Source organism: Camelus ferus, chromosome 36 (genome assembly GCF_009834535.1).
Source record: "Camelus ferus isolate YT-003-E chromosome 36, BCGSAC_Cfer_1.0, whole genome shotgun sequence".
Classification (NCBI taxonomy): domain Eukaryota; kingdom Metazoa; phylum Chordata; class Mammalia; order Artiodactyla; family Camelidae; genus Camelus; species Camelus ferus.
Window position 1 is genome coordinate 16,184,886 of NC_045731.1, and position 72,089 is coordinate 16,256,974.

General features: G+C 39.8%; 1 long non-coding RNA gene across 2 annotated transcripts; it reads left to right on the top strand.

Annotated features, from left to right (window-relative positions):
- Positions 1-3,696: 3,696 nt before the first annotated feature.
- On the top strand, positions 3,697-22,461 carry LOC106730613. 2 transcript variants are annotated; one of them, XR_001367061.2, is made up of 3 exons: positions 3,697-3,708; positions 19,725-19,727; positions 22,342-22,461. It is a non-coding gene; the product is annotated as an uncharacterized LOC106730613 (long non-coding RNA). The 2 variants fall into 2 exon arrangements; XR_001367062.2 differs by lacking the exon at positions 3,697-3,708 and adding an exon at positions 7,824-7,836.
- Positions 22,462-72,089: the final 49,628 nt, after the last annotated feature.

Consider the following 72,089-nt stretch of genomic DNA (forward strand, 5'->3'; position numbering starts at 1 on the left):
TTTAAATTCAGATACAATATTCATGTTTGCAATTTTGAAGGTTAATAGAATTTTCTTAACCAAGCCATTTACAGTGCATTAGATGGAGTTTGGAAGCTGTAAGCAGGGATGATTTTCGGCCATGTGCTTGGTTAAACGGAGCTGCTTACGTGTGAGGTCATGTTGGATCTGTGACCAATTCCACCCCAGAACCTGCAGTGCCTGGGGGACGTGCCCTCAGGTGCACATGAGCTAAAATGCCATGGTCCCATAGAGGCCTCTGAAATGACCTTCTAGACTATTCTTCAAATCTATGGGTTGCTCTTCCTTTTTTTTTTGAGAAAGCTGTTGAAGGATTTCAGAGCTCTCATAGATATGCTCAGCAGTCCGGAAGGGCTTCACTCTTCCCGTGAGCTGCCCCTCCAGCCACTCTTCCCATCCTGGAGAGTCCACTTTTCTTGCTGGTGTCCCTGCCTCTGCTCCCACTCATTCTTGCTAAGCTTATGCCTCTTACTGCCGACTTCTTACTGTCTGCTAATGTCACATAGTTACTATCTTATCTCTTATTTTTCCTACTGATTTCTTTCCCTGAGGCTCTTAATTTTGGCTATAATGAGTCTTAGTCTATGATCTTTTACAAAAAAACTTTTAATTTAAAACACTTTTTTCTTTTTTTTTTATTGGAGGGGGAGTGGGTTGCAATTAGATTATTTATTTTTTAACGGAGGTTCTGGAGACCGAACCCAGGACCTCTTGCATAAGCACGCACCCTACTGAGCTACAGTCCTCACCACAGCCCGTTAACCCTGAATAGTCGATGGTGATGCGGCTTACCTCTTTTCTGTTGAAACAGTTATTGCATTTTCTATATTTTTCTAATATTATCGTAAGTATTTCATATAAAGATAAATAATGTGTTCATAATACCACAGGGTGGTTTCCACTGTCTCAATGTGCTCAGTGATGATAATTCTCTTAGATATGAGCAAATTGTCACAGTAACAGGGAAGCAACACACTTTGCAGATAAGTCAGTGAAACACAGAGACTGCACGGGAGGGAAGAGCTCTTTCCACACTCTGTGGTCACTGACATTGCCATTTCTCTGCTGATAGTTTTGGCGTGTTTTCCATGCTGCCCCCAACAGCTGAAATTCTTTTCATCCATCAAGTCTGGCTGAAAATGTTATCTCATCTATGGAGTGCTCTGCGAACTATTCAAGCGGAAAGAATTGTTCTTTCTTTGGGATATTTTGCTCCAGCTCCTGGTGGAGAAGGTTTTACATTGTATTGTATTTAGTTGTACATGGCTTCACACTTACTTTATGAGGAATTTCACAAAAGTGAGCAGCTGACTTCTCTACACTTATATCTGAAGTCTTTAACACCGAGCCAGAAACTTAATAAATATTAATTTACTTGAACTCGTGTTTAAAATGCACCCAGATTTAATGCTGCCCCCCCGAGCCGAGCATATCTAAGAGACAGACAAGTAGGTGTTCGTGTATTTTTATTAGCTAAAATGCTGTTCATTTTTCCCCCTAAAACACTCTGTCTCTCTTAATTGTATGAAATAGTTGGATTTAAGTGAAAATATGAAATATTCAGTAGAAGGAATTAAACCGTCAATCACTTAAAACAAATATGGCTTTTGTAAAGACTTAATCACCACAGGCTTCAAATCTCACACAGATAGCTTAATTTAAAATCGGTAAAATATTTTAAATCAAATCCACCAAATATCAGGTAGTCTTTGCCATAAAATGTACAGAATCTAGTGATGATTAATGGTATTATTATGAATCTCAGATCTCATTACTGAGTATTGCTGAATTTACTTTCAGTTCAATGTTTAAGTACAGTAAGATTAAAACTATTCAATGTGTCCTTATAACTTGTGGCAAATAATTATTACTTCCTCCTATTGCTATTTTAATATTATTAATCATAATAAATTCCTTTGAAATTCAGTGGAGCAGCAATATATTATTCCACATGCATTTCCACTATGAATTAGCTCTGGTGATTTAGCTGCCTGAGAACTATTATTAAGTTACTACGTAACACCTGCAGAATCATAATCAGACAGAGGAATTGGTTCCAGATGAAATTACTATGACCCATTCTACTGGAAATGGAAATCAGATAAATGAAAAAAGATGAGACGTCCTAAAATAAAGTATTTCAAATTAGTGTAAGATTATTAAACTTCCTCTGCAAATAGGTCCAACAGACTTCAACGAAAGAGATTAAAATTAAAAATAATCAAAATTAGAACTGAAAAATTAAAAGACTTGGGTTTGTCACATGACAAGGGTTCAGACATACAGGTTACACACATCTGCAATCTAATTAACTGCTGAAAAGGGTTTATGGGCACAAAAGGACCGCAGTCTATGGCGTATTTGTCACCCCTCCATTGTAAGGTTTCCCGCTCACAGTAACAGTAAGTAATGGGGGCAGGAAGAAACAAAGCCAGTCCTGTCCCTTTTGTCACTGACAGGATTTCCCACTTTGCGATGGGGATTGCTTGCTGCTGCCCTGCAGTTTACAGCTCTCACAGTATTTGGGGCATCTCCGTCCTAAGTCAAAATTTCCTTCCTCTCTGTCCTGTTATGAGCTGCAAAAAGAGAAAACTGCAAAAGTCAACTGTATAATTTAAAAAGGTGTTCCAGTCCAGGGCATACAAAGACTGGGGCAGCTCATAATTTTTTTTTCCATCTGAGGAGGAGCCACGTTGAAATTCCTCCCTTTTGTTCTGTCATGGCCAGGAAGCTCGTGTACAAGTGCCCCTTCCCTCACACCTCAGAATAAAAACCACATTTTCAAAGTCAGGCATAAGTGACACGGTGATGAGTGGCTGTGCCATATACTCTGCACTGCTCCTTCTTCAGATAGGCAGGCGCCCTCCGAACCAGGCTATCAAAATCAGAGTGCTTCTCGCATCTTTGCACTTGGGTCTGTGTGTCCGCAAGCACGGGGGTTCACAAGTGTCTCTCAATTTGTCCATGTGTCTGTCTGTGCAAAGACATCTCATTCATCAGTTTTATTTGTAAATTGATTTCTTGAACATGCAAATATGATTTAGATAAGATGGGGTGAGGCCCTAAGTTAGACATGAATATTTTTTGCATGATATTCGTAAATTAAAGCTTTACAAAACACATGATTATTTCCACATTATTATACTTAGTTTATAATAACCATTGCTTAGAAGAATCTGGCTTAAATCCAGTGTGTTCACTTTCCTGGCTCTTGTTACCCCAGGCAAGCTGTGTGCCCTAGCTTTCCCGTCCTTTGTACCTCGACTTACCTGCCTTTTTTAAAGTCTAACCTCTGCTTTCATATCTAGTCTATAACCTTCTTTCCAAACACACAGAAACACTGGGCATCTTGTTTCCAAGCAAGTGAGAATGGTTTTTATATTTCTCATACGTTTGTTATGATTTGAATTTGCCTATGTAGTTATGTCTTAGTCTGTTAGGGCTGCTGTAATAAATACTGGTGATTGGTGGCTTAGGAACAATAGAAATTTATCTCTCGCAGTTTCGGAAGCTGAGAAGTGCGACATAAGCCACAGCAGATTTGGCGCCTGGCGTGAGCCAGCTTCCCGGTTCACAGACCTCTGTCTCCTCGCTGTGTCCTCACGTGACAGACGTGGGGGGAGCTGTCTGGGTCCCTTTATAAGTCACTAATCCCATTCGTGAAGGCTCCCTCCTCATAACCTCATTGTCTCCCAAAGGCCCCACCTCCAGACACCATCACATTAGGAGTTCAGTTTCAGCGTGTAGATTTTAGGGGACGTTATAAAGATAATACAGAGCTAAAAAGGTGTATTAATTTATGAAAGAGTGCTTATATCAGGCCCATTTAGCGTAATTAGGAGTCTGACTTCCTTTTACTATTTCCTACCCAGAAGACTTTCAACCGTCTTTTAGGAAAGCATTGAAGTCCAAGGAAATAATCCGCTTCTAAAGTATTCATTACCCATGGAGCTAAGGTGCAATGTGTCTATGTTTGGGAAACATGGCAAAATGCGACACTGTATCAGGATTTCAAGTAGAGGCTTCAAAAGTTAAGATATTATTATTATTCTAAAAGAAACCTTTAGTTTTTAAAGAGAAGTTGAGTAGCGTACAAGCGTGAGAAGGAATATAGGAAATTTTTGCCACAATTTCTCAGTTGTGGGTACAGTTATGGTTGCATACCTTGAATGAATTCAAAGTTTAAAAAAAAAAAAACAGTTTCACTGTTGTGATTTAAAAAAAAACCCAGTCTTCTGTAATGTTTCTTTGGAAAAAAATGTATGCACATTTTTCATCACTCAGAATGATTGCTTGACATGTTTCATTTTTTATCCCAAATGTTACCCACATTTATTAGTCAATGTTCTATTTTTTTGTGTGTGCTTTTCGTTCTTGAAGTTTATGTCAAGGCTTTGAAAAAGATTGCATTGCAGATACACGGGGCTTTTTTTTCAGCGCCTAACAGACATTTAAGTTAAAAAGTCTTTGTAATCAAATGCTGCTTGTAATTCTATAGAAAGTCGTGTCATAATCCACATTACACCAGAGATTGTCTTTCTGCCACCAACCGCGTCGCACATTCGCCACAACCCTTGACTCCTCATTTTCACCAATATTGTCCGGTGCCTTTTTCTGAACCATTTTCAATCTGCTAAGATAAAAATGATACGTTTTATGATGGTGACATTTTCAAAGCAAAATTTTCTTCACTGGGAAAGTTGTTACTCGGAGACCTATAAGCATGCATCTACTCTCCTCAGGAAAATGTACGAAGTAACTTTTAGGTATTCCAGTCACTTTATGTTATGAAGGCTTTCCTTGGAGCTGAAGTTACTTGCATGTTCTATCCTCTGTTTACAAAGATACAAGGACAACTACGAAGTGATTACTCTGGGTAAGAGTCTCTTTTAGGTAACTATATTTATTTTGTAATAATCAATATGTCATAATGTCTTGCTATTGATTCTGCCCATGACCTTGGACAAAACACACACCTGCCCTAAACCTAAATTAAGGCTTTCAAATCCTTAAATCTTACATTCACAGGGTGATTTCTACATCTGCAAACCGTGCAGCCTCTTGTAGGAACTCCACAACAGCCTCCCACACTAGCTCTGTAGAGACCCTGTAATCTGTTACCGTCTTTCTTACACCCGAGCGGAAGAGCACTCATAAGTGTCCCCAACGACAGACCTACACCTTCATGAACACGTATTTTTTATTATCTCTTCATTCATTGTGAAGATCTTTTTATTTGCCTTTGGTAAATTTCTTGCCTGGTCTTCTCAAGTTGACCTGAGTGCACATGGAAGAGCACTTCTCAGTTACTAACTTACTACCCTAGAATTCTAACAAAATGTTCAGTAGATGAATATGACTATACTTTTAAAACAGAATGGAATGCAATAGCACTGAGCTTCTCTTGTCTTCCTTACCTCCCACTCATTCAGACCTGGAGGTGAACATACCCGCGTATGCTTCACAGCAAGATGTCACTTTTCATTCTCGGAGAGAATGTGTTCTCCTCTTTCCCTTCATTCATTAGGTGCTTACAGGGTGATTCTTGCCTCTTACGCATCGGGAGACCTATGTCTCCCTTTCAGTGCTTTTGAAAACATAAAATAAGTAGAAAATTCAATACGATGTTGAGAGCACTGTGAGGAGGGAGGTACAGTATCTTAAGAGTCCCTAAGAAGATGTTTTATCTAGATTTCAGCGTCAGAGAAGGCTGCCTGGAGGAGGTGGCATGGATGTGTGAGTCAAAGGGGAGAAAGGAGAGGAATCAGGAAGGTGTGACTCACTGAGTGGCGACAGCATGTTCAAAGAGGTAAGTAAGAGCATGCGTGAAACAGGATGGAGGCTGATGCGACAGGCGTGTGCAGGGGTGAAACGAAATGAGACCCAGGAGACAAGCAGTGGCCAATCTTGAAGGGCATCAGAGGCCACATTAGCATTTTAGGCTGGAGAGTGATGCGATCGTATGTTCTCTTGATGGCTGAGTATAGAATTTGGATTGACGATGGGTATTACAGAAATGAGAACAATCAATGACGAATCTATAGGAACAGCCCAGGAACGAGAGGTTGATGTACTAAATAATGGCCCCGAGCATGAAAAGGTACAGGAGACGTGCAAGAGGGGTATGCTGTTTGGTTTTTGGTGTGTGGGGTTGTGTGTGAAGGAAGAAGACAAGCAAGATAATAAGGCTGATGCTCACGCTTTTGGCTTAAAGCAACAAATGTATTTTATGGCCGTTCATTGACATACATAATAGAGGAGAAGGAGATGTGAGACAGAAGTAGTAAGTCCCTTTTGTGCTGTTTGGAAGATCACATTCCTGCAGGGAATACAACTGCCCCCCAGAGGGCAGTGGGGTGTAGAAGTCTGCAGCTCACAAGAGTGGTAGAGCGCTATAGCAAGAAAGTGCAGACCGTACATGTAAACACCTTTCCTAGCACGATTACTGCTTCTAAGGAATCTTTTAAGAGCTGCTCAAGCCTAGCTGTATATTAGTCATCAGGGAGCTCTGAAAACTATTAATATTGACCTCGTCACAGAAATTAAATCAGAATGTGGGGGCTGTGGGTTTAAGGATCCAGAGACTGGTGTGTTATAACCGCTCTCCAGGAATTCCAACATGAAGACAGGAATACAAACTACTGATCGTAGAGTTTGCCTACTGATAATCATTTTATGGTATGTGCATAATTCTCCAAATATTATTGCCTATCAAAGGAAAAGGACCGGTAAACATAAACTGTGATGAAACAATGTATGATCTAGGACTACTTACCGCAACGTGTCGTCTTAATCACTGTTGATATTAATCACCTACCTTCACAGAGCACTATGCTATTTCTTGGGTACATTCACCTTGGAACCAGAAGCCGTGAGACTTCTAGTTCCAAATGTATATTAAGAAATTAGCATACATTCCGTACCCAGCATTCCCCATGTGCTTATGAAGGACTTTATATAAATTATGTCACACAGTTTGGGTTTTTGTTTGGTTGTCCTGAGTCCCTCTGGATTAGCATCAAATAACATCCTCACTGATGAGTTGAACTAGGAAAAGGACTGTAAATTATCTGTGAGGTCCTATAACCGTGGGCCTGAAGGAGAGTTTATAGAAAAGGACACACTCCTACCGTTCTTGAACTCCATCCTAGCACAGCTACGACAGCACAACTCACTTTGCGGCGATGTAGATGGAGAGGACTCCAAGGAAGACATTTTTCCCCCTTGTTTCTATGTGGGCGTAAATCTCAGAACTTAGTGAGCTAAGTTGCACTTCGTAGATACACAAAGACTCCAGCATTACGAAGGTAGGCCTGAGGTTTTTACTCTAACAGATCTGGGGAATTCCTTAGTTCTCTTTTCCTATAAATTTTATCTGTAAAACTAACTTACTCTTTTGAAGGCAAGAACAAGTCTAAGGGAAAAAAGGAGAGGAAAGTGTATGTTTTTCCTGACATTCAGTGCATAATTTGTCTAAATTATCTGTCACAGACCTTAAGGAAGAAGCATATCCCGGAAAGCGAGACTCGGGCCCTTTGACTATCCCATCTTCCGGTCAGGAGAGAGAAGATGACACAGAAGCGAAGAGCTCAAATACACTAAATTTGTGCTAGATCTTAAAATCTCTCTACCTAGACTTGTAATGTAATCAATAGCCTTGATCGTGGTCCTATGCTATTAATATTTCTACTTTCAAGTGGAGACAGATTGGAGAATAACATGACCAGGATTCAAGAGACTTGAGTTCTTTACAGAAGTCAGCAAGTATCAGACAGTATCATAAAATAATAGTATAGTCTTCATTATTGCGCCATTGTCATAGTTATTATAAGGACCTCTAGTGTTACATATGTCTTTTGTGTTCTCCTTACTCACTAGACACTGTGCTTCAGGTTACAAATAAATTATTTCCTATGAACCACATGTGCAAACTGAGGCCAGATGTGTTCTATGCTCAATGTTTAAAATGTATGAACTCTATTATTTAGAAGGTTTGTCCTAACTTATGTTTCCTCTGGGTTCACGCCCGAATGAGTAGGATGCGAGTTCTTAACACAAAATATGTAAGAATATAACCTTATCTGAATACGTACTTAATTTTCAGTGTGTGAGATTTTGAATAAATTTGCATAAATGCATTTACATAATATATTAAAACTTTAAACAAGTTCATTTTAATTGTTTACCCTATAGAAATCTAAAGTAAACATGAAAAATGCAAATTAGGATTGAATAACAATTTATTTGAAGTCAATGTTAATGCAAAGTGAGATAAATTCAGAAGTGGACCTCTAGGGGATCCAGAAGCGCATGAAATATTATATCTGAAATGACCTTCCATGGTGTGTAGTTCATAATTTGTAGGTAAATAAAATGAAGACAAGGAATTAAATGTTTTGACAATGTCATAAATACATGAAAGACACCAAATCTCCACATTCCCAGTCAAATACCCCTTGACCACACATACATAAAAGCAGATACATCACATAACCCGACTATTCAGGGAAGACAAGAGGGAGGCGAGCCCCCCGTTATGTGAGTGCTCTACTGAAACTAAGTTTGACTGTTTTTTTTTTTTAACATTTTTTATTGATTTATAATCATTTTACAATGTTGTGTCAAATTCCAGTGTTCAGCACAATTTTTCAGTTATTCATGGACATATACACACTCATTGTCACCTTTTTTTCTCTGTGAGTTATCATAACATTTTGTGTATATTTCCCTGTGCTATACAGTGTAGTCTATTCTACAGTTTTGAAATCCCAGTCTATCCCTTCCCACCCTCCACCCCTCCTGGTAACCACAAGTCTGTATTCTCTGTCTGTGAGTCTATTTCTGTCCTGTATTTACGCTTCATTTTTGTTTGTTTGTTTGTTTTTGTTTTTGTTTTTTAGATTCCACATATGAGTGATCTCATATGGTATTTTTCTATCTCTTTCTGGCTTACTTCACTTAGAATGACATTCTCCAGGAGCATCCATGTTGCTGCAAATGGCATTATGTTGTCAGTTTTTATGGCTGAGTAGTATTCCATTATATAAATATACCACATCTTCTTTATCCAGTCACCTGCTGATGGACATTTAGGCTGTTTCCATGTTTTGGCTATTGTAAATAGTGCTGCTATGAACATTGGGGTGCAGGTGTCATCCTGAAGTAGATTTCCTTCTGGATACAAGCCCAGGAGTGGGATTCCTGGGTCATATGGTAAGTCTATTCCTAGTCTTTTGAGGAATCTCCACACTGTTTTCCATAGTGGCTGCACCAAACTGCATTCCCACCAGCAGTGTAGGAGGGTTTCCCTTTCTCCACAGCCTCTCCAGCATTTGTCATTTGTGGATTTTTGAATGACGGCCATTCTGACTGGTGTGAGGTGATACCTCATTGTAGTTTTGATTTGCATTTCTCTGATAATTAGTGATACTGAGCATTTTTTCATGTGCTTTTTGATCATTTGTATGTCTTCCTTGGAGAATTGCTTGTTTAGGTCTTCTGCCCATTTTTGAATTGGGTTGTTTATTTTTTTTCTTATTGAGTCGTATGAGCTGCTTATATATTCTGGAGATCAAGCCTTTGTCGGTTTCACTTGCAAAAATTTTCTCCCATTCCGTAGGTTTTCTTCTTGTTTTATTTCTGGTTTCCTTTGCTGTGCAGAAGCTTGTAAGTTTCATTAGGTCCCATTTGTTTATTCGTGCTTTTATTTCTTCTAGGAGGAAATTTTTGAAATGTATGTCAGATAATGTTTTGCCTATGTTTTCCTCTAGGAGGTTTATTGTATCTTGTCTTATGTTTAAGGCTTTAATCCATTTTGAGTTGATTTTTGTGTATGCTGTAAGGGAGTGTTCTAGCTTCATTGTTTTACATGCTGCTGTCCAGTTTTCCCAACACCATTTGCTGAAGAGACTGTCTTTATTCCATTGTATATTCTTGCCTCCTTTGTCAAAGATGAGTTGACCAAAAGTGTGTGGGTTCATTTCTGGGCTCTCTGTTCTGTTCCATTGGTCTATATGTCTGTTTTGGTACCAATACCATGCTGTCTTGATGACTGTAGCTCTATAGTATTGTCTGAAGTCTGGGAGAGTTATTCCTCCAGCCTCTTTCTTTCTCTTCAGTAATGCTTTGGCAATTCTAGGTCTTTGATGGTTCCATATGAATTTTATTATGATTTTTTCTAGTTCTGTGAAATATGTCCTGGGTAATTGGATAGGGATTGCATTAAATCTGTAGATTGCCTTGGGCAGTGTGACCATTTTAACAATATTGATTCTTCCAATCCAAGAGCATGGAATATCTTTCCATTTTTTAAAGTCTTCTTGAATTTCCTTCATCAATGGTTTATAGTTTTCTGTGTATAATTCTTTCACCTCCTTGGTTAGATTTATTCCCAGATATTTTATTACTTTGGGTGCTATTTTAAAGGGGATTGTTTCCTTACTTTCTTCTTCTGTTGATTCATCATTAGTGTAAAGAAATGCAACTGATTTTTGAACGTTAATTTTGTAACCTGCTACCTTGCTGAATTCTTCAATCAGCTCTAGTAGCTTTTGTGTGGACCTTTTAGGGTTTTCTATATATAGTAACATGTCATCAGCATATAATGACACTCTTACCTCTTCTTTTCCAATTTGGATCCCTTTTATTTCTTTCTCTTGCCTGACTGCTGTGGCTAGGACTTCCAAGACGATGTTGAATAGGGGTGATGATAGTGGGCATCCTTGTCTTGTCCCAGATTTTAGTGAGAAGCTTTTGAGTTTTTCACCGTTGAGTACTAGGCTGGCTGTAAAGTTTGATTGTTATAACACCTAGAAAAAGTCCTAGGAATATTTGATTTTCTAAAACAAAATATAATACTTGTCAACAATATTATATTTTATTAAGAAAAGTTAATCTGTATCTTTTTCCTCTTTCCCACTTTTAAAAGGCTTGGCAACTTCTTTGCCTCAGAATGCCCCTGTCATTTCTATCCTGACAAAAGACAGCTATTGTGTGAATGTTTCTGAGACACCTGAATAGACCGGATGACAGTGTTATCAGAAATAACCCCGTGGACACTCCTAGACCATTAACCACACGCTTGAAGTCCAGGGAAGGTACAAAGATACCTGCGCTGTTCCTCTGTTGCTGCTTTTTGCTCTTAGCTGAACATCGGGATTAAAGTTCCCCTCAGTCTTATCTTCGGTCAGTATCTCCTATTCACGCAGATACTTGGTTCCATCTTTTCATCCGACTGTCAATTTCCTTCGAGTTCAGACTGTCGTTCCAAGTTCTGGGTCAAACCCTTGGCCCATTAAATCATAACAATATACCAGTCAGCCCAGGCGTATGTCTGGGACAAAACCATATTTCCCTTGTTAACGTGGCTTATGTGACTTAATTTTAATGCACGATTTCGCTCAAAGAGAGCATTTCTACCAGGAGGGAGGATGGAAGAAAGGCGGTGGGCATGGATAGGGCACAGACGTATTGCTCATCCCCTCCTTTGTTACAGGATATTTCAGTCGATTCCAAGCTTTCTTAAATATAATCTGCTCTCTGTGAGCGTAACAGAAATGTGTGATGCTCGAAGGGTCTGTGGCACAGATAATTTTACAGAGCGAGAACGCCAGTGGTGTGCTTAAAAACAGCTGATGCCGGCAGAGCCCCCACACCCACCTCACAGACACAGGATCTGCAGGGAGTAACTCTGCCACAAAGAACAGCAGGCAGCTGAGCACTCACTCTGCTCCTCTGCCTTCCCCAGGCTCTGCTTGGCTGGAACCCTGTGCGATACCAGCCGAGTTCACAAAATTAAGGAGAATAGAAGGACGTACACACACTTTAAAAAATAAAAAGAAGACAGGATGAAAGTAAGACCTTTGATGAGGTAGAGAGATAAACGTGAATAATTTAAAACCTTCTTATTGGCTTTCCTCATTTTTCCAGATATAATATTATAAAAAAAACTAATGCTTTTCAAAAGTAACTTGCCATAGTAGCCCTCCGCTAGCATGTAACTATGATCAAACAGAACAATATTCTAGAGCTCTTCCTAGAAAACAGAAAACAAAAACAAAACAACAACAAAAGAGCTCTTAGCTTTTACATCTAAAGTTGAACTGTTTGTTTAAAAATGAGAGAAAATGTTAGAGAAAAAAATCTTAGGTTACTCAAATTTAGTATTTAGTTTATCCAGTGACGCTCATTATAATGTCACTCATTAATTCACATATGCAAACTTACCACGTGTCAAATCACATCTCCCAAAACGGAACCACAAACAATATAGAGTGGTTATGAAGAAGCACTTCCTGGGGAAATTATGTGATCCACAATCAGCAGAAATTGTTCTAAAACAATCACTATAATTTGAGATATAATTTTTACAATAATTTATATTCTTTTGTCTTTGAATTTAAGAAAAGTCATAATAGTTCCATCACAATTTCTAAAATATGATCCGTATGATTCTTTGCCAAATGTTTAACCTTTCCAGGCAGTTAGGCCCAGATGAAGCATTTCTGACGCATCTAAAGCATCAAGACTGATCTTTGTGCTCTCTCTGGACTTGCCAATTAGATGGGATTGGAAGTGAGGAATGTCAGGGAGGAAAACTCAAAGCTGTGGAAATGAGCTGATGAGATGCAGCCATCAACCAACAGAGATTTTCTTTACCAGAAATTATTCTGAAAGATTTAACACAAATTGGGACGACAAGCTCATTACTGAATATTTTTCAAGCTCTGGGGAGGGAGAACTCTCAGGAGAATATTAATGAAGCAGAGCCAATTAAAAGCCCCTGAGTGTTAAGTAAAATCAACATGTTTCCCTTATCCCTTTATTGCTTGTAAGTGATACTTTGATTCCACGGTTTACTCAAGTGGTAATAAAGTTTATGCATTTTTAAAATATGCAGCAATTTGCTAAAGTCAATTAGACCCACCTATTATCTTGTATAATGCCTAAATTAAAGTAAAAGGACTATTAGATGCATAAACAAAATCAAGTTAAAAAAAAAAGGAAGTTCCATCCAAAGTTCAGAAATGAGTGTCCACCACACTGGTTATTTGCTACTTTTTCCATCATGTCCACGGAGGGAAATCAGTTATCAAAGTGTTACCCTGAACGTCTTTCCTAGAACTTCCTAGAAACTCCATCCCCCCTTTGTCCTATGGCTGGATGACTGAGACGCTGCTCTGCACTTGATCATGTTCATGAATATTTTTATGCCCATATTCACTCAACACAGATTTAGTGAGCATCTGCTGTCATAATTCACATTACAGCACACCTGATTTGCAGCGAAAGCGGCGTGTGTGCTGGGACCACCGCGCACCAGCCTCCAAGACCTGCCTCTGTGCACCCCTGTCCACTCCATTCTCTGCGGGGCCACGTTGATACTGGAAACTGGCTGTAATGGGAGTACTTACTCTCAAAACATTGGCAACTGACAGAGACCCAGGCTTGCTTTGTTTGTCCTGGATAACTGGTGGTTAAATATTTACAAATGCATCACTGAATATCTTGTAACTGTTTGAGGAAGGTACATTAATTTGAATTTTGCAGATAAGACATCTAAGATTCTGAAATGTGAGCTGGTTCACCCCTCATCACATGACTGTCATGTGTATAATTGGACTGAAATGCAGATGTTTCAATCCAATTCAATTATTTTTTTACCCTTCACCACTAGTGCTACTTTGTATCACTAAAAAATTAATTTCCAATGTTGTTTATCTCTGTGATAAAGTCACACAGGTGCACATGTATGTATATATACATATATACACACATACATACATACAATACATATATATGCACATTCTATTTTATTAATTACTATACTTAGCCTAATTAAATGCTAATGACTCTTTTTACAATTTTTTTTTATTGAAGTACAGTTTACAATGTTGTGTCAGTTTCTGGTGCACAGCACAGTGCCCCAGCCATGCGTGAACACACATATATTCGTTTTCATATTCTTTTTCACTCTAAGCAAGTACAGGATATCAAATATAGTTCCCTGTGCTATGCAGTATAAACTTGTTTATCTATTTTATATATGCCCGTAAGTATCTGCAAATCCCAAACTCCCAGTTTAGCCCTTCCCACCCCCTTGCCCCCTGGTAACCATAAGTTTGTTTTCTATGTCTGTGAGTCTGTCTCTGCTTGCTAGTGACATTTTTAAAGGAACTCTGAGTAACAAGGACAGAAATCCAAGTTTATTGAAATCCTCATGAGATTTTGCTGCAGAAAAGGGTTCTCTATTTCCATTTAATGTAGAATCATGCTTTGAGGACTGGAGTCCTGATGCAAAGTGGACGCTGGTAAATCAACAGATGAGTGGTGTCGACATCTTGGCCACTGATTTGAAGATGTTATTTCTCAACATCGGAGCATTTGTACAGGACAGACTGTGACCAATAGATTTTAAATGTCTACCTTTAATATCCAAGGGAAAGGAAGCATTTGGAGTGAAGGATTAAGTGTTTCGTCAGCTTTCCCAGAAATGTCACGGTTGCCTCTAAGGTGAGGAGTTCTGGGTCCACTAGCGAACACCCAGCAGGGGTAACTCCTTGACTCTGACACTAATGCTATGCTCTGAAGCCTTTCTTTCTTTCTTTCTTTGCTTCATCAGTCCCTGATCCAGTCAACACCTTGTAACTTAAGAAAGATTTATCTGGCAGCTTTCAATCAATATAATGGATGATGCTAGGACACCAGTGGCTCAAACCCTGCATATTTTTACTTCAAAGCACAATATCCCAGAGAGAATACAATTACTAACACCAGAGGCCAATTTTAGTTATCAGCTATAAGAAATGCGTAAGCACCCGTCTTCCTTCCACATCCCTCAGTTCTGTTTATCATCCTTTAATTATTTTACACAGTTACACACGCAAAGTGTGACACTAACTGAAGTACTAGGCAGACAGTTCACCTCTCTGGTGAAGTAGCTACTAGTAGAACACTTCGAGAAGGAAAAGGATGGCTCCTTCTGGGTACAAGAAAACATTTTTACTATGTAATAATTGGCAGGTTTATTGCGGTAACAGGCAACTCTGTTGGCTGAGAAAGTGTATCTTTCTAATTGCCTGCTCACAGTGGTTACTTTGATATGAAATGTGGATGCGAGGAATTGGTATCATTCCACGTGTTTTCAAAATGTGCTGTTTAGATATCTTTATTGCCATTTATCATAAGTTAGCTTACTATTGTGCTCAGTGTTGTTTATCTTATTGGCCAAGGCTTGTGTCTACAAAATTAGGATTTGAAGAATTGAAGAATATGCAGATATTTCCAATTCTCTCTCCATCTGGACTTCAACTGAACGTGTAAAGTTATATCATTGGCAATTAATTTCTTCAAGGCTAGCATTTTCCTGTCTTCTTATGCATATATATACCAATATGTATGTGTGTATAGACAGGACACACGTGTGTGTGTGTGTTCCCTCTGCTATTTGAAAGCAGAAGGCACCCATGGAAAGTTCTGTTAACCTAAAGGGGTGTAAAGCAAAGAAGCAAATTTTTTCAGAGCAATGAAAGCTCTTTTTCAGACTACTCTTGGGCAGCTACAGCAGGCAGTAATGTAGGTCTTTCCTAAAATCAAAACGGCATAAAGCAAACTTTCGAAAAGTGGAAAATGCCTGTTTAGTATGTGTAAGTGTGTAATCTGTGTTTATTTATTTTTTTTTTTTTACTCAAAAGGCAACCACTCCAGGGGATTAATACCGTGAGTCACTGACACATTAGTAAGAATTAGCTTACCTCCCCCTCCACCACCACTCTTAGAAATAACTTGCAGCTTTCCGTTCTGATAGGGGAAGTGACACTTTCCAAAAAAAAAAAAAAAAGGCAAAATAAGAAAGTTGTTGGATTAACAAATGCTTCATCTACTTAAGAAAATTCAGGCTATATCTGTCTGAAGTCAATTTTAGAGGATTATCAAAAAGTGAAATGTTTCTCAGCCCTGGTAGTGAACTTTGATATAATTCTATAAAATGTCCTTGTATTTACAAATGAGGCCACTGGGGTCCAGAGTACGTACTGAACACCTACGAAAGGTGTGCCTCTCCTCCCCTTGCCCTCGTTACTTCCACTCACACCCCTTCCCACAGTCTAGAGGTCACACCCAGCTACGGTGAGCCAGGGAATGTCTTACTGTGGGCAGCTCGGTGTCCGGATACGAGCTGCAGGTCCCATTGCTAAGGGAAAGAGTGGGAGAGCTGTCAGTGGGAGATGACAACTCTCTCTCAGCAGCTGGTGCTCGTACCGCCGAAATACTGGTGGGAGCTCTTCTTATATATGAATATATCCCCCCTCCCTAAAGGAAGTACACTCAGTGTTTCAGTTAATTCACGTTTCAGCTCCGCGTCCAACCACTTGGCACACGGTCACATTTGTATGCAATGCCCCACGGCTCAAGGCACCTGTTTCTGCCTCGGTCAATACACAGTATGACAGAGGAACAGGACACGTGCAATGAAGTTCATTTTAAACGAGGGGGAAAGGGGAATGTAATCCATCCCCAAGTTAGCATAATTGAAGCCAAATATCTCGTGGAGAAATATTTTTGAGTCTTAAGACGATTCTTTTACTTCCTAGCTCCGCCATTCTTTTTTTCTTTTTTCTCTCAACCTGATGAAAACTACCTTTGTATTGAAATGACTTGTTGGGTTTTTGAGGGTGCTCATTGATTACAGCTCCCTCAATCAATGGTGTTGGACCATTTGAAAAGTAAGAGTAAACTAGGCATCAAAACATCAACTTTAGGGCTGATAAAGTAGACTGAAAAAAGTGCATTAGACCTGAGATGTAAAGAGGGCTTGTGTACTTCCCTCCTTTAAACTAAGCCCTTGGGAGAGACAGAGTGTGTGTGTGTGTGTGTGTGAGTGTGTAGTGTGTGTATGTGTGTGTGTGAGAGAGAGAGAGAGAGAGAGAGAAAGAGAGACTGGGAACAGACAAGGCAAGAGCTCGGGCACGCCAGTTATGGGCACACCAGCGAACCTTCCTCGTACTCATGAATCCAAAAATTCGTCAAGGGAAAAACCAAGGAGAGCAGTAGAATGAGAGAAAGAAAGGAAGTAGAAGTAAAAAGAATTATGGGGAGAATAAAGAAATGGTTTCCACGACTCTGTGCTTCTTGACTTCGTTACAGAAGATTGACTTCAGCATAATGTGGATAACCATGAGTACTGTTGCTAATATATCCTAATGCACACTTATGTTTCTCCTAAAAAAGTGCAGAATGCAAATAATCATGTCTGTTTAATAGTTTCCTTATTTATTTGATGGATTTTTTGAGATATCACCACATTAACATGGGTTTTATACTTGATAAAGAAGTTTAATATGCTTTTTACTTAATTTTTATTACCAAAATATTTTTTCCTCTCAATTCTGTCTAGTCTCTCTTTATTTCTCTCTCCTTGATTTTGTTCCATTATTATATAGCCTTTTGTTTACATAGATAAGATACTGCTATAAAACAAATCTGTGCAGATTTTTCAGAGTCTAATACCTCAGTAACCAAATGGTGGAGGGCACAGCTCAGTGGTGGAGTGTGTGCTTCATGCACAGGGTCCTGGGTTCAATCCCCAGTACATCTATTAAAAAACAAACAAATTCATTAATAAACCTAATTACCCTCCCCCAAAAATAAATTTTAAAAAAATAGGGTCTATGAGCTTTAAGCAATGCTGATGGAGTCGTATACACATCAGCAGGACTGGAGTGAAAAGGTTCCTTTCTGATATTAGAAGTGATATGACTGTCATTAAGAAAAGTATGAGAAAATATAATAGAAATTTATTTTTAAATAGTACTTTATAACTTACCAAGCATTCTCAGTGTTTTCTCACTTACATATCATAGCACCTCTTAGGCAGCTCGGCTGCATCAGGCTGCTGAGGACAGGGAGGGCCCATGACTTTACCCAGGGAGGAGAAAAATCCAGGCTCCTAAGTCTGGCCATCTGACTCCAGTCCCTTGCTTTCTCAACTCCAGCACGCCGAAGTCACTCGTGAAAAAGCACTCCATATGTCACACCACATGCAAGAAGCCTGTCCAACTGTTTTGAAGAAAATCTCCCGGAGAAATCAATGACCAAGAGAGAACCGCGGAGAGCAGATGGCGCCGTCAGCGCACGTCTGGTGCGGCATCTGCGCCTGCTTCTGCGCTTCTGGACTGGGCTGTGCTTACATCAAAGAAGCCGTGTGTGCAAAAGGGAAGAAATAATAATAAAATAGGAACAAAACTTTCAGCACAGACACACTTACTAATTACGGGACTGTGGATGGATAGTAACCATACCGTGGAGTGTGTGTTTGTGTGTGCGTGTGTGTGTGCATGTGTGTGCACATGTGCTTCAGCACCAGGAGAGACTTACCGAACACTCCGTGAATGCTGTAAAGCTTGGAAACCCAGAGGCCAAAGGAGCCCCAAGAGACTCACCTAAAAATCACAGTCATGGAGCCGCAGTGGCAACACTCAGCCTAATTACAGATGGCGCCCAGGGCAGAGTTACATTAAGACAAGTTTTATGGGTTCACCGTGGATTGGCTGTTAGAAACTTCAGCCATTATCACACAGGGCCTGAAGTCAAAACCGAGCTGATCTCCAGCCTCTCTGCAGAGAGAGAATAAAAGGACAAAACAAAGCCAAACAAAACAACAACAGCAAAAAACCCACAGGCGGCCTCTGCCTTCAGCTGGGTTTCATATTTTAAAATATGCTATAAGTCAAATAAAAAAAAATAAAAGCAACTCTAATTGCAATTGCCGTATCGTTAGAGCTCTACGGCAAAGCACGTTCATGAGTTTTTTCCTGTCCTTTATGAACGAGCAAGCTCAAAAGACAGGCTACATGAGGTCCCTTTGACCCTCATTTTGAAGCCGTGTGTCTTGTCACATCACTGAGGCTCGAGCTTGTGGCGGGACTCGGTCCCATCCGACGCCAGGTCCACGAGGGGCTTACCCAGAGGGCGTGCCGGGCAAATCTCCCCTTCATTGCTAGGTCAGAAGGGGTTGTTTAGCCCCCCACACCCCCCAGTCTGTGCCCAGCTGGACTACGGGTGCAGTCGAAGGGTCTAAGACCTCACGTGACACGTGAACTTGAAGTCAAGACTGGAGCATGTCTGCTCTTCTCGCTCTTCCTGAAGTCTAGACGAGGGCGTTTGGACCTTCTCACCTTGATGCAAAATGGAAATGTTACGGAAATGACAGGCCAGCCAAGAAACAAGCACCACTCAGAGAGTTGGAGTACTCAGACTTATTACGCCGGCGGGCTCAGAGGGGCTTCTGCTCCGAAGCTCTGAGCACCTCCAAGACGTGCGCATGAGGTTTTATAGGGTTAATTACAAGTGTGGGGCTATTAGCCAATAAGGTTCAAACAACAAAAAGCAAGGAATCAGTACACTGAAGCTTCATCAATTCGGAACAGATCACGTTACTGACACTTGTTGAGCTTGGATTTACGAGTTAGCTTGTTAGCCCAGTAAACTGACACTAAACTTCAGATTTACGAGTTAGCCCAGCAGAACTTATATCAGTAAACCGACACTTATCACACTTAGATTTGTGACTTAGCTCATTAGCCCATCTGGGCTTTTCCTTCACAAAATCTCAAAAGAAAAACCAAAGTCGGAATAAACCTAAGAACGAGAGCAGACCAGACCTAAATTTCCCAATTTGTAAGTCTTCCGCCTGAACCCAACTCGAGTGCGTTGAAAAACATTTTCTGTAAATGTCCAGACAGCAAATGCAAGCCCAGGTGTGTGGGCCGCGAGAGCACTGCTGGAGCCACTCGGCTTCGCCGGCGGCACGAAAGCAGATGCAGACAACTCAAACCCAATGCGCGCGGCCGGGTTTGCTGTGGAGCAGGCTGGACGTGGCCTGTGGGCCTTCCTTTATTGGCCTTCTAGGTCTTTAATAAGCGATCTGCCCCTCCGAGCATGAGAGGACTCCAGGCTGCCCCTCTGTGAAGGAAGCGCAAGGAAGGCAAGGGAGAGATGTTTAATAATAAGAGGAAAACACAAAGAAAAAATCATAAAAAACAAAAGAACGTCTCTCTTCTTCCTTTCATTGATATCTCTGACCCTTAACTCGATGGCCTCATCTGTTTTTACTTCCTTGAAGCATCCAGAGAGTGAGCTTGTAGACGAAGCTGGACTTGCAGGCTTGAGGTTTTGTTTAAAATGTGTAGTCATTCGTATCCTAAGGGCTTTCCTCTAAACCTGTAACTGGGTCATCTGCCTACTGTTTGCAGTGGGATCCTCACAAAAGCCACATTCAACTCCCTTTAAAAGTAAGATGAAACCACATTACACACAATTTTCTACAGTTTGTGTAAAAATAGACTAACATAGAATCAGTCCCAGAAAATATATTTGATATGATTTTCTGTTAAAGATGACCACACCACATTCTTGCTTTTTCATGGAGCTTGCTTACTTCTCTTCTCGTGGTGTTAAGTCAAAGGATGAGGGGAAATCATCGGGAATCAAGCAGCAACCTTGATGAGCATTTTTATTCCTCGACCTGATTAAAGGTCGCTGAGTGACCTTGCAGAGAGTGAGCAACGGCCAGCGTCTCAGGCCCTCGCTCGCTCTTCCTGCTCGTCCACAGAGAAGGCGGGCTGGCATTCTTGGCGGCCCAGCAGCCTCATTCTGGGTGTTGAAGTTTTCTAAGCCGTAACTGCCCTTCAGACTCATGAACCTGTACTTGCCCTCAACGCTCGTCTTTTTGAACTTTCACCGCTGACTGTTCTGCATCAGCCAAACCCCTCCGAGCCCCTCCGTCAGCGGTGGTCAGACCCACAGGCACGCTGCAGAGTTCGGCTTGAAAACACACAGTTAAACGCCTTCACAGCTCAGCCTCTCGCCCTGCCCAGTGTTTAAACATGTTCATAACATCTTGGAATGGCTCTTGCTGCTACTTGGTAAATTATACATTATACCACGTTCAATGTTTTAGATGAGAGAGCTGACAGTCAAAATAGAGAATTCCAATTAACACTGAATTTTTATTTTATCAATATTTAAAAGGGTTTTAAGCATCAGCTATGAGGTGAGATTCTAAAGTGTGACTTTTGTCACAAGCCCAGTTTTCCACATCCACATGGCTCCTGTCCTTCCATTCAATGCAACAAATGTTTATTGTGTGACGATTGTATGTCTGACGTAAGGCCATATGAAGACTTGGAAAGGCACATTCTCTACCTTTCAGAGGCACAAAATTCAGAAAGACAATTAGGGAATTCGTTTTACAAAAAAAGTCAGCTTATTTGAATCTCTTTAGTGTGACTGATTTTCAAGGACGAGATCTTCAGAGTAATCAGTCATATGAGGAGATAAATCTTATTACTCAGGTTAGTGGAGAGTTACCAGCTTTTACCTGCTTCGCTTCACTGTCTCCTGCCCCGACTGCTGAGAACCTTACAGAGAGACATCAGCGCTTTGAAACAGAAAGTTCTAGAGACAGAGACCAGAACGATAGACTGAATTTGTAACTGAGAAAGCGTAAGCAACAAGGCAAGAAGCTAAATTATATACGTTCATTTCCCACCTTGCTAACCGTTTATTAATTAGGATTCCACTGGGTGCAAATGGCAGAAACCAAAGTAAATTTCTGAAGGAGAACAGATTAAACTTTTGACTCTCAAAATACTGTTTAAAAATCAAATGATGGGAAAGAGGGTACCTTTGAGAACCAAGCTTTATCATCAAGTCTTTTCCATTTCAACTTTTGTCTCTGCTGGTCGCTGGCTTATATCCATTATCTCTCATGCCTGACTTGTGGTCAGAAGAGCAAAGTTTACATCATGAAACTTTGATATTGGAGAGGCCGCTACAGATTTCTTAATCATCTCAAGTTCTAAAATCCCAAGGGAAAAAAATGATTGATTTGAGACAGATTCACATTCAACGCAAACTATGTACATAAATACAGTAGCGTATCAGGTGGTCGTGTAAGAACAAAGGGCTGGCTCCCAGGCATTAAGACTTCTTTACAACTCAACTACAAGCAGAGGAAAGTACTACAAATGGGATAAGTATTAAAAAACATAAATGAAGCTATCATGAGTAAAATAACCATAAAGAGTTGTCAATTTGCAATTTGAATGCAGAAATAAATTAAACAGATTTAATATACTATGTCTCCATTCATCGTCTTGACACGTTTCCATATACTTTCGCTTTGGTCCTAGTGAAACTAGGAGTAAGTTTCATACATACAATGAGCTTTTCTGAAGTAGGTTTTTGGGAATTTTAAGATAAGCAACAGTGTGTGGAATAGTAAGTTCTCTTTTACTTCATCTATTTACTCTTCAATAATAGAGCAACATGGATGTTCGTGGGGAAAGTCATTCTAAGTGAAGTAAGCCAGAAGGAGAAAGAAAAATACCACATGATATCATTCATATGTGGAACCTAAAAGAAAAAAAAAGACAAATGAACTTATATGTAAAACAGAAACAGGCTCACAGACATAGAACACAGACTTGTGGTTGCCAAGGGGGAGTGGGGTGAGAAGGGACTGACTGGGAGTTCAAGATTTGCAGATACTGACTGGTATGTATAAAATATATAAACAAGGTTAGCTGTACAGCACAGGGAAGTATATTCAATATCTTGTAGTAGCCTATGGTGAAAAAGAATACAAAAATGAATATTTGTATGTTCATGTATGACTGAAGCACTGTGCTGGGCGCCAGAAGTAGACACAACACTGTAAACTGACTGTACCTCAATAAAAAAAAAAAAGGAGTGAACCAGCGAATGCATGTCATGTATACGATGTACTGGATCTAGCATAGAGTGAATGAGTGCTATTGTTGATTGGAAATGGCATAGCCTTGTTTAAAGAGTTTTTTTTTTTTTTGTAAGACTATTTATCATAGTTTTACCTAGATTTGGAAAATGAGTGTTTTTAAGATCACGGTTAATCCTTCATAAAAGTGCTATTAAATACATCCGCATTTATACATCCGTCACCGAGTCCTGTACATAGTCGTTGAATGGAGAACCTTATGACCCCCAAAGAGGAAACAAAGTCGGTTCCTCGGTTTATGAAAAGGGAAACTTAGAACAAATTCACTCAGAGTAACAGTTCCTAAATGAAGTCTCAGGCTCCCCTCTCGTGTGTAAGGATAGAGATTGGAGAGAGCAGCCTTTTAGCAGCTCGGCCTCATGAAGAGTTTATTATTTTAAAAGACAGTTTGAAGGTCAATATGACAACCACATTGAATACTATTAGAAAAAAGTCTTACTCTCTATAGGATGCTTTCATTATAAGTATTTGTGAAAGGATTTCTCCCCAAATATATTGAGAATACAGTCAGTTTTAACAGAAGATGCCATATGTGTTCCTAAAAATCACTGTGCTGTGTAAAATTGCACAGTGAAAAACCACAGAGCCTGTGGGAAGATGGACTTGGGTCACAAGACTTAAGAACTTCATTAGTAACACATTTAAGAAAATATAGGAACCTTATAAAACCAGCAGCGTACTTTCACACATGGTAACTGATTAAGAAATAAATGAGTATTGCCAAAAAAGGGTACTCTAGCTTGAAAATGGCCTGGCGTGTGTGGCTGAGCGTCTCAGAAACTGTGTTCTGTTGCTTGCATAACTAGTCGCCACAAACCCGGCAGCTTGAAACAGCGCGCATGTTTTATCTTGTGGTCCCGTACGCTGGAAGGCCCGGCACGGCTCAGCTGGATCCTCTATTCAGGGTCTCACAGGCTGAAATCAAGGTGGCCACTGAGGCTGTGATCTACAAAGGCCCCGGTCCTCTTCCACTCAGTGTGCTAGCAGAACAGACTTCAGGGTGCAGGATCGAGGCCTCAGCTCCTGGAGGCCACTGTTCCTCAGAGGCAGCTCAAGACTCAGCTGTTTGGCTCTTCACAGCCAGCAGGAGAGCAGCAGCTCTAAGTCTTCCCTCTCTGGCCTTGAGGCCCTCTCTGCAAAGGCTCACATGATTAGCTAAGGCTCACCTAGAAGAATCTACTTTAAGTCAGTTCAAATTAGCTGCTAAAGGAACTTACTTATATGAGAAATGTTTCCTCACCTTTACCATATAATGTATCATAATCATGGGCACAATAACCCATCACTTCCACCATGTTTTACTGATTAGAAGCCAGTTACAAGTCCCTCCCACCCAAGAGAAGGGGATGATACAAAAACATGAGTCACTGAGGGCCGCCCTTGAATCCCATCTAAGACAGAGCAGTTGCAGCGTGTGCGTTATTGTGAAGCGGTGGAGGGAGGGCTATATGCAATTGGATGAAAAGTTTTAACACAAGACGTGGATCAAGGGGAACCATAACACAAGTGTGACTTGAGGTAGCTGGCAGACGTCTGGGGTACGTGTGCATATGTGTGTTGTGTCTTCCTACCTGGTGGTTCAGTGCAGCTCTGCGCAGTGCTCTGCATCCAGCCAGTGATTCTCACGGATGGGATCATGCATAAGCAAATGCAAAACTCGTATGATGTTCAAATTGTTCCTTAACATATCAGTCGTGTTGGGACTAACGTGCCTTTTTAAAACAAACATTATAGCAGAATGAACTATACATATTTATCTTTCTGTTGCCTTCAATACTTTAAAGAACGTTCACATGCAGTGGGAATTTTGCAGCACTAGTTGCACTGAATAGAATTGAAATCAACTTTGGAATTTGACATAGATCCACAAATGGGCTTTACTTCAATCCATCAAGTCCTTGTTGAGTTGTGTTCATGGCTCCAGTGAGCCAAAGAGGAAGAGAAATGGGATGAAGACGTGGTTTATCTTCATAATGATGTAGGGCTCACAGAGGACAAATGAGAAGAGCTTAGGAAAATACATTGTACAGGCAGCATGGTGCAGTTTGGATACCTGAGTTCTAATTTAAAGATAGCCACTATGATCCCTATTATGTGCATTTTGCCTTGGTTTTAAAATATGTGTTTGGTATAAGTGAGGTGCTGAAAGTAAATGAGTTTCTGTAACGGAAACTTTCAGAAAGACATGAATAGGTTTGTCTCTATTGCTCACTTGAGCTATTTGTAACATGCCGCCCAGGCATCAAGTTCTCCACAATAGTTAAGAATTTCAGAATATCTCCCTGTGACAGCAACCTGAATCCCGTGGAGAGACCGAGGAACACTCGGAGGGTTGGAGAACTCAGGTTTATTATGCTGGCGGGCACAGAGGAGTTAACACTCCAAGCTCTGGTCCCCGTCTGTAGGCTTACACAGGCTGTTAGGTTTTGATTTTCATGCCATATGCAAGTGAGGTGTTAGAAATGGACCAATCAGGAGTGAGCTTTTGGGAACCAATAGAATTTTAGGGGTAAATGCAATGAGGTGTTAGAAATGGACCAATCAGGAGTGAGCTTTTGGGAACCAACAGCATTTCAGGGGTAAGTTTCATTTTCCTAGAAGCAAGCCATTTTACAGAAGCACAAAAGTGGGAAGGCAATGGCCCTGCCTGGGAAGTCCTGCTGGTCCCTTTGTGGGTTTTGCCCCTTCATCCCCAGCAGAGCTTCCTCCACAGAAAGACAAGCAGTAGCCTACGTGAAAACAGGCTCAGTGTCAAAGCGAGCTGAGTCAGAGATATTTTCCATCTCTGTAGCAGCAGCATTAAAGACACCTCATGTGTGGGCCACCCATGTGACTATTTCCAGAGTGTGCAAAAGACAGTAAGAAGATGTTTCTCTTTGAAGAGGATGGGTGACCATTTACTGAATCCCAGTTAGCACTGAATTGCCACTAACCAAAGATATGTCAAATGAGAACATTCCTATCAGCCTTTGTGAACTGCAGCCAGGACACGGCACCCAGACAAGACAAGCTGGAGAATTCTGTGCAAAATACCAATGCAGTGGGATCCGGCTAAATTAAGTGTCAAACTATAATTTAATAAATGCTCAGAAAAAGCTTTCCTAGAATGTATGGATTATCTGTGGTGCTGAGAAGAAGAACTGCTAAACAGAAAAAAAATATATGGGGAAACTGTAGCAGTTAAGAAATGTTAGGATAAAGATGAAAACGAGGACATGTCTGTCAGTTATTGAAATAAAGGTGAATTTTGTAAATATTTATTAGCAAGAGTCAGTGACTCCCAAACTGGTTCTAAACAAATAACAACTAAAATCTGTCTGCATCTAAAAGAAAATGTCTTGAAATATAATAATAGATGGTAAGTAAGTGCACACAAGGTAAATATAAATAGAAAAAAACAATGCCAGTGACAGATATTTGATGATATTAAACAAAGCATAATTCTGGTTAAAAGTATTCATAGTTTATTCAAGAAACATTTACACAGTGCCTACTACAGCCTGGAGCAGGGCTGAGCGCCTCACCTGTCAGATCCAGACAAAGCACTTTGTGTTTACTTCCCCCTCAGTCCGCTCACATCTAGCAGTCTGGTGGCCAGGCTTTATTATCTATGTGTTTTCCTAAACAATCCCAGGCACCCCACGTCTCTGTCGTACTGGTCATGGAGTTAAGCACTCCCCTGCCCTCAGAAGCAGCAGCTCTAATTAGGGACACACATGACCTCCACGCACGTGTTGAACTAGACACTACAGATCTCGTTTGACGGTCACTGAGCAGTTACCTCCTGGTTGAGAAGCATAAGCAGGAACTGGGAGCAACAACCCTCTGCTCCTCTGTGACTAAAGCTCTGATAGAATTCCTGGATTTTTAAACATTTTAAGTAAGATTTAGGAGGGAAACAATCAACTTTAAACATATGAGACAAGCAATTAAATTTGAGTGCTAACTGGAGTTTGAATGATACTGAAGAATGATTTTTCTTAAATTTGATAATAGCATTGTAGTTATATTTAATTTTTCATGATGTGTTTATTTTTTTATTGAGTTATAGTCGGTTTACAGTGTTGTGTCACTTCCTAGTGCACAGCACAATGCTTCAGTCATACATGAGCATACATATATTCATTTTCATAATATTTTTCACTGTGAGCTACTACAAAGTGTTGAATATATTTCCCTGTGCTGTACAGTATACACTTATTTATCTATTATATATATGTATATGAGTATCTGCAAATCTCAAACTCCCTTGCCCCCTGATAACTATGAGTTTGTTCTCTATGTCTGTGAGTCTGTTTCTGTTTTATATATAAGTTCATTTGTCTTTTTTAATTTTTTTAAGATTCCATATATGAGTGATATCATGTGGTATTTTTCTTTCTCTTTCTGGATTACTTCACTTAGAATGATGATCTCCAGGTCCATCCATGTTGCTGCAAATGACATTATTTTACTCTTTTTTATGGCTGAGTAGTATTCCCTTGTATAAATACACCACAGCTTCTTTATCCAGTCCTCTGTCCGTGGACATTTAGGCTGTTTCCAGGTCTTGGCTATTGTAAATAGTGCTGCGTGAACATTATTTATCTCTTAGAGACTCTGTAGACACAGTGACAGTAGAACATGGGGAGTATGTGGGAGAAGCAGGTAGAGAAGTGAATGAAATAAGAGTTTCCTGTGTTGATAATTGCGTTAAAGACTTTGACAAGTTCCATAATTTTTCTGCTTTTGTGTATGTCTGAAATTTTCTGTGGCAAAGATAAAAATGAGCCCAGTGGCAGTGAGCATACGCAGCACACAGTTCTGGTTTCCTAAGTCTTTTTCAATAAAAAGACCCAAGTCTCTTTGCAGAAATAGCTGGTTCTAGGGCTCTGGCAGGAATACACAAGGTGCGGGCGAAGCGTTTTGTAATGCCAGAAGGCAAGGAAGTGCTCAGAGGTCAAAACGAGGGGGCCTTGTCAAAGGGACATAGAAACATGAAAGAAACCCAACTGCCGAAGCTGGAACAACTCAAGCAACAGGAAATAATACTATAAAATAAATGTCCATGAATCTACACTGACATAAATAAAAGAGTGGGTAGATGAACAAAGGGGAGAAAGAGACAAGTCTCCCACACAGAAGAATTCTAATTACACAGACATTACCTCCTGCAGGAGACGGAGTTCAGCTTGACTGCGGATTGTGCTTGATGACTTGCTTCCAAAGGACAGAACATGAAAAGGTGGGGGTGGAGTTAGTAACTGCAGTGGAGAAAATGCCGGGGGACCAAGAGTGACGTCACCAGAGAGGCCACCCTAGTCGTGTGCACGTGGTATGGAGTAGCGCGAGGCTCTTCACCTTCGGGGTCTTCCTACCAGAGACCCACGGTGCCAGCCTAACCGTAAGAAAAATATCAGACAAATTCAGTTTGAGAAACACTCTACAAAATACCTATTGCTCCTCAAAACTGTTCACTCATCAAAAATAGGAAAAGTCAGAAACCATCGTAGCCAAAATAAGCTAGACACATGATGAAAAAATGTAATGTGATATTCTGGGTGTGAGCTTGGAACAGAAATGGGACATTAGGTGAACATTAGTAATATAGTAATTGAAATGTGGTAGAGACGTGACTTAGAATAACGGTGTTTTGGCAAATGAATAGGAAAGCGGAAAGCATTTGCTGAGAACCGCGGTGGGCGGGGCCGGGCGGCTTAGCTGCCACACCGCATTCTGTTGCTTTTGTGTTGTTCTATTTTTAGACACAAGGAAACATCTGTAAACCGACAATCCAGATCCAAATAGCTGCCAGCTGAGTCCCCCAAGTTACAAATAAATCAAATTGACAACTTTTGAATTTCATTAGGGTCTACATATTACCCAGGGTGGCAGGTATAAACATTCAGTCTTCTCCAGTTTCTGAAATAAATTGCTAAAACCTCAATGTCATTCTTTTGCACCAGTGCAAAGACCTTCAGAATTTTATAGGAAACTAAACTTTTATTTCAAAACCAGGCATTCAGGTATGATTTTAAAAGAGATGTCTATAGTCTGAAACTGTGCTGAAGAATTCAAAAAGCCCTGTGGAAGGAAGTTCAGGTTAGCTAGGATTTAAAGCAGCTTATCTGAAACTAGCAGAGAACTACATCAAAGTTTACCCTTTTGAGGAAAAATATTTTTATTTCTGAAGAAAATGAAGAGGAAAAAACAAAGTGGAATGGCTAGAAATCAACCATTTCCATCAAGACTACAATGTCATTAAGTACCTCCTGCAAAGTAATTGTTATCTGTAGGTGGCAGACAAGAATCTCAAATTGTTCTTTTGAAAGAGATACGTGGAAAAAAAATCTCATGGCAAAAAAAGTCTAATTGGAATTAAAATTCAATGTTCAATAGATTTATTGAGAGTTTATTGTGAAGAACACAGGACTAGGTTAGTGGAAATGATATTTCAAGAAATTATAAATAATTAAAAGATAATGAGAGATTCTCAGAACTGTGGCAATGGAGACATTGCAGTTACCGCATCTACTCTGCACTGGGCAGAGGACCAGAAAAGACGGGACAAGAAGGCAGACTTTCTATAATATTGATATTTACTCCAAAACCCAGCTTTATCAGAGTCTATGTGTTTTTAACCTTCAAACTTCTCATATATGTCATGGGATGCATTAGATATTAGGTCACTTAAGATCCATTTAGTTGAACCAAAGGCAATAGGCAAATAAAATAGTTTTAAAACAAAGTCTAATAGCATATTTCCTATAACAAGGGTTCACAGGAAGCAGTTCAGAGGCAGTGAATCGTAAGCTCAAAAATCTCCAGGGTCTTCTCATCTTCTACAAGTTTCTCAACTTTCCTCTTAGAGCTATAGGATGGAGACCACGGCGCATGAACAGAGTCATGTTCAAAGTGGACCAGGAAGGGTTACTCAGATGTCTCAAAACTTGCACGTTCCCTGGGAAGTTTTGCCTTCAGGATGGGCCCTGGGCTGGCTTCTGAAAGACAAACTCCCAGCCCTTGGAATGTTCCAGTCGCCTTTTACAACTGTTTTGCTTTTTCATCTGTCTGCCTGAGGCCTTGGGCCGCCAGCTGCCAGTTTGGTCAGAGTTTATGCTAAACGTAGTTTATGGTGAATGCTGGTTTTTGCTCTGGGGTTTTTGAGACTGAATAGCTGAGGTCAGCCATCAAGATGCTGCCTGCCTATGTGAGTAAACGCTCTTCCTCCAACAACAACAACAACAATGAAGAACTCAAGACGTTGAGGCCTGGGGGAGCTGCCTGGGGGGGCGACACCTCCTCCCTGAGCCACGTGCTGCTGTGGGGAGCACTGCGCTCACGAGCCTGCGCTGGGCGAAGATGCCGGGAAGCTTGCACACCGTGAGTTTCGGGCTCTGCAGCTTTTTGCTTTGCTGTCATAAACCACAGCCTTGATCACAACAGCTTTTCCGGGTCCTGTAGTCTTTCCAGCTGATGCTTCACCCTGAGCGTGCTCTGGGGACCCAGAAAACCTGGGGTGTCAGAAGCTGGAAGAAATGAGGACACCGTTCTCACTTAAGTTCTTCTCAGCAAAGAGGGAAATCTGTCTCAGAATTCCTAATGAAAATGCGTTAATTTTATTAGTCAGAACCGGGTCACAGAGCCGCCCTCCTCTCTTCAACTGAGGCCAGACTGGGAATGGGGCAGTTTTAGCCTCCATCAAGTGAGGCGAGCTGTCATTAAGGAAAACCGGGCGAGGAAACGGTTGCTAATTAGGGCACCAAGAACAACGATGCGGACGATTTCTGGTTCGTCTGTATTTTTACATTCTCCCTTTTTCCCTTTCTTGACCAGTCTCATTTATTTCATTCACATTCTGCCTTCATGTCCCACACTTCTGTGACTTACGTGATAAGCCAAATGTTTTCCCAGACAAAAGTTAAAACTAATGAACAAAGGAGACATAAAGGTGACATTCAGAATTACAAGAGGAAATTTACCCCAAATTGGCAAATAACTGTACATAAGAAATTTAATCTAAATATGAACTGGCAGAAAGAAAATGCACAAGTGAAAAACTTTGGGCATTAAATGTAATTTTAAAACGTCACGTCCGTTTGCTGCAAGTTTGTTGCTATTTTGTGATTTTAATGTTTTATTCAGCAACTGGCAGAACTTTCATAAGCAGGCTAGTAGGTCAGGCATTTTTCATGACAGTGTTATTTCTTGCGTATTGGTGTGCTGTCGCAGTTTTTAGCATTCATTGTTTTGTTAATACAGTGTTGCTGTTGGTTTACAAAAAGGCGATATGTGAAGTACTAGTCCTGGGAAATCAGCTAATACCTTCAAAGATTGAAGAATGTGTTCAGCCCTCTTCCCTGACCCAAAAGGCCAGAGATGCAGGGTTTTGCCTGTTATTGTCAAGACTGTAGGCTAAGATTCCGGTAGGAAGGAGTTGGAAGCACATTTACCAGCAAAATAAGCCATTAGCAATGCAAACACGAGGGCGACGAGGGAGTGGGTGCTAGTTAAGATAATGCGCACAGAGAAGAGCAAAGACAGAGGGAGGAGACAAAACGATGATTGATTCTACTTTGCCCCAGGCTAACCTGAGACAAGACCGGGAAAGACGGCTAGGGGCCGTGAGGGACGTGACTGAGAATGACGTGAACTAGAAAGGAGTGTAAATTTGAAATTCAATTTCACCATCTCATCCTGATTCATGGTACTCAGCGGCTGGCAGAGATGGGCACAGAGAGATATACGCACAGTAATCTCCCTGAATTTTTTGTGTAGGTAAATGTCTTGGAAGAGTATCCAGCAGTTTTTAGTGAAACAGCAGAAAAGGAGCTTAGCAGGAGTTGGGGCATCCAGTGGAGATGCTTGATGCACCAACCTCTGGTTCGGAAAACATGGACTGTTTTCAAGAATGAAAATGCTATGAATCCCAGTATAAAATAATTAAATTAAAAGGATTTTGCAAAGAGTTCTGAGAACTCAGTTCGCCAGGAGTCAGCAAACTATGGCCCTTGAGCCAGATCAAGCCTGTCTCTTGTTTCTGTAAATAACATTTAATGGAATAGAACTATATTTATTCATTTAATGTTTGTCTATGGCTACTTTTATGCTGCAATGGCAGAGCTGAGTTGTTGCAACAAAGACTATATGATCCACAATGTCTAAAATATTTACTATCTGGCCTTTTACAAAAAAAGTTGGCCAAACCCTGGTCCATACAAAAATATATTATCACAGGGAACCTGTGTGTGACACACCCCATATTTTATCTTAAGAAGCTGTTTGAGATGTCACTTTTTCCGTCTCAGTCCCACCCAACCATCTGTTTATTTTTTATTTCTGATTTCTGAGAAAATTTCTCTACTTTCAAATGTACTTTTTTCCCCTCCAATTACTAATCTGAGTCTTAACTACCAGATTACCATTAAAAATAAAAATATAATTTTTTAAAAATTTTCCATAAATATTTTCTAAGTAAACATTTTGAATGGCATGATCTCGAAATGCTACAGTGGTCTTGGAATTCTGCATTACCTTTTGCCTGTAGTTTTGCTTCTAAGAATTTATCCTAAAAGAATAATTAAAGGTGGATTGAAGTCTATAACCACAAGAGATTCATGATGGCCCTATTTATAATTGCTAAAAAAATAGAAGCAATCTAATTGAAAAATGTGCTGAACTAAGATACAGCCCTAAAACACAGCATCATGCCATTTCTGCAGAAGTATACTGATGAAGAATGACAGTTGTGAAAAAGCAAATGGAAATATTTATAAAATATTATGTATAACACCTTTCTTCCTATTATAGAGACAATTAAAAAGACATTAATCATAACTCATTGTGTCTAGTTCATGGTGGTGGGGATGCGGCCAGTTTCAAACTACATACATACATGTCTACACATACACAAACACACAAATCATAAAGTTTTTATTTTTTTTAATTGGAAAGTATAACTTTTAATTGTTCCATGTGTCCATCAAAGTGATGTACATAAATTTTCTTTTTTTCTGCCTCATTTTGCAACATATAAATGTATCTAATTAGTAAGCTGTATACCTTAAACTTACACAATTTCGTATATTGATGTTTTCATTTTTTCTGTTCTTCCTTGAGTGTGTAAATTACATATTATCAGAAAAAAAATGACCAGCCCATTCCATTCTTATTGCCTTTTCTGTATATACGTCTTTTAAATATAAACAAATATAAATTAAACACTAATTTCACATAAAAGAATATTTCTATGTATCCATTTCTTTCGTTCTTCCTCTGTATTTTTCTCTTTGCCTTCCCCATTACTTCTCCTTTCTTGGTCTCTTTGATTTTTTCCTTTTCCCATATTCAATTTCTCTTCTTGAATGAGCCAGTCAGATTCCCATAATGGTCCATTCAATGGCCCAGTGTCTCCTCTCCCACTGCCATGAATCATGAAAAAGCGGTAACTCATTAACTATGAACCATAGGGAAAAGCTGCAGCTCTCAAGCACTAGATTTCATTTTTTGGAAGAACTTGATAGAATGACTGAAAGAGGAAAGATTTGTGCATTGCTGGGTGTGTGACCACGACCTGAGGAGGGCTGTACTTTGTCACAGCCTTTGTTCTTGGCTGTCAGGGATTTTCATTTTATTTTCAATAAATCCTTAATGGACTTAGAGCAAATAATTGTGAAAATCCTAACAATCGTTGTTACCTTAACAAACGGTGTGAGAAAATGATCGCGCTTTTTACTCCCCTGGCTTTGCAGCGCGTCCATCGGTTCTGTCACTCACTGAGGTTTCCTTCTCAAAGTCAGTACCTGACTGACCCTTATTCTCTGCCTTCAAAAAAAGTTCTTCCTAAATGATTCATTTTTAAATAGACACTTTTTAGACATTTCTTTATTTTATTTTATTCCCTAAGTAAAATGTGCAAACATTATGAATTTCAGTTGAATGTGAACTCCACATTTTCTGCGAAGACTAGCCATGCTTAGCGAAAGCATTTTTTTCCAGTCAGTTGCTCAAGGCCATCAGTCTCATTAGCATCTCCTCCTGCTGTCTGGTCTAGATGCTGTGGAGAATGCATGCAAACAGGTAAACAAAAAAGACAGATAATGTCCAGTGGAAGAGCTGAGGTACAGTTCTGTGTTGAGGGCAAAAGGAAGTAAGCTGGAAAGAGATAATAATTTAAGATCAACCAACATTTCACAGCACAGCTGTTTCATGTAACAGAGTATTTCTGTATATCGAGTGGTCCTCCAGCTTCTTTGTGGCCATTTTATTACAGTTTTCTTCAGAACTATAAACGTTATTACTCACAGTGGTAAGTAAAGAATTTGACATTAAGTTCTCTCCTTCGGCATGCACACACTTTTTACAAGGTGTTCCATCAATCCATAGATAAGGAGAAATGGGAAAAAGTTTATGCTTAATAACGGGGCACCTCTGACAAGTGTGTGTCTCAGGTTAGTTTTACTGTGACGCTTCTCGGGGAGAAGTTTTATACATTGTACACATCTTTTTTTACATGCGTGACATTTGATGATGTCTCAGGTCACAGAACTTGCTAATAGCAGGTGGAGTTTCCGCCTGAGTTTTCTACCTTCCAAGCAGATGTCCTTCCCACTGATCCAACAGCTTACTAAGACATTGATACAGAATCCTCTCTGCTCAGATAAATGCAAACGGGTCCCTTATAGGCCTTTCCAGGATCTTCCACACTCTCACAACAAGTTACAATAACACTGCTGACAGATGTATGTTGTTTCAGCAAATAATATGTCTCAAGCTTTTATGCAAGGACCACATTATTTTCCACTGTAAAAATATCATAATGATACACGTAATTGTAACACACGAGGTTGACATCAAATGTAATGAATAAGCCCCATCAGGCTGGGAGGCTCTCCTGTCCACTCTGTCTGTGACTGTCTTCTGCCCTGAGCAACAATCTCTGAGTCAAGTCTGGCGTGATAAGTAGGCTTATAGGTCTTAGTCCTTAAAAAGTATGGCCACTCAGAGACTCTGGTCATAATCTTCTCGGAAGTTAGCTAGCTCTGTGATAGAAATGTCAAGACATCTTCTTCCATCCTAGCCTACACACGGGGATAAAAAAAATTGGCAAATGAAACACTGGTCTTTATAGCATAAATACTAGGTAAATGAGTATTTCCACATTGATATTCCCTGTAGTGAAATAAAATCACAGTCAGAGTTGGAAGAGGCTTAGAAGATCCAGTCAAGTCTTACCTTGCCTGCCTGAATCTTGTACACAACACCCAAAGCTAATGTCCGACCTGGCCCCACCATTGAAACCCCAGCACTGATTAGCTCGTTGACTCCATTAGGTAACTCATTCCAGTTTTCTAAAGCCTTTATTCTTGGCAGTTCCTGACTACTATTAAGCTGAAAAAAATAGCTTTAAAATTCAAACTTGAAACTTAAGACTTACTTCATGCAGTGCAGATAATTTGGGGGTTAACTTTTAAACCTGCAACTTTATTATTACTGTTTGAGTCAGATCTGCTAAGGGTAACTCATTAACGTTTTGGTCTTTTATTTTCTTTCTGGAGTATAAATTTTTAATAAGTTCTTCACTGCATTTTTCATTAACCTTGTATAAAGATCTATTTATAGCAAAGTAGATTTACGAACTAATGTCATCATCAAATGTTTTCAATAACCACATTGTTATTATCAGTAACACTCTGAACTTTGAGTGTGTTTTATTTTATAATTCCACAAAGTTGTAAACATATTTATTAATGCTTCCATTACAGCATCAACACCATCACTATGATTTTGAGAAAAGATAAAAATTTATTTTATTTTCATTAGATAACTCATGCTAGATTATTGTGTTATTAATGCTAAATGTTAAGCAGTTGACAGTGTATGAATTCAGTGACAGACAGACGTGTGTTCATCTCAGTTTTATTTGTTCCTATCTAATGAATTTAGCCTCACATTTTTAACCATGAACCTTACATTGTTTCCATGTGTAATATGAGGGTTGTTAAACGACCTTATAGTATAATCATGATGGCATAAAATATGTAAAATGCTTGGAATTTGTTGGTATAAAATTAAAACTACCAGAGAGATCAAGATGGTGAATAATAGGGTGTGAAGCCCCCATGAACGCGTTAAAAATGTACCTACACGTGGAGCCATTCTCACTGAGAACTAACCGGAAGCCGGCAAAGTGACTCCTACAGAAGCGAAGCTGTAAGAGACACACACGTATCAGACAGGGAAGGGAGACAAGTGGTCGCATCGTGACCTGTGCCCTGGGAGGGGACGCAGAGAAAAGGAAGATCACACAGGTGGACGTTCACCCTGGGGGGGGAGCGGCTCCAGCCCTCACCTGGGTGCCCCAGTCCCAGTGTCCTGTGCTGAGGAGACAAGCCCCTCTGGCTGGCTGGGGGACCACTGGGACAGACAGAGGAGCTGGGGAAGCCTCCGCTCTGCTTACAGGGACCGCACACGTGCCCCCGGGGAATCACAGACAACGGGCTGCCCTGACAGCTACCAGCTTTCCCAGGACTGCGTCACCGTGCACCCCAGCCCAAGCCGAGTGAACACCCACCTGCTCACCCCACGCTGCGCTGTGGCACTGGATCCGGGGTGGAACGGACTGGGGAGAAGGCTAGGCCATGGGGTGCAGAGGCGACCTGCAGACTCATAGAGGCAGAGAAAGTTAAGTGAAGTGGGAAGGCAGAGAAACTACTCTCAAGTGAAAAAAAGCAAGAGAAAATGCTGAAAACATAGTAAAACTAAATACTTTACCAGATAAATAATTGGAAGAAAAAGAAAGGAGAAATGAAAAATAAGAGGGAGGTGTGACTGTGGAAGCGTGGGCGAGAGATACAACATCCCTGGTTTTGAATATTGAGGGCGGGGGTCACGAGCCAAGGAATGCAAAGAACGAAGCTAGACTCTAGATGCTTCGGGAAAAGCTAGAAATCGCAGTTTGTTCCGGCGCCTCCAGAAAGAACCCAGCCCCGCTGACACCTGTTTTAGCTCATTAAAACGTGTGCCAGACTTTTGAAGTACAGAATTATAAGAAAATTTGTGTTGTTTGAAACTGCCAAACTTGTGACAATTTATCGCCACAGCAATAAAACTAACCCCTCAGCTCCTCCTTCGCTGCGGACGGCGCCCGCTGCCACCAGCTCAGCCGCTGCCAAGCCAAGACGCAAGTGTGCAAGAGGGTGAGTGCGCTCTGGGGGCTGCAGGGACTTCAGTCAACGCGGAAGAGAGACAGCAAAAGAGAACCGGACTAGGACCAAGGGAGGAGTTTTCTGGTCCCAGATTTCTGCTTTCAAGACCTGCATCCACAGCACGGTATCACTTACACACCGATTCTAAAAAAGCCAGACTCAGAAGCATCAAGTAATGAGGGGGGTGTCAGGGAGCGTGGGGAGAGGGGGTACGGCTGGTGTGGCTTAAGGCTGCAAAATTGCAACGTGCAGCAAGTAAGCCACAGAAATCGAATGCACAATGCAAAGAACATAGACAATAATATTGTGCTGTAAAGATGCAATGTGATAGCTATTGCTACCAGAGCAATTATATTACAATACATTGATGCATCAGAGTAACATTGTACACCTTAAATTTGTACAATGTTATATGTAAAATACATTCAATTAAAATTATTTTTTAAAGAGGCATATTCACAGACAACGACAACATTCTCAGTCTCAGTATCTTCTTCTGGACCTCCATTAAAACTTTTTAAAACTGTTCAGAAGCGTCCTAAGAGTTGCTGTCTTTGAGCCTTCCGTGGGCGTTAACATGGGGATAGGAGGACGGGGCTCAGGAACTAGGACACTGGGCTTTCCCACACCATCCTCTTCCTTCCCCTTTCTGAATCGCCACGACAGTGGTTCCATTTAAAATGTATTTTTCTCATTACGATCCTGATTAAAAATTCCCTTGAATAAAAGAACTGATACATCAAAGAGAGAGAAACAGAGACAGAGAGAAAGAGAGACAGAGGGAAACAGAAATGCTGAATAATGCCTGGATTTTTAGACACATTTTTAGGCGTCTACAGTCCTAAACTTCAATTCTAATCAACAGCTGCTACTACATGAGTCAGTTCAACAAGTGTTAACGAATGTCATCAGATTTAGTATTACAGTTTTTATTTAACATACTGTGAGCATTTTTCCGTAATACAAAATGTTCTTTGTAAAGAAGATTAATTCCTGTATGATACTCTATCAAACGAATATGCCACAATTTGTAATCATTACTTTGATTTTGTAAATGTGATATTTTCCATTGTTTTATTATTTTAAGTTATACTGAAATGAAGATCCTTTTACATAAATCTTACACTGCATTCCTTATTGTAATTGCATTATTTGCTAGAATCAAAATTATTCAGTCATCCTTTCAAGAAATATTTATAGAAACCTGTAATGCACAAGGAACTGCTCTGTATTGTGGCACATAGAAAAGAACAGAACAAAACTATTACCCTAATAGATAAATTATAATAAAGTATGTTAAGAATGCCTATTGCTGAAAATAATTAAATAAGATGACAGAAGTGGTGATTGAATTTAATACCATGAAGTTTTGACACTTACAACAGGTATCTCAAAGTCTCTAATACCTGACAGAAATTCACATCTACAGCCACAAAAAAAGTTATTATTTTTTAAATTCTACTACCTTTTTTTTACTGACGTATACTCAGTTTCCAATGCTGTGTTAATTTCTGGTGCACAGCAGAGTGATTCACATGCACATGTGCATATACCCTTTTCATATCATTTCTCACCACAGGCCGTTACCAGGTGCTGACCCTTGCGCTACACAGCGAGACCTCGCCGTTTGTCTGTGTCATGTACGGCCCTTGTGCGTGCTGAGCATGTGCTCCACCGCTTGAGCTATACCCTCCCCCCAAAGAGATACAGTTTTAACTGAAGTGATTCTCTTCTGGGAAGACTCTCTAAATAACTGATTTGTGGCTTGCATATTTTGAATCATATAAACTTTTTTCAATTATAACATATATAATTTTTGCCAGTCATGAAAAATTGTACCCAAGATAAGCTACGTGGATTGTTCAAGTTTGATTTTTTTTTTGTACAAAAGGACAAAAATTTCAGTGCCTTGACCAAGAGTAGGCAGAAACTAAAATACGTCCATGCTGAAGAAGACTGTCATTTTTGTACACAAAGCAATGTGCTTTTCCCGCTATTTCATTTTAATTAGTCATGACTACATAGGTTATGGTGTTCATTGTCTAAATTATTGTTCAAGTAATTTTTTTGGGCCGTGCCATCGGAGAAACATAACAGAGTCTAACGTACGTGTGTGTGAGCTGCAGAGAACATTTAACTTAGTGTGAAGCATTTTAGATACTTCCATTTTTCTTCTTGACGTTTTCCCAGGGAGAATATTTTGTGGGGCTCATCTGTGTAACAGATGATGATCTTTAACACCTTTGGGACAAGGCACAGAGTTTTCCCAAGGACACAGACCTGGCACACGTCCACCTCTGTATCCACACACACAGCAGCACACGAACCCGCCGAGTGGTTTTGCTTCCCTGCAAACCCGGCAGATGTGATCCCAGTGAGGTTCCCTGAATTCCACAGCTGAGTGGAGCCCATATGTTGTGGAAAAGAGAAAAAGAAAAGGTTAAGATTAATTCAGTTGTCAATGTAAGCAATTGGGTTCATGTTGCCACCCTACCTAGTCTGCGTGGACGTTAGCCATTGTCTTAATTATTTATAAAAAGACAGAATCGGGCTTAATACCACCAGTATAATTCTCGCAGTGTGTCCACCCCTGTGGCTTTTAACATTCCACTCAGATGGCATGAGGAAGGCACAGGCTGTGGTCTTCACTGTACACCCTGAAGAGTGTGCTGGATTTATGAGCAGATAATGGACAGACCCAGAGTTCAAGGTAAAAGCAGAGAAATATTTAAACCTCTAACAATCTGGCTGCTTCTCCTTGTCAGAAACCATGACTGGGAGGGCTGCGTTTTCAGTTCTGTCCCCACTGAGCCAGAGGATGAGCAGTTTTAGTGTGATGTGCCACCGAAGTCTGCCTTTGTTCTGGGAATCTATACCAAAATGAGGCAACAGTCATGACCTTCACTTATAGTTTGTACAGACTGCATAAACGCTGCACCCAGCCTCGTTTTCACCATGACCACTCCTTCCCTTTGGCCGATAAACGGTGCTGCAGTTTAAGAACAGATTACTAGCAAAGAACTTACCGGTAATCTATTTTATGGGGCTTATTTGAATATAAGGTATATTTTTATCCATAGCCAATCTGTCTACCATCTTCCACAAGTTTCATATAAATAGAGCTGGAAAATAACACAGAATGCTATAAAAAGTAGATAGGTTACAAATAGAAATGCAGATGAAGTGCTAAAACTTTGCGGTGGGAAGACACCTACCTGGGGATGTTCTAGTAAATTTGGCTTTTTTTTTTTTTTAATGTCATTGTTTGCCAAAGCATTTTTCCTTGTTTCATTTTAGAATGAAATGTCATTCCGTAATACTTGGTAAGTGAATTTTCTACAGAGGTAGAAGTTGCAAGATTATAATTTATGTTGAAGTAATATCGCAGTGCATAAAGCACGTTGTTGTCGAATGTTTTATTTTTTAGCTATCTAGTATAGCCGTGCGCATTTGTGCACATACATCGTGAGTACACGGTGTGTGTGTGTAAACCTGTGTATGTATCTAAACCCATATACACACACATACACACATGGGAAACATGTGTGCATATTTCACACAGGCTCACACAGATATCTGCATCTAGGTGCCTGTTAAACAAGCTTACAGTCAAGTGTTTTAAAACTGTCAGCTGACTTGAGTTGCCAGTTTACTAAAAGAATAAAGCATGTCACTCAGACTTCTTGCAAAAGATTTGCATTAGTGATTTTTTTAATACCTTCACCAAATAGAATTCAATCTTACAAAAGAGTTAAACATGTGGCCCCTTTTGAAAATAAGAACATTCACATAACTTTCCAGCAAAACGCCATTTGATCACAAGCACCTCTTTAAAAACCAACGACTCGGCTCATTTTAGCTAGTGTGGCAACCTGACAGTCTGTGTTAGCTCCAATTGACGACAAACAAGTTAATTAATAACATCAGTTGCACGCATTATCTTCAAAAGTGGTAACTTTAGAACTCGTAGAACAAAGCCTCCATCTGGATGTAAGGGGTGAGATGACAGTATTCTGTGCCCAGTGCTTTGCACAAACAAGAATAGCAGAATCCCAGCACGCCGGGTCGTACAGGCCAGTTATTCATCAGTGCTCGAGTTCTTGCTACGCATTATCCTCATACGGTTTCCTCGCATGTGGACAAAAGCCCGTTGCCTCTCAAGGAAACCAGCTTCATAGTCAGCCCCGCCCAATTTTAGAGAACGGAAGTTTGGAGCAGCTAAAATTTGCCTCCCTGTAAATGTCATTGCTGATCCCCTTTCCTCACCTTTAACAACAGATGCCAACGAAGACTGAACAGCTAACTGACCTTTTCAGTGTAATGTGCGTGTCTGCATTTACCTGCCTGGGAGAGTCACTAGATGTGCTGCGGACTTGCTTGAGTCCCGGTCACCGTGACGTCTGTCAGGTTCTTCTCGCATGACACACCTACCTGCACTTTAGGGGAAAGTTGTTTGCTCCACGGTGGCTCATGACTAAATGACAAAAAGGTAATAAAAAGTGCCTTTTCCTCTCTGGCGTCAAGCACGTAGAACACGTACAAGCGTGGTGCGTGCTAAATACGTGTGGCGTTCTGAGCAAAACAGCTCTTTAAGATCTTATTTAAAATCGCTTGCTTGTTTGTTTAATCTTTGGGGCCTAGACATGAGTCTGTGACTTTTTTTTTAATGGAAAAAGTAAGGACAGACTGCATCGGCACAACTAGAACCTTCTTTGCCTCTGACCCTGATGGTGCCTGCCAGGAAACGCACCAGCATCTTCAGGATGAGCTGTCTTTCAGGTGGCTTCTAAGGATCTCAGACAACTGGGCTCCTGTCTTAACTGGAGCAAAGGACTCAGTTTAGATTGAAAGTGACATCTTGTATACGTGTACACACACACACACACACACACACACACACACACCCCAAAACAGAATGCGGATGATCAGGATCCCCGTGGAACTCCAGTGAAATTTCCCTCTGCACACATTTATATCAATCAGCACCATGTTGATGACAATGACAAATGCACAACTGAACCATATCGTCAACTGGCCGGGATGTTCCCTCTCTGTGTTGATACTCTTAGCTTCTTCATCTGGTGGGGAACAATATTTCGGGGTTGTCTACATATTTTTCTTGTCTTGAAATGGGTCATATAATCTAGGAATTACCTGCCCTTTGAAGATTTGAAATAACTCACCAAGAATTATCTGTTTTGAGGTCCCTTTGACTATCCATTCTGTAAACATTTTAAATGAATGTAATCAAACATTCTCAGATATGACCAGCTTATTAGAGTTTTTCTACCTCTACTGAGATCAGTAATGGCTTTTTGATAAATTCACCCTTTCTTGGAAAATTATCCCTTTTTATTTGGGTGCAGCTTTAGAAAAATACCATTTTTTGTATGTCTTTTGGACAACATATATTTCAATGTATCTTAAAAGTCAAGTGTGAAAGCTTTTTCCTTTAATATAAAATGTAACTAACTGATGTGACTACGCAATAAAATGGCATGACTACTTTAATGTCATTTGATGGTAGGTTTATAAATTCAAACTCTGTGGTCAGATGTGTTTTAAATGTTTCATGCATTGATTTATTTTGCTTGTTTTCTGCTGATAATAGTTCCGTCTGTTTCTCTGAAGTTCAAATTAAGTAATAGCCCCCTATTTATGATTTCCAACATCCTTTTACACTTTTGGGACAGCTTTGAATAAATCAGTAGGAAAGATTCTTAAAAATACCCCAAATATGCCACTGCAGTGCCATTTCACTGTTTCTTATCGCATTTCTTTCCAAGTCAATATTTCCCAAAGACATTTTTGAGGAAAATTAGTCCTTTAAGATCCTCTTTGAGAAATGACTTGGGGAATGAATACGTTTGGAAAGTACAACATACCTCATTTCCCTCTTGGAGGGCCATGATGAATATTTAAAATGCTATGTCTTTCTGAGTTTAAAATATGGAAAACCCCCTACCTTTTCCTAAATGTATTTCGTTTTGAATTCCCACTTCCCCCACTGGTTTTGTTTTCCTCTTAAAATTAAACCTATTGACTTTTGTGGTCCCTTGGAACATGTTTGGGGAATTCCTGATATGTAATCACTGATGCACATCACATTTTTAGGTTTGGCAAAAAAAAAAAATGTGATTTATATTTCAATCAGTTTTCAAAACGCCTAAAATGGGAGAAACTGCTCCTCATGGGTCTATTAAATCTCGCTAACTTCCTAGAAGCAGTAAAATCTGTATCTGCATCACAGCCCTGATGCGATGGGCCTGGAGCAGCTCTGGCAGCAGAATGATGGTCTGCGCCACCATCGTAACTGGAAAGCTAGGGACTAGCATTTAAAGTCCATAAATGGAAGAGGAAGTAATCAAAGTATATATTTGGCAAATAAACAATAAAACCAGCCTATAAGCGTGTGTCAGAAAGGACGGCAAAGGGCTGAGAAAGCTAACCAAGCGAGCCGTTCTCCAGGAGGGAAAGGTTAGCTGGAGCGCGGAGTGTGCTTCGAGGTCGGCAGTTAAAAGACGGAATTTATTGTCTGGTGGCTCCACCGTGTCCGTTCTCTTTGTGGAGAGTATTAAGAGATGCAGTGGAAGCTGTAAACGTTCTGGCGACAGGCCGCTTTCCTGTTGTACCTCAAGTGCAATGCTGTCGCTGGGACGGGACCCAAAACGCCCGCCGCCCGCTCCGCACGTGGGTGAAGTCAACCCACCGGTGCTTTGGCCTCCCCGTGTGTAGAAAGGAGACGCTTAACTTCTCAGGCTCTCACCACCTTAGAGGAGACAGTCTGAAAGCACATAAAGCAGTGTCAGCGCAAGTCAGGCTTTCCAAAACAATAGCAATATTGTTGTTTGTACTGCTATCAGCATTATAAGGATTTTAAAATACGTGAATTATTGCCCAGATAGCCAAACGTCCAAATACCTTGCAAAATCTTCCCTCTTCTATTGGACACAGGTTTTTACTATTAGAAATTGACCAGAAAGATATGCTAATTGTAACTTAAGTGTCCTAGAAAGTTTTAAAGCGTTTGCATTTAAGAGATTGTTACACACATTCTTCCCCTAATAACTGAGATAACTTAAATGTCTTTTAATTTTTCTAGTTTTCACAATAATGTCTAAAGGCAACTTTTGGTCATGCAACAGCCCTATTAAGTTACTTTTTTCCCCCATTCAGTGTACCAAATGGAAACTATTCTGCATTTACTCTCATTTTTCATCTCCCCTGCTCATCCTTCAGCTTTTTATACTTTTGGGCAGATGAGTTTTCCATCTGTGATAAATGCTGCAAATAGTTCCCCTTGATTCTCTTTTGACTTTTGCCTCATTTACTGTGGGGCTTTTTTGTGAACTGTTATGTCAGCTTAGTTAATATTTTCCATTTTTGTGTCTAGATTTTGAGTCGTAATTAAAACAGCTTTTCCAATTGTTAGTTTATAAATTAATTCATCTGAAATTCTTCCAGTCCTTATGTGGCTCACTTGTTATATTTAGATGGCCTATTCATTGGGGTTTATTCATTTTTCTATGTTGCTCTTATGAATTGAGTTTCCTCTTAGACTCCTCTAACAACTGGATGTTCTTACTCACATGTAAAGATTACTGACTTTTGCTGGTCATTTCACATTCTGCCAACTTAATTAAGTGTTACTGTTTGTGTTAATCTTATCCCTGATTCATTAGGGCAAAAGGGTTAGCAAACTGTTTCTGAAAGAACCTGATGATAAATAGTTTAGGCCTCCTCGGCCATCAGCTTCCTGTCACAACTAACAAACGCTCCCGTTTTGTGCAAAAGCAGCCAGAGACGATACGTAAATGAATGGACATGGCTGTGCTGCAGTAAAACTTCATTTACAGGAAGTTTATTCCATGAAGCAGAGGGCCAGGCCGTGAGCCGTAACTCGCTGTCTCCTGCCCTAGGTTGTCGACAATGATATCGTGACATCTGGAAAAGGTGGTTTTATTTTTTTGTCCACTTACTACAACTCTACTAGTTTTTGGCTTGTTGTGTTTTGTTCCTTTTGTGTAATCTTTGGTCTGGATGTGCTCATGAACGCCTCCAGTGCAATGTCAAGTGTTAGTGGCGATGCTGAGCTTCCTCGCCTCTTGTGCATCCCCCGTGGGAAAGCCTCTGGAGTCCCCAGCAAGTAGAGTGTTGGCTTAGGATTGAGGCATACACTTTTTCAGTAGATGAGTAAGTATCCTCCAGTTCCTATTTTATTAAGTGCTTTTTTCAGAGGTAGGTATTGACTTTATGAAAGCCCTTTCCAGCATATACAGAGGTAATCATTTATTTTTCTATTTGGATCTATTAATCTAGTAAATTACACCAAAGTACTTATGAATATTAAACTATTCTTACATTTTTAGGACAAATCCCACTTAACCACGATGCATATTTTTAACATGGGAGAAGTTTCTGCTAATATTTTATTTAGGAATTTTGCATAAATACGCATAAGTATGCAAGAGGCTGGTAATTTTATGTAAGTGTGCATGTATATGTTTAGGTATTAACGTTAATTTTGCTTCATATAAAGACTCTAGATGTTATTCTATTCCATGTGCTCTGGGAAAATGTAAACTAATATTGTGACTGTGGGTTTTGAAACTTTGGTAATTTTCTTGTAAAATATTCTGAGACTGGAAATTGTTTGCATGGGGCAGTTTGCGCACATTTTCTCCGTTCCATCAACTGGAATATTTTGATTCGTTTTTTTTCCCCTTAAGGCAGTTTTGTAAGGATGTTGTCTACTCTGCTGTTTACTTTGAAATTTCTAATCATTTTCTGGACAAGCAAGAACAGGTGATTCTTTCCAGGCAGAGGGAACTGGCTGAGCTGGTTCACCGCATTTCTTCAGGAACCTCCGTAGTTGTTCTATTTAAGTAGTTTTTGTTTTGTTTTGTTTTATTCTGCAAACCTCTTGGTGAAGTGTTGCTGAAAAGGGATTGGCATGTCTTTTGACTTTGTGATCCCTTTTGTTTTGTAGGATCTTTAGTTTCCTTCCTTCCCTTCACCAACAAGACTTTAAACGATGCCACGTCCTTTGACTTCATCCCTCCTTGTCCCCTGAAGTGGTGCCTTAAAGCTGCACCTGTGGAATTTCAGGGCTTCTCGTTGCCTTGCCAGTAATCATTTCTCCGACCCATCAGTCTCAGATCTGTTCTGAATCTTACCCACAAGGATGCGCTTCTCTGATTCTGGGAGTGATTTTATCTGCTTTCTGCCCCTGCTGGGCTCCTGAGCCCCCTTCTTGTCCCAGCTCTGCCTAACTCTCTTTTTGGCATGAGTCAGAGCTGGCTCTGCTCAAGGCGTTTACTGCAATAGTTCTATATAAATTCGCCTCTGCAGCGTTATCTTTCTACCAGTAACATATCAGGTATGGGTCATGGTGAGCTGTATTTGTTGTTGTTGTTGGTAAGTATGAGTTTTGAAAAGTTTAGCTGGCTGCTCTTGTCCTACAGGAACATGACATTCTTTATTTTTGTGTATTGTGTATATGCAGTTGTTTTCAGATACGTATAATTTTAGATTTTTTTCTGTATTGCCTTCAAATGTTTATTTTGTTAAAGCATACATTTTCAGTGTGCATTAACATATTAAAAATTATTAACTGAGTCTGAGGAAATACGGTCATGAAACATTCTAAAGAAAGTATCATTAACATTGACAAGACCCTATACTCATCTTTGACCTCTGAAGCCACTTTTGATTATTACATAAATCGTGCTTAATTGTGTTGTTAGAATGTGTCAAGTAGGATATTAAGATGGCGAGGAGGTAAAAATCTTTTGTTCTCACTTCACTTGTGAGGTTCTGGCTCTTCCCCATTTAAAATTTTAATTTGTGGAAGTAATCACCCATGAACTAAAAACACGATTGGATTGGAATCATGAGACCTGGATTCTAACAACCCCACAGGGCTGGACGGCTCGCTGTGTGGCCTTCACAGTCGTGAACCTTGGATTTATCAGCATAAAGCTGTTGAGTTGGTGTGGTGGGATGATGAAATCCAACCCTGAGAGCCTCAGTTTGTAGCTTGCTTTTGTGTGTGGACTGCAGTTGTCTCTATTCATTGACCCTGGGTGGGACATTCACCTGCAAATGATCTCAGATCTTTTTCCCTTCTGACAAAATGACAGTGCTCCCCAAACACCCCTGCAGTCACCCATCTGAGCATAGGTGTCAGAACACAATGCCCAGCAGCTGGGGTTGCAAGTTCTCACCTGCTGCCTTTGCAATCCTTCTGCCTCAGTCTCATTCTCTGCCTACTTCCTCCCTCTCTTCCCTTCCTCCTCTTTTATTTGTCTCTTTTCTTCTCCCACATGAAAGAAAAAAAGAAAGATAGAAAACAAGGGTAATTCTTCTAATACATAATGTAAACCTCCACCAAGATTGCTGGGGGGCCGCTGCTCAGCGTGAAGTTTGGTCCTTGGCCCCCTGCCACCTTGCGACCCAGATCGTCGGTTACCTCGGCCTTCTGCTTACTTCACGCAGAGTCAGATTACTGTTATGTATCTGTTGCCAGGCTCCTAGCCTATCTTCATCACCTCCATTTCCTAAATTCACACAAATCAAACACTAATCACTAATAATCTTTAAGAATAAAGGAAATATGAAAAGAAGTGACAGTTGGTTTTTCCCTTTAATCCCACTGGAAATAAAAGCCACAGTTCAAGCAAAGGCGCCTCTCACTTCTCTTCTGTCAGACTGTCTCATTTCTTTTCTCCTTAAGACCATACACGTAAGAAGCCTTATCTTTACTCTGAATAAAAATATTTCTTCCTCACCACCAATATCTGGTTTCTCAATCTAAGCAGCTTCTAGCTAAGAGGTTTGAGGTAAAATATGTTCAGAACTAAAATCAAAGCCTTAGTTTATCAACAGATGAGTAAAATGATGATTAAGAAAATATTATTAATTTCACATCAATTGCACAGTTAATCCAACCAAAGCAAAGATCAAATATCCTAACTCCCCTCCATGAAAAGAAAAATGGTCTATTTCAAATTCAATTTTAGATTAAATTTTGGGTTCATTTTTGCCTGTTTGATGTTGTCATTCTATTCTGAGTTAAAATGGAAGCAATTAGCATAGGGTGTTTAAGTACACATGCTTCCTTAAGAAAAATTGTTGTTGAAATTAGGTTCTTGACATGCCTTAACTGAAGAATTTAGTTTCACATTCTTTCTCTTAAAAAGGAGAAAGCAGGATTGTCAAATAAAATAACTAAGCATCAAAAAATTTTTAAACTATTGACTTAATCAACAACTCATTAAAAAAAATTATTCTTTGGACATGGCAACCAGACATCAGATGCAAAAACTTGAACTTATTTCTCTAGAGCAGCAAAAGGAAAAGAACTGAACAAAATAAATATTAAAAATAAAACACTAAAAGCAAAGTAAAATTTAGAAATAGCTATTAGAAAATTCAAATGAACTTTGAAATTTGAATAGAATTTGAAATTAAGGTGATAATTCTGGTTGATAAGAATAATTACAGAGCATCTATCACCTCAACAAATCAGAACGCTCAGCAAATTATATTATAATACACCCAGGGCTGTTTCCTGCATTTCATGCTTATTTCAAGCATGAGCTTCAGCTACAGTATTTCTTCTTTAAAACTATATATATATAGGATTATGTATTTTTCTTTAATGTTATATATATACACAAAATACACGGACACTAGGAATATGTATATTACACATGTATATAATACATGGGTCAAAGTGTATATACTTTTAAAGGCTTTTAATAAACAGCCACAAATTCAGCTCCCAGTAGATTATTTTATCCATTCATAAGGAGATTAGGGCTGCTTCTTCATAACTTAGGCATTATCTTTTTTCTTTTCATTCTTGACTATTTGACAGCCACAAAATAAAAGTAGCATGTCACTATTTTAGGTCACATTCCTTTTTTATTAATTTTCTTAGTTTTCATTTGCTTTGTTTTGCTTTGATTTTTTTATCCAGAATATTGACTCTTCTCAAATGCTTTTAAGTTTAACCTTTGGTCTAATAAATTATTTGAACATTTTTAAAGTTTGGAAATGAGTTCTGTTTGTTAAAGTGAACTCTTCCGTTACTTTTTTTTTTTTTTGGAGGGTGCTGCTTTATTAATCTGAGCTGTTGCTAGCTTCTCCAGACTAATTTAAACGATTTATTTCTTATGATCTGGAAAAGTTTATATGCAAAATTATAATTTATTAGTTAAAAGTTCATATGCAATTTCCACAGACTCATGATATTTTCCAGACTTTTTTTTCTCAAAAGTCCTTTCCTGTTTATCAGTCATGTCTTTGGCTGTTATTGGCTCAGACAGCATTTACTGAGCACACAGTGGTAAGAAAAGGGAGTAGAGATAGTATTAAGATGCTGTTGCCAGCATTTTATAGTTTGCAGTCTTATTAGACCTGATTAAAATAGATTGGATTAGGAAGAATCTTTTTTTGCAGGTCATCATTCAATATCTTTGTTTATTTGTTTTTAAAAATAATCATGCTTATTGGAGAAAGGTTGGAAGTGACATTTTATTTTAAATATAAATAAAACATGGTGACTGTGGAAAAGCTGTAGAACACAGAAAGCTGTAAAGAGGGAGCCCAATCGTCATCCTACCATCCAGGGAAAACTGCTGGCAGCATTTGGCACTTTTCTTTCCAGTCCTTTGTCCCTGTCTCTGTTTTATGATCATACGATACACACAAGTTTGCACACCGCAATTCTACCCGCCATTGTATTGCAGGCATTCTTCCTTGCCTTTAAAAAGGGTCTGAGGCATAATGACTATGTAACATTATATGCTAAGTATGCACAATAGTGTCCTTGAAAGTGCCCACTTGGATATTTAGGTTGTTCACATTGTTTCACTGTGATGAACACCTTTATTCACAACTGTTTATCTACTTTTTGTGTTGCTTCTTTAAAACAGACCATAAGAATAGGATTATTGGGTTGAAAGTTTCAACGTTGAAAAGACTTTCGGAACCTGTTAGCAAAGAACAGGAAGACTGGGCCTTGCTCCACTGTCTCCCTCAAGCCAGAGGCCCTGCTGGTGGTGTTTAATCAGTGTGCCTGCGCCTTGTCCACAATTTCACAGTCTACTTCTTTGGCCTAATGAAAGCATCTCGAGTGTAAATATATTAATAGGCACATGATAATCTTTGGACTTAATTATAGTTTGCTTACACAGTTGTCTCCATTGGAATTCAGTCTTTTTCCAATATTCAGCATTATACATAATGTGATTTTTGTGTATTAAAGTAAGCCTTATAGTAGTTATGATTTGGTTTTTGAAAGCTGGCATTGGATTCCCTGACTTCTAGCTAGCTCCATGGCTTGGGCAGCCCATTTCACTTCTTTGAGCTTCTTTATTCTTCTGAGGAGAAGATGGAATTGTGAGAATTCAGCGAAGTAATACAATAATGAGTCTAGCACAGGGCCTGTTACAACATCAAGTGCTCAACAAAAAATCAGATTCAAAGGCATTTTTTTAAAGTCACATTTCCCCCGGCTGGCTTCCTTAGTCTAATTTAGGTACCAATAAAACATATAAATCTTGATTATGTTAGGATCAGTATAAAAGGCTTTGCTTCCAGCCAACTCACACTCGTTTAGTTTGTCTGAAGGATTCACCGTTAGCGCCCCCAGATCACTGAAGTTGAGACGGCTGATGAGGTAATTTTCAGGGACTGTGACTGCTTCAATTTCCCCAGTTCCTGAAGTAAGGATTTCTGAGAAGAAGTGGGATGAAGAGTGGACTATAGTGAGACACTTTTGACCTTTCTGATTGCTTGCAGAATCTCCTGTTGTCCCAGCCACCCTCCGCCAACCACGCACACCCAGTGCGATTGTTTGATTTCCTTTTTGGTCCAGTCCATGTCAGTCTGGCTCTCAGACTGCAGTGTGGCCTGGCCACAGAAATCCTCTTGCAAGTTGAGCAAGAGGGTTACTAGTATTCTTTCCTTTTAAATTAAATGTATCGGGTTGCTACTAAAATGGCCTCCCAGGGTTAGGTCTCCTTGTATCTGGGGCTGTAGCAGTGCAATAAAAACCTGCCAGGAGAGAGTCCTCTGGGTCTGAAGAAGGGCCGAAAGGAAGGGGACCACCCAGATACCAATTAATGCCTCCTTTGGTCAACAGAAAATTTTGGCCACTTAACATGCTAGACGTATTACTACATGGTGGAGATGCAACATAAAAGTAACCCAGCCTCTCCTTTCTGGGCACTCACAATCTAGTTTGGACATCGTAGTACAAAATGGTCAAAAACAGTAGAAGCAGAGCATCAAAAGCTTAGTGTTGTTTAGAAAGGACTTTGTACTAGAAATTCAATTTTAAACCAATTATTATGTATGTGTAATGTCTGTTGAGAGATAGGCAATGAACAAATATGAATTTTACTGAAGATCACTTCCACCAACCAGGGTAGTCGTAAAAGGATTTGCAGTATATTTTTTAGCATAAAAATACAGATGGCAAGCCTTGCAACCATTTGCAGTTGGAACTACATGTAAATAGCAGTATTAGATTAGAACAGAGTATGTAATTCAAATATTATAATATTTTAAAGAAGTGCATAAAAAATAATAGAACAAAATTTGCCTCAACATAAATGAGAGGACAAGAGCACTTGTATAAAAAAGAACGTATTGACTGTATTTTTTCATCTGGGATAATAGAAACCAGAGAGGTTTTGTTTCATTTTGGATGATGGTTATTAGAAAAAAATTAGGATTAATTTTTTCCCCTAAAAGCTAACACTAGAAGAATTTAATACAGACTCTTTACTAAGATTGCTAAAACAATAAAATTAACATAAATTCAGTGTCTCTGCACCTAACAAGAAACATAAACTAAAAGAGATAGCAAGAATACATTTAAAGAATGAAGCAAACTTTCACCTCAAAAAAGTTACATTCGGGGGTAATGGCAGTAATAACAAGCCTAAATCATCATTATAAATGTAAGTGAAAAGTACCCCACAAACGAAAGAAAGGAAAGAACTTCACAGACCACATGTGAATGGTAAATTGTCTGAAATAGTAATTGTTTGAAAATGTTTCATTTCGCCTCACACTTGATTGCCATTAAGGCTCCACAGAATTTTGCTTTCAAACTATTTCTTTTAAGGATGATAAAAGTGTCCTTCTTGTCTTCATGGCCACTAACGAACAACTAAGTCCCAGTTGGGCGCCCGACTCACTTACCAGCTGTGGCACTGCTGTTGTAGCAGCTGTGGTCATGGCCATTTTGTGCTGGGAAACAAATTGATTTGATCTTCTCTCTAGTCACGGGCTTGTGTTCGTTCACCAGGACCCAGAGGTCTGATCAGCTTGAAGCCACTTCTCTTCCTGCGGCCCCAGACAGCTTTTTTCAATGTGCTTTGGGTTATTTCCCTTCCTTCTCTTTTCCTTTTCCTTTTTCCTCTTCCGGTGCTCTCTAAGATACCTCCACACGGATGTTGGATTTGCTTCACTGATTCTGCATGTCTTTTAATTTTTGTCCTTGACTTTTCCATCCCTGGAAACATTTGCTCTATATTGTGAAGAACTTTCCCTGACTGCAGCTTTCCACCCCCAACTGTTTCCTTTTTATTGCTTAGACTCTATATTTGGTGTACATCTAAGTGACTTTGATAAGGTTGTTATAATGAGGAAAATAAAATCTCAAAAAAGAATACAAGAATAGGGAAACTTTTGGTTTTATCTTCCTGAAAGAAATAGATAAATAACTAAATGCTAATTTAGTATTAGAATATAAAAAACAAAGCCAAGACATTTTTATTTGACCTTTTAACTTTGATTCAAAATTCCAGTAATCAAGGGTATTAATTCACACTTCATCCAAAGTACACTAAATAACATGGCAATTACAAAGTTCTGATTCTTTAGCTGATTAACCACTGTTCACAAAGGTAAAACAGTCAATAATTCCTGAAAAAAACTTAGAAGTTAAAGCAGCAAAATCATTTTAAAATTAAAAGGAATAATTGTTTCAAAATGTAAAACCCTTCCTTTTTAAAGTTGCACAAAAATTATGGATATTTTAACTAAGAATGCATCCTTTCTTAACTAACTTTTTTCAAATCACTCATTTCAAACTGAAGGAAATAAAGATAATAATGAGATAATAAAAAATGAGATAATAAAAAAAAAAAACCTCACCAAAGAAGCAGAGCAGAGAGAATCTGCTCAAAAATAAGATGAAATTTATTTATAGTTCTTTTAAAACAAGTGGTAAAATGCTAAAAGTTGTAAGATTTTTCTTTATTTCCCAAAACTTCTGATAAATTCTAAATGAAAAATTCCCCAATTTAAAAAATTAAGTTTAAAATACAGGCATGCCTCAGAGATACTCAGTTCCAGACAGCTATGCCAAAGCAATTAATGCAATAAATCAAGTCACAGGAATGTTTGGGTTTCTCAATGCATATGAGAGTTATGTTTAAATAAAACTGTAGTCTGTTAAGTCTGCAGTGTCATCATATCTGAAACAACAATGTAAATACCTTAATTAAAATGTATTTTATTGCTAAAAGTTGCTCACTACCATCTGAGCCTTCAGCAAGTCATAATCTTCTAGCTTGGGGAGGGTCTTGCCTCAGTGCTAATGGCTGCGGACTGATCAGGGTGGTGGTTGCTGAAGGTTGGGGTGGCTGCGGACACTTCTTAAAATAAGACGGCCTTGAAGTCTGTTGCATGCGTTGACACTTCCTTTCATGAACGATTTCTGTGGAGCGTGCCGTAGAGTTTGACAGCTTTTTGCCCACAGTAGAACTTCTTTCAAATTTGGAGTCAGTCCTTTCAAACCCAGCTGCTCCTTTATCAACTAAGTTTACATAATATTCTAAATCCTTTGCTGTCATTTCAACAGTCTTCAGAGCATCTTCCCCAGAAGTTGATTCCATCTCAAGAAACCATTCTGTTGCTCATCCGTGGACGGCAGCTCCTCATCCACCAAAGTTTTACCACGAGGTTGCAGGAATTTGGTCCCGTTTTCAGGCTCCACCTCTAATTCCAGTTTTCCTGCTGTTTCCACCACATCTGTGTATACTTTCTCCTCTGAAATCTCGAACCTCTCAAAGTCATTCAGGAGGGTCGGAATCAACTTCTTCTAATTTCCTGTTAATGTTGCTATTTTGGCTTCTTCCCATGGATTGTGAATATCCTTAATGTCATCTAAAAGGGTGAATCTTTTCCAAAAGGTTTTCAAGTTTACTTTGCCCTGATACATCAGAGGAATCACTGTGTATGGCAGCTATAGCCTTATGAAATGTATTTCTTAAATAATAAGACTTGAAAGTTGAAATTACACCTTGATCCATGACCTGCAGAACAGATGTTTTGTTAGCAGGCACGAGAACAGCATTAATCTCAGTGTACATCTTCATCAGAGCTCCAGGGTAACCAGGTGCATTGTCAGTGAACAGTAATATATTGAAAAAAATATTTTTTTCTGAACGTTAGTTCTCAACAGTGGGCTTAAATTATTCAGTAGACTGTATTGTAAACAGATAGGTTATCATTTAGGTTTTGTTGTTCCACTGACAGAGCACACGGAGCAGATTTAGCACAATTCTGAAGGGCCCTACGATTCGGGGGATGGTAAATTAGTGTTAGATTTTTGTTCTCAGTCAGACTGTGGCTGGTTTAATCTTTTATCCAAGCCACTGGAACATTCTTGACATTCGCAATGAGGGTGGTTTGTTTTCTTATCATTCATGTGCTCACTGGAGCAGCACTTCGAATTTTTGTTAAGAACGTCTCCTTTACATGCACCGCTTGGCTAGCGGGCTCAGGAGGCCTGGCTTTCGGCCTGTTTCAGCTTCCAGAATGCCTGCCTCACTACGCTTAGTTATTTCGAGATTTTAATTTAAAGTGAGAGATGTGCAGCTCTTCCTTTCACTCGAATACTTCGAGGCCTTTGAAGGGTTATTCACTGACTTCATTTCAATATTACTGTGTCTCAGGGAATAAGAAGGCTTGAGCAGGGGGAGGGGGCACGGAGACGGCCAATGGGTGGGGCAGCCAGGACACAGACGTTCACTGATTATTTGTTATTTTATGTGGGCGTGGTTTTTGGTGCCCCCCCCCAATTACAATAGTAACATCAAATGTCACTGATCACAGATCACCACAACGAACAGAATAATTATGAACAGAATGAACTACTGCAAGGATTACCAAAATGTGACACAGAGACACAAAGTGAGCCAACGCCGTTGGAAAAAGTGGTGCCGATAGCTTGCCCGAGACAGGGTGGCCACAAATCTTCAATTTGTACAATAGACATAGTATCTTCAAAGCTTAGTAAAGTGAAGGGCAACAAAATGAGCCATGCCTGTATCCTGCACAGTGTGCGAACTGTGGGAATTGATGTTTCTAATATTTGGAAAACCAGGGATTGAAACCTTTAACCAGTTTATCAACGTGGCCCTCGCTGCATCGCCACCTCCTTTCTGTTGCATGGCTTATCAATTTATGTTTGCTGCTGTTTAATTATTAGATTAAAACATTGTTATTGAGATGTCATTGACATATAGCATTAGACTACTTTTAGGTGTGCAACGTAATAAATTGATATATATTTATATTGTGAAATGATGACCACAGTATGTCTAGTTACCATCCATCACCTCACATTTATTCAAAACTTTTCCTTTTGTGATGAGAACTTTTAAGAGATACACTCTTAGCAACTTTCAAATATAAACTACAATATCATTAGCTATGGTTACCATACTGTGCGTTACATTCCATTCCCAGGACTTAGTTTGCAGCTGCAAGTTTGTACCTTCCGACCACCTTCACCCGTCTCACCCAGCCCCCAACACCGACCTGACAACCACGAATCTGATATTTTTTACCAAATTGCAGAGTAATTTTTCTTTTATGTATAACCAAAAAAAAATCAACCAGAGTTAAAGGTTAAAGTAAAAGTAGATAAATAAAAATGCTACATACTGTTTTTAGAGTCACAATAAACATTTACTGTATAAAAACATGGACCTTATATATCAAAATTTCATGACATAGTAGCTGCTTTTTATGAAGGAGGGAAATAGGATGGGAGACGGGGAAGGGGATGAGCACAGAGAATGATGATCCACCTTCTGTCTAAGAATTTGTCAACAAGAAACGTTCTAAGGCAAGTGTGAAAAACTACAGACATAATATGTTCACTGTAAACATCAGTCACATGGATGCTCCTTACATTATCCTTCGTACTTGTCTGCATTTTTATGTAAGGATGATGGAAGTTAATTTTTCTTACAATGTTATGCCATTAGTTACACTTCAGTAAAATACATTCATTCTAATACATTCCCCAGACCTTCAAACTAGCAAAAATTATCTAACAATGTTCAATCTTCCTGCGATAATGCAAAGCTTTCAGGCAGTTCTATGCCCAGCACCACATCTGGTACCTCGTTAGCCTTTATAAGTGTATTTTGAGTTAAAAGCTATTGTAAAACAACAATATTTTAAAATAAGAAGTTGTTATGTCAGAGTTTAACCAAAAAATCGATCCAAGTCTTACTCATTTATCAAAAAAAAACCTCCTTCTTCCTCTAAAATCGTTCGATTTACTATGTCCTTCACTCAGCGTGTATGATTCTTACCTCAAGGGGCAAACACCAGTTGGACTTGATTAGACAGAAGCTTCCTTGGGGTCTGCTGGAGAAATCTCATCAGATTCAATTATTGTAAAGACGGCAGCAAGCTGAAAGGTGGGGTTTTCCTGTAAGTGGTGTTGTGAGTAAGTAAACGCCTTTCTGAAAGTGTGTCCCCGTGCTGGTCCCACACATTTTAATCACACATATGACAAAGTTTAGTCAAAGTAAGAGTCTGCCTGCAGAAATTACCTGTAGTTCCACCACACACTGTCTCAAAAATGACCACTGCCTTTGGAAAAATAGTAACCACTGAGGACATTCAGGGGCCAGGAAGACGTGGCAGCTCATGGGAGGAAAAGAAGCTCAACCCGGGTAGGCACATTGAACTTTCCCATATGATGAACATTATGAACTTGACAGCAGTGGTTAATTGAGGACATTTTTAGAAAACAGAGAGAAACAGGCAAAGGCCAAAGCCTGTATATTTCTGAGCATTTGCTAGCCTTCAAAATTTGATTTTCTTTTCCCCTATATCCTCACTGTCTCTAATAACAAGACAGATGGAAATACACCTTAATTGCTTGACTGATTCATTCATTCTCTCACTGTTTCTTAAGCTTTACCATAGGAATAGTTACCTGTCCTATTTAAGACAAACACATGCCCTTTTTGTGTGCATCATTTAAAAAATGTACTCTTTTTTATTGAGTTATAGTCAGTTTACAATGTTGTGTTAATTTCTGGTGCACAGCACAGTGCTTCAGTCATACATGACCATACATATATTCATTTCCATATTCTTTTTCACCGTGAGTTACTACAAGATATTGAATATACTTCCCTGTGCTGTACAGTATAATCTTGTTTATCTATTTTATACATACCAGTCAGTGTCTGCAAATCTCGAACTCCCAGTTTATCCCTTCCCACCCCCCCTCCCCTCTGGCAACCACAAGTCTGTATTCTATGTCTGTGAGTCTGTTTCTGTTTTATATATCAGCTCATTTGTCTTAAAATGTACACTTTTGTATTTTAAACTGTACTCTACTCAGCTTATGTAGAAGCTTCCAGTTTCTGCCATTGTGTAGAAGAGTATAAGGACAAAAATATAATTCCACAAATCAGATGGCGCTCCAACAGCAAAATGAATCCAGGGGTATTGGCAGACAATGCATAGAGGAGAAACAGAAATAATTATAACAAATTAAGGAAATTATTGTAACAAAGTAATAAATGATAAATATATGAGCAGAATATTTGACCTTCGTCACATAACTATCACGTGAGGGCTGAGGCTGTCACGCGCAAACAAGTTAATGCTACAAAGTAAACGATGCCCACTGCTAGCATCGCTAGTCACCAGTCTCTCGAGGAAAAGGAATCTCCACAGTATCACAAGCCTTGAAAGTATTCTACTTGCAGGAATTTATTCTGAGGAAATCACCAGAAATAGCGATTAGGATTATATTACAAAATTAACTGCTGAATTTCTGTCTAAAATAGCAAAGCATTAGCAATAACTTCAATGATCTATAAAAAGGAACTTTCTAAATAAACAATGGTCCATTTATGGGATAGAATATTATACAGCTATTCAAAATATTCTCAATATTTGATCATCATCAAAGATACTTATAGTTTAATTTATGCATTAAATCAGGGTGTTCATTGGCCCAGTCATTCACTTAGCAGGTGTTTACTTCTGTATTAGTGTATGCCTATGTGGGGAGTACAGTTGTGTGCAAGACACTGTTCTTGCTCTCATGAGGATTATAGCCCAGCTATGGAATCAATTCAGTGTGTATACACGTTGAGATAGAAGAGCAAAGTCTAAGAAAACACAATAAAAATTTGGCAGGCAAAGCTCTTTGAGACAAAGTCAACTTTGACTTGTCAAGACTTCCTAAAGGTTATTCTAATGAGAAAAGAAAAGTAAGCAGGATTTAGACAGACAAAGATTGTTTTGGAAGAATGTTCCAGGCAGAAGAAAAAGTATATGCCAAGGTCCAAGGGAAAAACAGGCATTTCCTACTCATTATGATTTGAATTTTCGGCAAAGTGCTCCAATGTACTAACGCTGACCCTCTGTGGGAGGTAGATTTTTGATTGGTATTTATAATTTTCTAGTTTTTAAAATTTTATCAAATTGTGTTTATAATAAACGTGATTTGCTATTCAATTAGGAAACATTAACCTTATACATTTTCAAGATATTCAAATGATAAGAGGATGCTGACCTTCCAAAAGAAGTCATCGGTACTTAAACTTATTCTGCACACTGTTCATGGTTCTCTTAAGTATATTAGTGTCACTATTGGGGTTTCTATCAACCTGCTTCACGTGCCTGACCTACTAACACGTGTGACTTCGCGTAGCACACGCTGATGATTAGCAATAAGGTCACAGAGTACAATGTTCTCCATCAGCACACGTTTGTCTCACACACGTCAAGGTCCCAAGGCTATCCCTGAATTTAGAGATGGGTTAAAGCATTAGTCTAACTACCTGCCTGAATGCCATGAGATAAATCAGCAATTGCTTAGAGAAACTTTTTTTTCCCAGAGCTAGACTGGAAAACTAGCCTGCGTATATAGAGGTGAGTGACTAGGTGATGAGAGATGAGCCTACGTCAGAGAGGGCCGAGGTCTAAAAACCCTAAACAAACTACCTAATTTTCTGCTATGATGCAAATGAATTTCTTCATTCTTTGAAAACTTCTGATATTTGAATTGTTTTCCTTAAATAGAAGAGACGCAGATTATTTCTGTTGTTAGCACCAGGAACATAATCTATAAAAACAAAATTTTCCACATCTGTCACAGACATCTACATATTATACTGGTATTTGAGGGTTAGAAGACATTATGCGTGCTCTCAGGAAGTCCCACTCACGGAGAAGGGCACGATGGGAAGACAAGCACTGTGGGTAATATGTTTTAAGTGCCATGTAGGTGACACAAACGGTCAGTTCTTAGGGAGGGCAAGTGAGCTGAGACCATCCATGGGCCCTGGAGGTCAGAGCTGGCTTCCTGGAGGAGACACGCTGAGCACTTCAATGAGGGGAAATACAAGGGAGATATAAGCAAATAAAGACTGACATTCAGAGAGCCGCTTTGTTGTAAGCGAAGACATTTTGGAAGGAAATTGCAATTTATTTCTATTATTAATTCCATTTTCATTATTGCTTTTACTGATTCATGGATGCAACATTGCTTTATTATCATTTTAATAGGGGTTTCATGACTTTGATTCTAATCTGTCCTGAAGTAAAGGAAAAGTGATGTCGTTGTAAATTGCATTTGCACCCCTTCGCGTGTGCGTGGCTTTATGTCCTTTAAACTTTGTACCCTGCTGTTTCCCTCAGCAACCAGTCGTGTTAGTTATCTGTTGGTGTATAACAGATTATCTAAACATTAGCATCTTAAAACAAACATACTTACTGCCTCACCATTCCTGTGGGTCAGGAGTCCAGGCATAACTTAGCTGGATCCTCCGCTCCAGAGTTTCTCACAAGGCTTCGGTTGTTTCTGCCCTGGGTTGAGGACTTACTTGAAGATTTGACTAGGGAAGAATCCTCTTGAAAGTTTACTTCCACAACCGTTGACAGGATCAAATCCCTTGTGTCTTGTGTGAACGGGGGCCCAAATTCCTTGCTGGCTGCCAGAGGTAGCTTTTCACTCCTTACCACCCTGGTCTCTTCAAGGGACAGCTCATAAAATGGCAGCTGGCTTCATCCAAGGCAGGAAGAGAGACAGTCTGTTCGTTAGCAAGCTGAAAGTTACAACGACATACAATGTCATCACCAAAGCGACGCTGCATCACCTACTGGTTTCTATTGTTTGGAAGCAGGTCACAATTCCCACCCCCTCAGTGGGAGGGGGTCATGCGAGGACATTAGTAGCAGGAGGCAGAGATCATTGGGGATCAGCTCAGAGTCTGTCCAGCACACAGTTTTACAAGTTTTATATCCTTAAGTGGGATGCATAAGTTATGGAAGAAACCCCAAATTTTTAGTTCACAAATGCCATTGCTTGAGATATCCTTGACTAGGAGAGGTGGTAAGACTATTTACGTCGCTGAACTAGACTGTTACCGGTTGAAAGCAGATTACAGTCTACACTCTGGATGCTCGACCAACTACGGTACAACATTAGCCCAACCCTCAACTCAGCTCATGCCCAGTTTCATTAACTGTGATATCAAGAGATTGGACTAGGAATCATTTTGATGTTAATATCTTATTACTGTACACCTCACAGAGTCATGTGAACCTTTAAGGCAAAATTAGCAAAAGGATTTTTTAAAATATTTCCTTTAAGTGAAAGTTTATTATTTTTTCTACCTTTGCAAATCTATGTGATTCGAAAGTTGGGACCATGTTCTCTGCAGTACAGAATATGGCATTTTGAAGAATGGGTAACCAAGCTAATACTGTGTTGATCTTTTTCAAAGATTTCATAATCCACACTGTACTGTGTTGCAACCTAATTGCGTGGTCTGTGTATATGTACAGCCAGGAGCAGTGTTCCTGGATTCATTCAGAGAACAAAGATTAGTGCAAAGCTAGCATGACTGAATTATGTATTATCGGAGATCAGCTGAGTTGAAGCATCTCTTCGGAGCTTGACGTGGGCACAAATGGAGAAAAGAGAAGCTCTAGCACGATCGGCCACTACTCTGCTTGGCAGTGGAAGCAGAGCCGCTGGAGGGAGTTCGTTCCCGCCTGTGCACCTGCACGTGCCTCCTAGCCTTCACCAACAGCCAGCCGCCTTCTTTCCCAAAGAAAGTGTCTTATCCAGTAGACTTCAGTGTTTTTCTTCCCCTTTGGGAAGTGCTAAGGATGGAGCTGGGGGTCGTTCTGACTTGCTCATGAAGTCATTACTGAGCACCGCGCTGCCCTCTAGGTCTGAGTGAGCGATGCCGGGGAGGGTTGTAACATCCCTTATTGTAAGACACGGCGCACGTCCCTTTTGGAAAGACCTTGTCAGACTATTCAGCGGCTCCACAGATCCAAAAGCAAACTACACATTCCTCCTGGAGAAGACAGTAAAAGGCACTGGTATACAAAAGTGCTGAGCAAACAGAAAACGCTGGCGCGCTCCGGTAGGATAAAATATCATGTCTTTCTGGTGGGAAATAAAGAAGGGTCCTGGCTACCAGTGAGCATCAGAGATTCCAGGAGACTTCCCCCGGGATGGGACTGTTAATGTATGTGTTCTGGCGATGCCCCGACTCGGGTAATTGTTTTCTGTCTCCCTAAATCTCGTTTTCCCTTTCCATTTATATTGAAAATGTCTCACTTTCTGTCCTAAATGGATTACTCAATCACTCACTTAGAAGGGCATATTAAAAGAAAGTAAATGAAAACTTGTATGTAAAATGTCCAATAATGTGCACATTCCTAGGACTAATGTCCCTGTCCCTGTTGTTGTTGTTGTATTGCATGTTGTCTGCTGTTTACACGCATCCGTTAATTTCCGTGTATTTTGTTGTCCTTGTGTTCGTAGCTTTCTTTCAAGTTATCGTTTAATCAAGTAATGTAAACTCTCAATTCTATTTCCTAGGTCAAATATTTCCATTCTGCCTTTGGTCACATTGTATTCGGATTTTAACAGCATAAATTTACTTATATTACACAGAACAACAGCCATGTACTTCAGTATACTTGGAGTTGCCAGACATTTTTTAAATTTCCCCAAAAGATCTGGCCTTTTAAAAAAATCAATCATCTACCCATTGTCGCCTCCAATTCATTTTTCAAATCAGCCTCAGACTAAGCCAGACCCTTTCCTGTGAGATTTCCTGAGCCTTGCCAGCCTGCATTTATAAGTTTAAGACAAGCCCAGTGTAAGCAGTATATGAAACTGGGGACTAGACTGTTTACAATCCGACAATCCGAAAGAAAGAATGCAGTCTCTTCCACATGCTGCCTGAGATCGTCTTCCTCGTCTTAACGCTTTATTAGCTTTTAAAATACAAAACCCCAGAGAGGTCAGATAAAACCATTAGCAATTGCATATCTACAGGGTTAAGTAAATCCCCTAGCCTTTTCTGGAAGCAATTTTAATACCAGGGGAAACATAATGAGAATCCAGATACTTGGAAACAAGAAGGGACAAAGGGTGATTCCATGGGGGTGAAAAAAAGAAGCCAGGAATGATCTGAGATCTGCTCCAGCCTCTCTCACCTGTTTCTGACTCAGTTTAAGTTTTACGCTTCCCTTTAGTTAAGTGACCAGGCTCCCTCCTGCATGTCACCGATTACAAATCCACTGGATCCGTTTTATTATGTCCTTAACAATATTTCCACCTAGAACTAGACAATGTAAAAATAGCTCGAACCTCCTTAAGTTGAGGGAAGGCTACATCAGGCTTCTTATTCTGCTGAAGCCTTTTTCCAGCGTGATCCTAAAGTAGCCCCATGAAATTGCTGGTAGATCCGTGGGAATTTCACGCGTGCATTTGAGAGGAAAAATTAACCGTGTACAGTGTACAAAGAACATTTTGATTGAAAGGTGCTACATAAATGAGATATTTTTTCTTATGCTGTTCACACTAGAAAAAAATTGTTGAAAACTGACCGTGGAGTGACTATAGATAGAAAAAATTGAAATTTTAATAAATGTGATTCAGACTCATGTAGGAGTGTGGAAAGGATCTTAAATCTGATGCCTCCGTGAGTTGTTAATTTAATCAAGTGAGCAAAAATAGTAATATCAGAAAACACGAGCTTTGTTTTGAGATTTTTAGATGAGAATCTACTTCTAAAATCCTACTGCAGATGGACTGAGTTCAGTTGAAATAAATTTAAAACCTTAATCCCATCAGATGACTTTATTTTTTTTTCCTGACGCAGCCTTGATACTCACGTTGGCCCAGCATAGTGGAGAACGCCTGCGCCAACAGGAAATGGCCCCACGGCTCAGTTGCTTCAGGAGGACTTTTTGTTTTTGTCAACTTGGCAGTGAGATTAAGTAAGAAATCTCCACGGGGTTAATCTCTCTGGAAAGTTCCTACGGCTGCGTAAGCCAGTAAAACCTCAGGCTGCGTATCGTGGGACTTTGGCGAAACTTCTATTGCTAATTAGAATGAAAAGAAATATACACGTGTGTGTGTGGGTGCGTGTGGGTGTTTTACAGGAAAGGATATAGCTGGTGGGAAATCTATTCTATTCCAGACAGAATACGCTCCACAGTGTCAAAAATGGTAAGTTGACAAGAGCAACCTATTTTACAAGGTTAAGTCAATGATTGCACATTAAAGTCGTGTCATCAAATAGGGGAAATTCTACGAGCAGTGACAAGAGTATGTTGCTTGGGGTTTAAAATCACTGCAGCATCAGTTGCACACGAAATTAATGGCAAATATCTCTTCAGCTGAAAAATCCCTGAAGTATTTTTATAGCAGCTAACTCCTAACATTCATAAATGGAAAACAAACCAAAAATTAAAAGAAACACACACCGCCCACACCAAAATACCCAGAGGAAATCAGCAGCAAAAGGTGCTTCCAGAGTTTGGGCCACATCCCTGGTATTTTATCTTTAATTTTTTAATACTTGGACTTATTTGTGTCTAGTTGGGTTTGCAGACATAATCTGAAGGCTTTCTTATTTGTATGCATTGGCAGAATCTGTTGTAAAACCTCAAAGACGTCTGTCCAGCAGGCGTCACATTGCATCCTGATGGTTCTCGTTCTGTTCAGTCCATCATTCTCACTTGCGCATTGACTGGTCCAACACAAGGAGACAGGAGTGACACAATGTGACACATCCATCAAGGATTGTTTGAAAAAGGATGCAGTTCATAGTTTTCAAAGTTTTGCCTTTTGGAAAGGAAAGGTTTTAAATTTGTCTTAGGAAAAAAAAAAAAAGATGAAGAGCCATTCCAGATCTGAAAGAGGAAAAATACAGTATTGATCCAATGCTGCTTGCTGAGTCATTTGGAAATTGAAATTGCTCCAAGGAAAGAAAGGTAACCAGCAGAGCTGATGAAAACCCTGAGGAAAATGTTCAGAATGAGATCACTGCATCATAATCGTTCCATGTTGGCAAGCTCGTCAAGGCTTCAAAGAGAAGGACGGTGGGAACCGAGACTGTCCCTCAACTGAAGTGCATACAGACAGGTTTGCATTAACTCTGAAATGTTCGGTGATCCTCAAAGGGACTTAATTTCATAACCTTGGATAGATCTTGCAGGGAGGCCGGTAACTGGGAGTCCTCTTTGGCAAGAGCACCCTATACCAAGTTACTCCATTTTGTTTACATTCAGGGATGGGATGCAGGACAGGACCAAGGCTCCTCTGCACCTGCTCTTTTCACTCCAGCTACTAAGTACAATTTTACGTGGAGTTTTTATGGATCGCCCTAATAGTAACCTGTGCCTTCTTCAACATAATTTAAATTACCTCAATGTGAAAATTTTGATATACAGAATATTTGTCGTACATAATGGGAAGTAACTAGTATGCTGGACTCTCCCTTAATCTTCAGAGGTCTAAAGATTAATTTAGTTTCTTGTTTGCTCCCTAGGAATATGCAGTGTGACCATCCAAAACATCTTCCTTTTAAACAGGGTCAGGGGATGATAACAGTTCTCTCTCTCTCTCTCTCATTTAAATGTATAGTCCATGCCTTTTATTTAGTTAATATTTATATTATAAGTATGCATACTTCTGCCTGATTTATTCCTTTAAAATAAAGTTAGATCTTAATGATTCCCTTGATTCTAAAATGTTTAAATTTTAATTGTTAGCAATGATGGGAGGGACCTTAAAATCATGTCAGCCCAGATGCTCAATGAAAACCTAGAAGACTTGACCTCTTCAAATTAGGAATTAGAGTTTCATGAAAGGATAATAATTGCTCTGATAAAGTGATGAACAAAAATCAGGTATGAAATATAAGCTGTTCTACTGGAAAAAAAATTCCTTTAATTTCATAAACTGCATTCAAAATGACCACTGAGCTAGGTGGGCCATGACCATCCCCTAGATCCCATGGTGGTGTTGGCATCAACCCTTTTTTTGGCTTTTGACATTTCTTTACTTCCAGAGAATACGCAAAAGTGGCTCCTGAAAAGGGGACCCTAGTATGTGGTTAGTATGTGGTTGACTCCTTCCTGCACAAAGGTGGGTAGAGCATGAAAACCAGGATGAACATGGCCCCTGTCCTCATGGGGCGTACAGTCCAAAGGGAAAGAAAGGATTTGAAGATGCAACGCCAACAAAACAGAGCAAAACAAACAAACCAACAAAAACACTTCTGGAAACAGCATGTGCGAAGCTCTCCGTAACTATGCTTGCGTGTGGAAGGGTGTGGTGGGCAACCGAACCAGGACAGCAGGTGGAGAAGCTGCCAGGGTCCCAGTGACAGCTTTCTCCTGCAAAAGTACGAGGCACAGAAGTGAATATCAAGATTTAGATGCTTTCAAAGCACCGCATGAGACTGAAATCACTTTTTAAAATCCCCCAACAAGCTGTTTTTACGTCTCAGCATGAACTATTCAAGGGCTGAGGAACTGTGTGCCCCTGGGGATTTCACTCTGTCTTTGGCCAACTTGGTGACATAGTGAGAGGAAGCTCTCTTCTCCACATTCTGCCTTTCGATCTGAATTCCACCGCTTTAAAAACAAAGAGAATTAGTTCAGTTTTCGTTCCACGTGATCATATCAAAGGACTTCAGGAAGGCTGCCATATCTTTCCCAGGACTTTTATTCTCCAAAGCAGAATTCCTTTGACGGAATATTCTCAATTTACCCAGTCACCCTGCCATCATCCTATCAATGGGATATAATTTGTTTGGTTACCCATGATAAAACGCAGTGAGCAGGTGTAAGTGAGGTGTGCCTAAATCTTTTTAAGTCTTGCAGACAATTTTTAAAAATCGGAGTGTAGTATTTAATGTTTATTCTTACTAAATCCCATCTTAATTAGGTGCTACCTGACATTCCAGATACGTAAGACCTTTTGAGGTCGCATTCAGTCACCCACTATACTTCAGATCCCTGAGTGTGAATGACATGTGAAATGTGATCATCTTACCTTCTGCATCATCAGAAGGATTGTGAAAATTAATTTGGTAATAAATATATAAGGAAAATGACTTTCTCGTCCTATATTTTCTATTAATTTCTGGGAGGGTGTTTTAGTTATTTATGTATAGCATCTATTTAAAATTATTATTTGAAAAACTGTGAACTTGACCTTAGGCAACTGAAAGGGGGGAATCAAAGATATATAAATATAAAACTCTTTTACCTACAAAGAATAGTGGAAACAACGTTAAATTTAGTGTCAGGCAGTTCAAGATTCAGGTCCTGTATCTGCTACACTATGTGATCCAAAGGGCATCTTTAATCTCTTCATCCTGATTCTCTGACACCAACACACACACACACACACACACACACACACACACACAGGCACACTCTTAATTATATCTATCTTACTGAGACATTGTAAGAGTTGAATTATATGCAAGTAGATGGCTCTTGGCAGCTAGATTTTCTCTCTTCCCAGAAGTTTATAATAGCCTGGAGGAGATGGACGAGTCTGCAAAAAATAGAAGAATGAAAGTGATGGGTAGGTGGGAGGGGGAAGTGTCCAGAGTGGGATTTGTTTTAAGTCTTCAGCTAAATTCTTCCAACTTTGAATGCTGGTGTGCTGGCGTATGTCTTAAATTCTGTCCTGGCAAAAGTAGAACACTGGAGGGCAGATATGTGGTCTGGAAGTAGAATCAGTCTTGGGTTACGCTAACGAACATACAGGTGGCACCATTCTTAACAAACAGGTTTTCCGCAAACATAATGCATCTTGCCAGCTAGGGGTCTTCATAATTAAAGCTACATTTCTCTCTTTTAGCCCCAACTTCTCCTTCAAAGTCAACAAATATATGTGAATAAGGTCCTCATTTTCAGTTCTTACTTGGCTCAAGCATGAATCAACAGAATTCAGTTTAATAAAGAAACTGAGTTACCTGACGCCACCATGACTTTGTTATTATTGATACACAGCATTATACACATGTATATATAATAGTATGTATTGTGCAATTTGACCCTTCCTCTCCTCCGAACACACCCTCCTCCCTTTCAGTCTGGAAGGCCGCACTGCTCCTGGTATCGCTGTGTCTGGCCCGGAGCAGCGACCTTCAGCGTGATCTCTTCAGGACAATAGCCTTTCTCAGCATTTGTTTCTCACCTGAGAAGTGGCAGCTGGCTTTGTCACCCTTTCCACGCGCTTCCCTGAATAAAGAGACAAGCTCGCAGCAACTGTAGGTGGAAGCAGCAAAGAACACGTGATTGCTCGATCCCGAAGAAAGCATCTTCTGAGCACTGCTGAAAACGGCCTTTTAATCTAAGCTTCCTCACCTGCCAAGGACACACTCTCAGCCGGAAGGGACTGTGCTCCAAGAGCGCACATACCCACGCTACCGGACCGTGCAGCCACTCAGCAGAGGCGCCAAGCAGCACCTAATGCCTCCTGCTAACTTCACTTCTGTGAGTCAGTATTTTGTGCCCCCCAAAACCTGGGATTCTGAATAGTTCAAGTTTCTGATTTATTTTGTGCTAAGTTATATTAAACATTTAGGTCATTTTCTATTTTTCCCTATTAGAAGGATACTTGTAAACAAATTACACAAAGCAAGATTAACACGTTAATGGAAATTCTTAGAAATCGAATGTCGGAGATAAAGTCTAGGCATGTTGACAAGGCTTTAGATGCATAAGGCTTAATATTTTTTATTAAAAAATGTTCCTATTTCAACATTCACATTTACATGTATAAGACACTTCTTAACCTGCAATTCAACTATATTGGATATTATATCTAACAGAATATTAATTAAAATATATACAAATTAAAAAAAACTTCTTTTTTTCCTTAATGTGCTTCTTTGATTATCAGGGTAACTGAGTGGTGACCAGAGTACACACTTGTGGTTCTTCTGTGAATTGCTTACTTTAATTCCCCACTTGAATAAATCCAGAAGAGACTTTCTCTAAATGAGTTGTGCTGTTTGCTCTCACCCGTCAGCAGCAGCATTATCTGGGGTTTCCCCTGAAGCTCCTCGTCCCAGCCGGGGCCTTGTCATCAAGCCCCAGTAACTGCACGCCGTGCCCACATGTGCCAACAGCCGGATAACGTCTCCTCCTCCAAGTTCGTGCCCTTAGACTCATCCACGTTATAATATGTTTTCAGAATTTTTTTTTTTTACATTTTGGCATACTGATGTTATCGTTTGCTAGTTTTATTTTAACACTGATTTAAAATAATCTGATTTTATGGGGTTTTTTTCTTGTGTGTGGTTTCATTAAACAGAATTTGGGTGGCAAAAGAAAAGGCTAATATAAAAGAAGTGCATTTTTCTACCATTAATCTATTCCCAGAATGTGTTTTATAATTCTGTTTAGTTTTAAAGGAAACTTTATTATGTGTTTTATATGATTCTGTCATTTGTCAAATAAGAGAGACAATGCTAGGGTGTTTATGTTTTGTTTTATAACAAATTGGAAAATGTATAAAATTTTAATACCTTTAGCTCATTTAAGGAGAAAATGTTTTCTTGTGGAGTACCTTAAGTCCTAAAGGGAGATTGACGTCGCAGAGTGGGAGTTAGGGTTTAAGAACTGTCGAAGAACATGGCTGGGCATTCAGTAAGTGACTGTCCGTTTTAGAGAGGGGTCAGTCGTTTTCTTCAGTTATTTCAGCAGTGACGGTCAAACCTCAACGGCTGACGCCCTGCAGGGGCTGCCTGCTCGTGCACCTGTCACCTCGTCCCTCCTCTTCCTCTTCTTGCTCCTGGTGACTCCCCCATCAGGCCTCTGAGGCTTTTCTCCGACTGTTCTCTCTGCCTGGAACGCTCCTCTCCCAGACACCTACTGGGCTAAACCTTTCCTCTTTTTCAAATCTTTGATCAAATGTCACGGTCTCAGTGCATCCTGCCTGAGCCACCTTATTTATTACTGAAAGTTGCCTCTTCTGGTCACCAGAATCTCTTTGTCTTCCTTACTCTGATCTACTGCTTCATTCCTTTTAAAATAATACTTGACAAGTTCTAAAATATTACATGAGTCAGCTATGTGTGACGTTTGTCTCTGACCATCCTTCCCTTTCTTCTAGAACCGCACCTCCACGAGGGCCGAGATCTGTTTTCTCTATTCTGCACTCCGATGTATCTCAAGTGCCTTGAGGAGCCTCTGGCACATAGCAGGTGCTCAAAAATATTTTTAAAATAAACAGAGCTATCTTAAGGTGGATGGTCCAGAGCAGGCTCAATGGCTCAATGTTTGTCCTTCGTGGTGTGCTATGTGTGCAGTGATTGGTAATTTCAATTCAGCCACAGTAGGAATATTTACACAATTAAAACTGATATACTATACAAATCAGGACTTTTTTTGCCTTCAGAAGGTGGGTTATCAACACCCCTGGGAACCCAGGTCTTCATTCCTTTAGTTCTACCACGTTGGATTACCGTGTTTGTTACGTCACAGTTATAAGCTGACTGCTACTCCAGCCGTGCCACGACTCGTTTTAAAGATTTCTGTGTTTGCTGAGGGAAGGTGAGGGTAAAGTCTCAGTACGACTAGCTCAGCCAGAGTCACCTCACAGTCCCCTAGAGTTTGATGCTGACGTCTCACTGGGCCATATTTGTCTCAAGACCGTCTTCCGGTTGCACAGGGGACCATGGCAGTAAGTGTTGAGCAGTGGGAGATATTCTGCTGCTTTTGCCTTAGAGCAGTCGTGACTCATTTGCTGGAAATGTGATGCATCCTTGAACAAAATCAAGCATTAGCTGCTAAGAAGGAAGTAGCGTGTGAAGGCTGTGAGACCGCCAGCTCAGAGCGGTCACCACCAATGCAGACCATGAGGAAAGATCTTCTTAAGTACTGAGTGCTTGAAGGGGCAGACGGATGAGTACCTGCGGCCTTGAGGGGAGGCAGGTGTATACGAACTGTCAACAATTTCCATAACTGGGAGGGAAAGACAACTGAATGTTACGTCCCTGAGAAAACGCATTCCCTTCGATCCTGGGTGTGGCGGGTGAGCATCGCGTAGGATCAGCTGCAGTACTGTGGTTGCACTTGTCCTGGCAGAGCACCGGCCAATCCTGTATTGTTCTGCTTCCTTTGCCCTCTGGAAACTGACTTCATCTGGGATTGATCTTAATGCTTTTGGTGGATGTATTAAATGCCAGAAATTCAGTGTGGAAAAGAGTTAAGCATTCAGGCTCTTTCTTCTTTAGGATTAACGAATGTTTTGCTGCGCACAAGTGTTTGCCACTTAGCCTGTTTTAAGTAGTGCTAAAGGAGGTCACTTTTAAGTGTATATTCTGGGTAATATTTCTTAGACAAATCATCCACAGCTGAGCAGTGTTTCCACTCAAAAGCAGGCTTAACATCCAAAGGGCAAGGACCAGTGTTTGGTTTGTCCTAGAAAAAAAAACAGCAAGAAAGCAATTGAGTTCTGTTTAGATGGTGACAGGTGCTCTCAACAATTTAGATGTTGAAATAGAGGCTGACTTATATTAAAAAAAAAAAACAATCTTAGGGGACCAAGAGTCTATCTCAATTCAATCAGTTCTGTTGATTATATGTCTTGAACAGCTCTTGAATCCATTTTTATCTCTCCTTCTTCACAGCTGTATTAGTAACAACAGCTCCTCCCAAAGCATCTTCCTTACAGTACTCAGCCTTATCTCTCCAACACCAAATATTTTACATCAAAGCTCTGCTAAACGCAAAACTGAAAAACCTTCAGTGTCTCCAAAGATAAAGCCTAGATTTTTCAGCGTAGCATAGAGTTTTCAACAGGCAGGTACCAAATTATAAGTTTTGTGTCATCTTTTATTATTTAACTTGCTCTAGTGCACAGAATCCCATCCTTTTCTGAGAACACACAATACTGTGCTTGCTTTTGCATACATTATTTCTTCTAATGTCAAAATCTTCTCTTGTCTGAAAAGAAGCTCAGTTTTTCACTGATTTCCAGCCTCCTCCTTGGTGTGTTCTGAATCCTACCATATCCTCCAAAAGGCTATTTTTCATATCTATTTTTAAAACAACATTAAAGGCAAGTGTGTTCATGAATTGTATTGTAGTATTTTGATTTATTTGTTCGAGCGTCTGTAACTCTATCTTACTCTTTGAATTTCCAAAAGGTTAAGAGTACTTTATCATATTTGCATGCTTCAGAGCAAAGAAAGGTTAATTTTTTATTGAATGAGTGGATTAAGCAATAATTGTTATACATCTTCTGTGTGGCCAGAAAAATATGACTTTTCAAAAGGAGAGCATATAAACAAACTAATTTAATAATAACGTAAGAGAGCATAAAATTACACCCAAAAGTTATGCAGACAAAACTGACTAAAAATATTCAGAAAAGACAGTAAATGAAATCGATGTAGTTATTATTAAGGGTTTCTGATGAGGACTGGGAC